This window comes from Amblyomma americanum, chromosome 9 (genome assembly GCF_052857255.1).
Source record: "Amblyomma americanum isolate KBUSLIRL-KWMA chromosome 9, ASM5285725v1, whole genome shotgun sequence".
Taxonomy (NCBI): Eukaryota; Metazoa; Arthropoda; class Arachnida; order Ixodida; family Ixodidae; genus Amblyomma; species Amblyomma americanum.
The window spans coordinates 139,262,895-139,321,155 of NC_135505.1; the positions used below are offsets into that span (position 1 = coordinate 139,262,895).

General features: G+C 47.9%; 3 protein-coding genes across 3 annotated transcripts; 2 read left to right on the top strand and 1 right to left on the bottom strand.

Annotated features, from left to right (window-relative positions):
- Positions 1-24,828: 24,828 nt before the first annotated feature.
- LOC144105633 (uncharacterized) lies at positions 24,829-28,406 on the top strand. Its single transcript, XM_077638749.1, has 2 exons — positions 24,829-25,256; positions 27,959-28,406. Exons 1-2 carry the CDS (start codon positions 24,841-24,843, stop codon positions 28,284-28,286), a joined length of 744 nt encoding a protein of 247 aa, XP_077494875.1. The 5' UTR covers positions 24,829-24,840; the 3' UTR covers positions 28,287-28,406.
- Positions 28,407-31,167: 2,761 nt separating this feature from the next.
- Positions 31,168-35,495, bottom strand: LOC144105634 (dnaJ protein homolog 1-like). Its single transcript, XM_077638750.1, has 2 exons — positions 35,275-35,495; positions 31,168-32,790 (listed from the first exon to the last, which is right to left on the bottom strand). The coding sequence occupies exon 2, from the start codon at positions 32,667-32,669 to the stop codon at positions 31,434-31,436; it is 1,236 nt and encodes a 411-aa protein (XP_077494876.1). The 5' UTR covers positions 32,670-32,790; positions 35,275-35,495; the 3' UTR covers positions 31,168-31,433.
- An 18,231-nt stretch (positions 35,496-53,726) lies between these two features.
- On the top strand, positions 53,727-55,219 carry LOC144103733 (uncharacterized). The gene is made up of 2 exons (XM_077636387.1): positions 53,727-54,616; positions 55,127-55,219. The coding sequence occupies exon 1, from the start codon at positions 53,727-53,729 to the stop codon at positions 54,612-54,614; it is 888 nt and encodes a 295-aa protein (XP_077492513.1). The 3' UTR covers positions 54,615-54,616; positions 55,127-55,219.
- Positions 55,220-58,261: the final 3,042 nt, after the last annotated feature.

Genomic DNA, 58,261 nt, shown 5'->3' on the forward strand with positions numbered 1-58,261 from the left:
TTGCGAGCACAGTTAAGCGTCCCACGTGCTCCGAGCCCTAACAGAGCATAATCCTAACAGCGCACGGTCCTGGGAAGTTTCCTACAACGTGCGCATGAACAAAGCGTATTCAGAAGGTTGATGTGCACGGCCACATAGCCCTTCTGAACTAATAAACATATTATTTGGCGCCTGAAGTGCCCACTGTGTACAACATTATGATTAGATACATGTTTGAACGGGCAGACAGCACAAGACGCCTACGAAAGTGTCGGGAAATTCAGAAGAGAATGGGTGTCATGCTTCCCTTGATAAGCACTACCGAGCAAAGTTTTGTTCTATGAAAGGCCAAGCACTCGAAAGAAAACAGCTTAGATTTTATTATGACTGGAGGGTAGTATCTAGCGTGTTTACGCCCCTCACCCCTGACGAAGCAGCCGAGCCGTCTTCGAAACGTTGGGTTTCAAATAAAGTTTTTGGTTGGAGATGTGCAGAGTTTATTATAAGGACAACATTGGGCAATGGCCCGAGCCACCGTCTGCCCGTACAAGACGTCATCTGCTAAAATCCAAGTCCGCACAGTGAGCTGAACTGACATTGCAAATACAGTTGGACGGAAAGAAAGAGTACCGGGACGAGTGGTTCTCAACAAGACTCATAAGCAGTGACAAAATGACACTTCGCTAACCCATGGATTCATATATACGACACAACAGGGTCTCAATATCGTGACTAACACAGACACAGGAAAGATTACCGGGGGCACTTGAACTTGTATGCGACTAACGCGAAAGCATTGCAATTTTATTGCAAATCCATTCTAATTCTACTCCACCTCTATTTCAAGTCTACTTCAGTTCTATTTTAATTCCATTCCGATATCATCCTAATTGCACTGTTTTTAGGTTTAAGTTTAGGTTTATGGGGGTTTAACGTCCCAAAGTGACTCAGGCTGTGAGGGACGCCTTAGTGAAGGGCTCCGGAAATTTCGACCACCTAGGATTATTTACCGTACACTGGCATCGCACAGTACACGGGCCTCTAGAATTTCGCCTCCATCGAAATTCAACCACCGCGGCCGGGATCGAAACCGTGTCTTTCGGGTCAGCAGCACAACGCCACACCGCGGCAGCTGTAATGTTTTTCCATTCCAGTTATGTTCTAATTCTATTCTGGTTCGGTCTGGTTTATGGGGGTTTTACGTCCCAAAGCCAGTCAGGCTATGAGGGGCGCCGCAGATAAGGGCTGCGGAAATTTCGACCCCCTGGGGTTCTTTAACGTGCACTGACGTCCCACAGTACACCAGAATTGCGCCTCCATCGAAATTCGACCACCGCGGAAGGGATCGAACTCGCGTCTTTTGGTCAGCAGCCGAGCGCCCATAACCAGTGAGCCACCGCAGCGGGAATTCTGCTCTATTCATTAGTTGTTGGTGCAATTGTAAATTCTAGCACTGGCTACACGTTAACAATTCGTATTTTCCCTCCTTTGTTGCCGTCAAACCATTTCTACCAATCGCGAGTTTTTAACGCCGCCACTTCTTGCGCTATGGGAACCTGCGCTGCAAAGGTGGCACTGCAATTGTTCCATTCGGTGACTCAAAACTGCTTTTGTCAGCCGCTTGGGCCGCTGCAAACGCGAGAACACATTCGGCGCGATTAGGTACCCGCGTTTGGATGACAGCATTCATTGCCTAGCTTCTCTCGGCGTAGCCCAGATAGCTGACGCACGGCACGTGCGCCTTCAACAGAGCGCGGAGGCTCACGCCATTAAGCGCATGAAGGTGGCGCGGAAAAGTACCAATAGTACTACCCAAAACTGCTTGCTCCTCTCGCTAGGCAGTGTGTTATGGCGCTGCAATCGCCACCGCCAATTTCGGCGCAAGATCCCTATAGCGTAACCCGGCGTATGCGCCGGGTTTCTTGTCTGCGGGCCATCTACTGCTTTCGCATTAACAAGTGTCACCAGTAGCACTACTAAACGAAGTAGTGGAAACGAAACAAGTTTTAGAGAAAAAGATTTCAGCTCTCGCTCAGCGGTATCAGGGGTGCGCTCAAACAATGCAAGTTTGATATGCCCGTCGATGACATTATTTGCTGCTGACTTGTACGATCGAAGACAGCCTGAATGACAAGGCGCTCAGCGTAGCACGGTTTCTTCGTTGAAGAAACCCGCTCTTTGTCCGCCTTATAAAACCCTGTTTTGCTGAAAAGTTCAGGGAACGAAGCTGTCTGACCGTGAGACACCGAATTTTCGCGCCTCCATGAAGTGTCAGCGATCTCGAAAGCATCGTGAGAAGCCGTGTACAAAATAGACTGCACAAACTGCGGCCAGATATCGCCTGTCCGATTTCAATTCAATTCCATTCAATTCTTTATTTTTCCTTCTGGAGAGGAGACAGGACTAAAAGCCGTGACAGCGGCTTGACTTGGGTCCTGCCAGCTTACAAATTGGCACACATACAGATAGGGCTCTTGTACAAGAGTATAACAGGTTAAAAAAAAACAAAGCACAAGTTTAACATGCTAAATTAGTCACTAAGCATATATCAAGAAATGAAACATAATAGATTTGAATACAGTTGTTAGCGAAAAGAACACTCTGACTAAAATGACTGAAGCAATAGGCATCTCACGTAAGTAAACTTGATAAAAATAATTAATCTCTGAATTAGAATTACAAAAAGGGTCAAATGACTCTTGCTCTAACCGATTTAACAATGACGAGAGGGTATATGATATTGATTCCTTGCAGTAGTTTGCGTGGGGCGTTGGCACATTCCCCGTTTCACCATGCCGGGTGAGACGACACGAATCCTTCTTTGCGCATCGATGCTGACGTCTTTAGTTGCCCGAGCAGTGCGCTCAGTTGTGCGCGGAAAATATTAGCTGCGAGCTCGTTATTGAAAGACCGAGGGCCTGCGGCAAGCATATCGCCCGCAATCTAACACTGGGCAGTGACGTAATGCGGTTGGAAAGCGTGAGCGTACGCTTTTAGTAATTTTGCCGCAGAAAACAAGCTCGAAAGTTGTTTCTCAAGACTGCCCCTCAGCAGGCGTACAAGACAAAGTTTGTACCATGGGAAACAGACAGCCGTTCATCTTCCGATATGTTCAGGCGGAAAGGCTTCAGCGACAACCTCCGAAGATGCGCGGCAGTCATCCAAGAAGCAGACTTCGAACAGCGCTTAGCAGCACAGTGCAGACAAGGAATGCCGCACCAAAATTCATCATCACAGCCGTCGTCTCAAAACCAGCATCTACAGCATCTAAGAAATGCAACAGCGTTCCACTCGTATTTTGGTCAAGTGCCGCAGTCTCTACAAGGAGGATGCCCACAGGCATCGGGCCCATTGTTTCACACCTCAAAGCACCGCTTTCCTCTCGTGACTGGGACTGCAGGAATAGGAAGGCAAATTCCGCCGTCAGTGCCAGATCCGGCCCCATGGTCGAGGCGACAATTCATTGTCGCTGGCGGCACGCAGCCAGGACCACAGGCAAATTCTGAACTTTCCAGTTTATCAAGCGCTCAAGATTACGAACAAAAGCGATCAGCTGAGCTCAATATGCCCGCGCATGAAACAAGAGAACTCTGTCAGAAGTGCGCCCTTCTCAGCGCAACAGAGCCCCTCATGTCAAAATACTAAGCCTACTCATTCAGCCAATAAGTTACTGCAATGTGCTTTGAAAATGATCCCGGTCCTTCCTGCGGCGATGGTTCAAGGATCCTCGCAAGCCGTCGAGAGCTGTGCGCATGACTACAAAAAGCAAGCACCTGCTTCGTTTCACGATTCATCGTGGAGACGTTATTCGTTCACTGAACACAGCTTCGCAGTGCACAACACCGTACCTACAACGTCAACGGCTTTCACCACGTCAGGACATGCTTCGGAGTCCCAAGTGGTTACCGTTGGCTTGAAGTACGAGCCGCCTCTGCAGGATGAACTGCTGTTCAACTTTCCTTCAAAACGAGACATTCACAGTTCACAGCACGCCGCGTGGGGGCAGTCTCAAAGCCATGTTGCACAGCCTACTGCAAACTAGAATTTAAGGCAAGCCCGATACTTTTCCCAGGAAACGAGAGGCCTTAAGCCTGAAGCGCAGAGCTTTCCACACCAACCGTCGGGCTTACCGCAGCAACAGCAGGGCTTTCTGAACCAACGGCAGGGCTCTCCGCTACAACCGCATGGCTCTCCGCACCGAGCGCTGGGATTTCCGCAACAGCGATTGCACGGCCTTCCACAACATCAATCGCAAGGCTTTCAACACCAACCGCATGGTGCACCGCCACGCCAACCGCAGGGTGCTCCTCCACGCCAACCGCAGGGCGCTCCACATCAACCGCAGGGTATTTTCAATCAACAGCAGGGCATTTTGAATCAACAGCAGAGGTTTATGTACCAAGCGCAACACTTTCTACAACAGCGATTGGAAGGCGCCTTCCACCGCAACAAACGCAACGCTTCCAACAAGAGCAAAGACCAGGGTTTCCTCAGCAACTCCAAGGCTTTGCACAGCAAGTACAAAAATATTCACAGCACGGGCGAGGCATTCAACAACATGCGATAACCTTTCAACGGCAGGCGCAAGAATGTCAACGACAGCAAGTCTACCAAGTTGAAAATGTGCAAATGCAGGGCGGTCAGCTGCAAGCCCAAGGGCTTCCGCAGCAAACCCATGTCTCAGAGACAACGCGACCCGTGAGGTGTGAATCACCCCTTTCAGCCATATTACTAAGACTATAGGAAAAATTGAGAGCACAGACGTATGACTACAACTAACAGATGAAGAATTGGAAGAACTGAAGTTTTTATTCACGCAGCAACTGTCTCTGACAGAGGAACCAGGATCGGCGCAAACGGCACTTATTTTTGTATCTGAAGTTATAGCTTGCCCTTCGCAACCGATGGAGAAAAGTGAAGGGTTATTTTTAAGAACCGAAGATTGTCTTCGTTTTGGGAAACGAATGCGTGATTCGACAGAAGAGCTTCATAAAGAGCAAAACGAGTTGGAAGACCAGTCTGAAGCAAGAAAAATGACAAGGACTTCATCGCCTGTACAGAAGAAATATTGTTCAGAAATCCTTTCAGGACCAAGTTTTGACGATTCGCCGATAATTCGGGCACTTCTTGATGCTGTCGTTCTTCCATTGACACAACCAGATAGGGCGCAAAGCTGTGCATCTGGAGGGCAGCACCCACGTGTCGGAATGTACCGCAATCATGGGCAACAAGCTGAGCAAAGGCTGGGCGTGCCTATAGCTTCACGGAATCACCTAATGAAACCACGTCCTATGCCAGCTCCGTAAGTTCAAGTCGTACTCTTTCACCGCAAGAACTAGTGCTGCCGGCCGTGTTTGTTCTAGCTAATGGAGTCTAATTCCGAGGGTTCTCAGGCACTACCTTTTCCTGGTAATAGAAAAAGAAAAGGAGTCATAGCCAGTACTTCCCATCCACTGACAAAAAGAGGTTTAGGCTGTTCAGGTCCCTGGTTCAAATCTGCACATCTCTTCGGAGCGTCTTGCAGACCTGTTGGAACTGCCACTTACGGGCAAGCAAGAAGAAAACCAAAGCGTCGAGTTGAACGAAGCAAGCCGTCATTTCCGCCTTGCAAATATTCCGAGCTTTGAAACGGGCTAAACAAAACCCAAAGCCATGAAAGTTCGCAACACGCAGGGCGGCATGCACTACGCCCAGAGTGGCTACTGCCAGGCAGGCCTGCCACGTCACAGCGTGGACAGGAACCAAATCAGATTCCGGGACTTACGCAGCTCATTGCAAGCCTGCCGTAAGGAATTGGTTGGTTTATGGGGGTTTAACGTCCCAAAGCGACTCAGGCTATGAGAGACGCCGTAGTGAAGGGCTCCGGGAATTTCGACCACCTGGGGTTCTTTAACGTGCACTGACATCGCACAGTACACGGGCCTCTAGAATTTCGCCTCCATCGAAATTCGACCGCCGCGGCCGGGATCGAACCCGCGTCTTTCGGGCCGGCAGCCGAGTGCCATAACCACTCAGCCACCGCGGCGGCTGCCGTAAGGAATTGATTCGGCGATGTCCCTGGGTGGCTTCATTGGCCGTCAGGAGCATTATTCACCGGAAAGGCTCTCATCTAGTAATACATTTTTTTCTTTATTTCAAGGTAGCCCTGTGTCCGATCAGTTTCCAGAGATTTAAATGTCGCCACCGGAAGCAGTGCCACGAAAAATGTATTCCCCAACATAGTAATACTCGGAGTCGGAGCTTGAAACATCAATTCTCGAATGAAATGAAACATCAATTCTGGACTACTCAGCACCAGACCTGGAGTGCGACCTCTGGGGAGTTGCCTGGATTCCAGTTTAAGGCTACAGCAGAATCTGAGCCATTGGAAGCAGAATTTCACAGCATCGCATGAATGGCTGTCAGCGCAGCCTCCAGCAAAGCCCCTAGCACAGTAAGTATCGGCAGCCATAGCAACATACCCGCTGAAGCAAGAATAATTTGTTCACCTTCAAGGGCAGAAAATGCTATCGCATAAGGAGCCTCTCGGTTTAACGCTGGAGTCGCTTAGTGGTTTCCACAACCTTCAACCAGCAAACGGTCAGTTATCAGTGCTGATGATACAGGACCTTCGGGAAGTGAGAAGTGCCGACAGCCCAGTGTCACCAGAACTTGCGGACTCGCCTCTGCTGAAAACTGCCTAAATTAGAATTAATTCAACAGCATCAGAAGCTCAGTCGACCCCAGTACATTCCGGACCGCTACCCACTACACTGATCGAAATTGCATCTTCATGCGAAAATATTTTTGATCTTTAAGAAATACGACGGTCACTGTCACAGTAGCTGTACTTCTTGTTTTCATAATTGAACTAATCATTGTGGCGTAAGAACATTGTTTCTTCGACCTGACATGTCATTTAGTAGGAAAAAAAACTGCCCTGAATTTGCAGTGAAGCTGTTGATTTTTCTCTATGGTTTTATTCCATTGGATCGCGCAGTCACTCCCCAGTAAGCATGTTTCAAAAAAAAAAAAAGCTGTCGTAGGTGACGAAGCAATACCTGTTCCGATGCATTTCTTTTTCACACCTGTCGCAGTTACATCGTCCCCGTGTGCTGGTTTCCTCGCATTTGTGTTTAGCTGCTTTGTCAATTGTCGCTAAAGGTTTCCGCGCTTTCCCTGACAAAGCGAAAATTTCATTGTGTAAGCCTGTTCTCTTGTTTTGTGACAAAACTCGGTCAAGAAAATAGTGGTGTCTGATTTGATGGCTCTGATAACCTCAAGAGACCACAAGACGAGTGGCTATATCATATACACTTTTAAAAGGCGTTTTAGATGTGACGATTGTGCATAGCCTTTATTCTTGTTCGTATTTTTTGCGCATGACCGATCAATGAAATAAAAATTGTTCAGTCTGACCTCTTATGAGCTTTTGAAAATGACCTGTCTCGTTTTTTCACAAGGACGACGCTGAGAACGGGGCGTGGTCGTTAAGATCCAAATCCTGTGCTCGCAAACTGAATACGCACTTCGCGGATGATTTTGCGTTGAATCCATCAGGAGGAGCAGAGATTGCATCGAAGATAATGGGTTAATGAATTTGTGCGCACTGAATGAATACTGTGTGCCACGAGTCGCACCGTGTAATTGTGGGTTCCAAAACATTTTGATCAACCGCGTTTTTCTTAAGCAAGCGGAAATCAGGCAATCAATGACACGATACAGTTGGAGCAAGTGTAAACAAAGTCTCTTTTGTTATATACTCCGTAGAGGTCAGCCATTGTCGGCCATCACTGCGTTACCTTCAGACGTATGGTGAACAGCTCCAGTTCACTCACTGGCCGTGAAAAGGCGAACGAACTTCGCAATAGAAATATTGTGCTTTAGGCGGCACTATCTTGCTTGTAAGCGAACGAGGACAAGCATGGCCTCAAGCCCATCACTCTGGACGTATGGCACTGAAACGCGTCGGCAAACTCCGCCATGATCAAGACTGGCAAGAAAGTAAGGTGTGGGTGCGGGCTTGTTGGTAATGCATTGTAAGACGAAAAGCGCGAAAAAAAAAACACACGGACGCAAAGAAAGACGAAGGACAAGCGCTAACTTCCAACTGACGTTTGTTAGAAACATCGAGAGATATATATGCACATGAAAGGGGGGAAGACAAAAACTAACAATGACAGCAGCATACAAAACGTCATGTCACTCGATACCCGCTCAGATACATCATCTCCTTTTTTGAAAGGCCGATTGATGACGTGCTTACGCCATCATCATAAATCATCATTTAGGCACCATTTGTAAGATACCACGGACATGCGGCCGTTTTTACGTCGGTCAGAGTGGACGATGCGTGAACGAGCGTTTCCGAGAACATGCCAACAATGTGAAACAAATGCGGGAAACTTTGGCAATTCACTGCCGTGACTGTGAATACGAAGGTGGCGGGCATTGTGCTCCGGACTTCCCATAATCTGTAATTATCGGCCGGCATCCTTCGTAAATCACAAGGAAGATATTGGAGGCGCTAGAGATTGATAAGACGGGCAGTGGTTGCGTAAGCACGCCATCAATCGGCCTTTCAAAAAAGATTATGTATCTCAGCGGGTATCGAGTGGCACGACTTCTTTGTATGCTGCTGCCATTGGTTGTTTTTGTCTTCCCCCTTACTTGCGCCTATATATCTTTCGATGTTTCTAACAAATGTCAGTTGGAATGAAGGAAGGAAGGCCTCAGACGTTGCTGGCACATACCCACTACGGGGCAGTGGCCAAGACACAGGCGGTTAATTGCTGGATACAGGAAAGTTTTTACGGGAAAAGGAGTGGTAATAGTATGTAGTCTGATAGATTGGAAGACGCAAGGACAGGGGTCCTGTTGTTGTTGTTGTTGTTAGCCTATCAAAAGCTGGCACATACCCACACTGGGGGATCGGCCAAGAATCGGGTGGCTATTCACCTGAACGCAGTTAACAAAAAGGAAAAGCACGTGGGAGCGCAACACCGGTGAATTTTTCGTCATGAACAGAAAAGGGATGAGTGTTTTGATTTTAAAATTTTAAGAATAGTAATAAAGAGAGTGATTAAATATTAATGATTTAGTCAAAATGTAATAATTGATAGAAAAGAAAAGGTTGGAACACTTAGCAAGGCAGTCGGTGAAATTCTGTCAGGAAATTTTGAACAGCGGTACAAACAGATCTGTGGCTGAACCCAAATGTGGTGGCGCCAAATGATAGCAAGAGCGGGCTGCTCAAACTAAGGCCAAGATGCTGCAAGGGCTCCTCCAGCAACCTTTTTCTCAGTGAGTTGAATCGGCGACAATACAGTCAAAAATGTTCAATAGATTCTGGCTCACGGCAAAATGCACAAAGGGGAGAGAGCGCCAAACCCGACTTGTGTAAATAGAAATTTAGAGGGGGGATGCGGCAGCGTAGCCTCGTCAGTGATACTTCAAGCTGCCGAGAGACAATGGCTTAATGTGCATAAAAGTATACAATGCCTGTAGTGTTTCAATGTCGTACTGACTGAGAGCGGGAAAAAGGAATTAGAATGGGAGTCGCTGCGTTTCTTGAAGAAAATTTTGCACAGCAGAGCGCACACTCCTGTCGCTTCGTCCAAGCAAAGAAGCGCCAATTGAAAGAACAACCGCGGAAGACACAGGCAAGCCCAGTTGAAGAAATGGAATTTGCAAAAGACGCTTCCTCAAATGAGAGAAGCGGTGGCAGAACAGCAGGAAGTGATCTATTGTCTCAGGTTCACTTCCTGCTGTTCTGCCACTTGTCCTTCGTCTTCCTTTGCTTCCGTGTGTTTTTTTCGCGATTTCCCTCTTACTGGCAAGAGACACCGAAGCCGGGACTCCAAGCCCACGTTCCCGACACTGCAGATCATGAGGCGGGACCTCCGGCAGAAGGTATGCTGCGCAGCGGTCCACATGTCGTGGTTCCCTTTACGGGCACTGGTCAAGAAAGTGAAAGTGTGAATTAAAAAAAAAGAAGCAACTGAACCGTCTCGAGCCATCGCGAGAGCAGAAGAAGAGGACCCGATTAGGAGATCGAACGTCTCACGCACTGCGGCGTCCATCCTACACGCTTCCGGTGAACTTCTACCGCATGCACGGACCGATCGCAGCCTTCTTTGTCCACGGGCATGCAGTCCAACACTCCACCGATGACAGCGCAGCAAGATCATGGCGGCGAGGACAACAAAGGCGCCGACGAGAACCTGGATGCCACAACCGCACCTGCTGGGTCCGGCGTTGGTCATGGCGGATCGCCGTTGAGGGCATCCGCACAGGGCGTCGTCTCACCCGACCCGAAGACCCCTCCCAGCCAGCTCTCAAGACCTGGAAGGTGCGTGCGGGAAGCCTGCCATTTAAAGGGTGCTTCAAGCGAACAGGGCCTCGTTCAAAGCTCGGGGCGCATTCGAAAATTTTCCCGCGGCCACAGTAGTGGAGGTCAGAGTCGTGGAAGAAAAGCTCTTCTGATGCACTGCCGGAGTTTCGGCTTTTGTAGGAATAAGTCTCTGACATTTTCTGTGCGGCACGTGTCGTCACCACCATATCTTAGCTGAAAAATGTCCAGTTCATACGTTTGCACTTAAATTTACCAGCGCGGCCGGGGATATATAGGGTTAGTTGGTTTATGGGGCTTAACCTCCCAAAGCGACGCAGGCTGCGAGGAACGCCGCTGTGGAGGGCTCCGGAAATTTCGCCCACCTAAGGCTTTTCTAACGTGCACTGACATCCCACGGTACACGGGCCAGTAGCATTTCGCCTCCATCGAAATGCGACCGCAGCGGCCGTTATCGAACCTGCGTCTATAAGGGCCATGTAGGCAGATGTGTACTCACCCTCTAGATATGGCGACCACGATCAGGAGTTTTCTGTAAGTAGGGTCGGCGTCAAAGTGCGAGCTGGCAAAGTATTCAAGGGGGCGAACCCACCCATAGGCTGGAATTCGCTCATAAAGAACCATGCACTCGCCGTTGGCAGCCAAACGCGAGTTGTATGTGAGCGTGATGATCACTTAACACTCCCCCTCATGCACCCTCACTCGCTTCCACTTACACAGAAATCTATCTTCCTTATTTCGCGCCTTCAGCCTTGGTACTGGAAGCATGGTGATTTGCGCCATTAATTACGGCTTATACTTACACAGGGTACAGCGTAAGGATATAGCTATTCCTTCTATGAGGCGTCTTCGCCGTTTTCTTGTATTGTGCTAATGCTAACTCACTGTCTTCATAAGGGCCGTGCGTCACTTCAACCAATCAATCAATCAATCAATCAATCATGTTTATTTAACATCATGACGATGTTGGGTGCGCCGACAAAAAGCCATTGGGAAGGCTCGACAAGGCCGACGCACCCCATGCGAGAGCCCCTTTGCCGACGCATATTTATTGAAAGGAAATTTCATAGAGCAAAAACGGCTCGGCCTGAGAGAGACATCCTAAATGAACATGTCATAGATGCGGAATATTTTACACGTTTAATGCCTCCCATCGTGACGTCAAGCAAGCGTTCATCTATGTACAGATCCAGTGATCATGCAGTCACCGAGGATAGCCGTAGGTCATGCTTCGTGATGACACAAAGAACCACCGAAATCAGCCGTTAAATGGCAATTAACATTTTTCTTGCGCGCGACTCGTGCGATTTAGCGGCAGCCTTCATCGCATTGTTGATTCTCCTCGCGTGAACAGCCTGTGGTCTTGACAAAAGCGAGTCAGCAACGGAGGACATTTTTTTTCACGTTTCTTTGTCAGCAAGCGAAGGGCTTCTGCCAAGTCGCCTCGAAGAGTAGTATCCCCCGCGACCTTGACAAGTACTCCGTCAGCGGACAGGGACGACACAAAAGAACTGCACAGTAAGGAGATGTCCCGGTCCAGATCAAGGCACAAGAGAGCCGCCGCCAGGCAACGGCACGAAGGCTCCGTTAAGCAGCAACAAACAAACGTCAGCTCTACTCCACCGGCAGATGACGCTCGTAGTCCCAGGTAAGTATTCTACAAGATTAACAGCTATAGACATACGTTCACATCAATGTTATGTCAAAATTTTATAAAAACTGTTTAAACATAGTGCGGGGAACGTCACCTAAAGCGACGTTCCTGTTTTGGCGATGTTTACAGACAACGCATCCCCTTTCATACCTCTATATTAATCAACAATTCGCTACTGATCCTTCAGAAGTAAACTTTTAAGCTCATTCAAATCGTTGCCGTTCGTAAAACACTTTACTTTTATTTCGGGTAATTTTGGATCGGCACTTCACCTTATTAAGTCTTTTGTACTAAAAGTAAATCTCGCAAAGGTTGGTTTAGTTCACGGGGGTTTAACGTCCCAAAGCGACTCAGGCTATGAGGGAGGTCGTAGTGAAGGGCTCCGGAAATTTCGACCACCTGGGATTCTTTAACGTGCACCGAAATAGCACAGTACACGGGCCTCTAGAATATCGCCTCCATCGAAATTCGACCACCGCGGCCGGGATCGAACCCGCGTCCTTCGGGTCAGTTGCCGAGCGGCATAACTAGTGAGGCGCTTTTCGTTAAGTACAGTTAACTTAGAAAATTAACGTGTGACGGCTGACACTGTAGATTCTATGGTATATTGCGGGGCTAAATGACTAATATGACCAATATATTTCATTCTGAAAGGCAGGGTAGGACGATAAAGATAAGTTTATCGTTCTAGTTAGTCTTCAGCGGACTCGTCGGTAATTGCACTGCACTAGGTGAGTAATATCGCTCTCATAGAGCAACGGCAATAAATTTTCCCTACTACAATTGGCCAGTTTCTCGGAAGCCTATTTTGTACATGCCCTGTTGGAAGTATGGCAAGGAAGAACCAGGCCCGAGAGTGTTAGGCATTGAAGTAATCTTTTATTTGGCTGCGCGATCTGGGATACGTGGTGCCAATATCACTGACAAGGACTGCACACGGAGCGAATAATGACATGCGGTCTGAGCACGACTCGAGGGGCGCAGCATCCATCTATATAGTATACTCGTACTAGTTTTCAGCCTTTCCGGCTTACGATTATACGTTATAGGTCGACATTGATAGTGCGAAAGGCGAATTAGGGCATATATAAACCGGGTATGCAGGCAAGTTCCTAATAATGTCTTGCAAAGGCAAAGTAGCTCAAAATTACATTAAGAACCTTTCTTGTGTCTTTTCCGTGCCTTGTGTGCTTACTCTTCATTGATTCTGCGCTGTAATAAGTTACAGGTTTGGAAAGCAGAAAACAGTTTCACGGTCGGTACATGAACTCGTTGCAGGTCACCGCAATCGCAGCCTGTTTCCTCGCCTGAGAGCAAAAGCGCCATGAGTCCTGCTTTCATGAGCGATGTCGTGTTCTCAACGCCGCCAACCACAGACGCTTCTAAGGGCGCTCTGTCTTCGCCACACCGCGATACCAGCAGTCTTCTATCCCCAGCTATAGCTGCCGCATCTCCAACGCAAAGAGATGCATCAACTGTGGACGCAACCATCAGCAAGTCACCCGAGGTTGAAGACAATACCGCTACAAAATCCCGAGCCAGCCAGAAAAGAAGCACTGTCAAGACCCACAAGATGGATGAGAGCCGAACAACAAGCCCTCGAAGGACCAGTCCGATCCAGATCAGTAAGGCAGACACAGTTCCCAAGAAAGACGGTGGAGCCGTGAAACCCACCTCTCCGGGGAGTCCTGGGGAGGCGAACTTCTTCTCAACCGTCACGACACCGGAAGCCCAAGGACAGGCTACAACGCTCTCCTCTTCAGAGTACCATAGCCCAGTTCCACGAGCGCAAAGCCCGAGTGACGCCGCGGAGGCGACAACCATTACCGCGCAGCGCGATGTAGGGGGCGCAGCAAGCCAAGCGGCGCCTAAGTCCGCGCTTCGAGGATTGGTAAAGCGCAAGGCCTCCAGGGTGTCCATTCGGCCGTCCGATGGGAAACACGACAAAGATGAGGCTAGCCCTGCGGACGGGACAGCGGTCAAGGCAGGAAAGCGGCCGAGTAGAGCTTCTTTTAAAGGCGAGCCTGAGAGAGAAGACAGCTATGCGACGGCCAACACTCAAAGTTCTTTGAAGTCAGCCGCCTCCAAGAAGGCTCGCAGGATGTCCGTACGATGTGAGTGAGATGTCTTGCGGACGTTTGCGATGGATTAGGCAGTCGTAGTTGGTCATCGTCATACCGGGCGCCTGGGCAATTATTTGTATAAGTGTTATATCGACAAACGTTGACACGTGTTAATGACGTCTGATGATTTTTCCCGTTGCAGCAAACGAAATTTCACTGATAAAATTATGTAGTTTTTGGAATGGGTCTTAATTTTGTGACGTCCGAATCTGATGGAAGTAAATGCCAGTCAGTTGCCCAATAAACAAGGCTCTTTCAATGTTACGCTGACAGTGTTTACACAATTCAACGCTAATTGTGGAAGGGTTAATTCTGCTATCAAGGATATACCATGAAACTTACTAATGCGCATATTACATATTATCATACATATGAGTATGTTATTTGCATTTTTTTGCATAGTCGAACACTCCCTAATAATTTGTGGCAATAAAAGAGCACTGGTTTACTTCCGTGTCCAGGGTGATGGAGTATCTGCGCATGCAGTTTGGTCTTGAAAAACTAAGAGCAATTCTCTTTCAAACTTCTGTCATCAAATTTTATATGCAGAATTAGAACTCAGACACAATTAGCGTAATGCGAGCGAACGATTCACAAAGCTTTCCCTGCATTCACACAGTGACGTCTCCAAAGCGTGCGTTGTTCATAATTCTATGCTAGAGGTCATTTTTATCCTGGTGGGGTGTAAATTCATCTAGCAACCTGTAAGTGCATATGCCAAACAGCCCATGCACCTGCTTCATTGGAGCTTCAGCGGTTCTTCGTTATGACTGACCCGCAACACTGGTGGCATGCGACTATGACGAAGGTGTTGATCGCGGCGTACTAATAAACATACAAAATTTGAACTGCATCCAGATCCCACAAAAAAGAAATGCCAGTAGATTTTGGTTGTTGGTGGAGGCTGGATAGATAAACGGCAATCTGAGTGCTAGGCGATATTCAAGGATTCAAATCTACACAGCCTGTAGGTGAAATATGCAAAGTTTATTTTTTTGAGCTAGCTTTAATATAGTGATGTAAACGCTGATTACTGTTCATGCTTCTCCTCCTAGCATAAAAAATGGGGAAAAGATCAGTGTTGTCGCCATGGGTGGGCATATTTTAAATTTCTTGCGCCTTCGCGCAAATCCCACCGCGCTTCATCAGATGCCGCCAAATAACCTTTACAAAAATGGTCTACAGACAGTCTATAAACTGACAGATTGTATTGCCTTCCTATCGATATTTCTTTTGCCTATTCATAGTCTATAGACGGTCTATAGCCAAAAGTCTACTAAACGTGTGCGGCCATAAATCCATAGATTGTCTATAGACTGTCCTCTAGGGTTTGTCTATAGAGTCTATAGGCTTTATAGACAGAAATGCATGGACAGGCTATAGACTACCTAAAGAATGTCCTGTAAGGGAATGCTCCGCGGGCTTTGCCTTCGATGGCATCACCTTCAAAGCAAGCGCGTTTACAGTGAACATGTAGTCACCTTAGACGACGTTATCTTTCGCTACATCCCCCCCATCCCCAAGACTTAGGGTGTGCCCTGCGGAGAAGCCTAAAACCCATAACGCTTTCAATCTGCGATTGCTCAGCCATTTCAAATGCTACCCGAAATATCTTCGCATGTTTCACCTCCACGTTCGACGCATTCAACTCCTTTAGGATCGTCGAATTCCACGAGTTCTGCAGCTGCTCCTTATCTCGCAACTCACAGATGTGTAGGCGTGGCCTCCTCAAAAGGGCGGGTCTCTTGAGCGCTCTTTCTTGTCTGTGTCCTGATTTGCGCAGCCGTTCATTTCATGTCACGCTCACTTTGCAGCCGTTGTCCTGGAAAGCAGCATGCGGTCGATGGTGTCCCAGGAGACGAGTAGGCTGTTCATATTCGTGGTGGTGTTCGGGGCGGTCCTTATCTCTGTGCTGGCCTCCATCATCCTGCTTGTCATCACTCGCAGTGACCCAGCCGCACTGGTTGCATGCAGGTGAATATACTCTTTCGGTCGTAATACAGTCCGTAAAGCATTTTCGCAGTTAAGGAATGCCAGGGGGGGACGCGGCTTTGAAATTTCAAAAAATGGAAAAAAGATTTTTTCTTTACGTGTTGTATCCGCTTATATGCCTCTTTTTTAGGCTGTCCCGAGGTTTCATAGCTAAAATCGACCGAGAAATACTCTACAAAGAAATTGTTTCGTGAGGCGCGGCGGCGCTGTATTGCACGCGGGGAAACACTAGAAAAATATAATTAAAATTGGTTTTTGGGGAAAGGAAATGGTGCAGTATATGTCTCACATCTCGGCGGACACATGAACCGCGCCGTAAGGGAAGGGATAAAGGAGGGAGTGAAAGAAGGAACGAAGGAAGAGGTGCCCTACCGGAGGAAGAAAATTAAAATTGGTTTTAGGGAAAGGAAATGGTGCAGGATCTGTCTCATATATCGGAGGAACACCTGAACCGTGCCGTAAGGGAAGGAATAAAGGAGGGAGTGAAATAAGAAAGAGGTGAAATGAACGGCTGCGCAAATCAGGACACGGCCAAGAAAGCGACACCACATGCGCACAACCAACTGGTTATCCTAAGGAAAAGTGGCATATTTAAACAGTTCCGCTCAATCATGATACTCATCCCATTATCACTTCGAACCCAGCACGTGGTATGAAAGCCGCTACATCATGTTAACAGACTATATAATGCAGATTAGACTAACAGACCAAAGGAATTAAAAACAAAAAAAGGGCCATCTCTTAGCAAAAACAGTGTCAAACAATCGTAGCAACAGCAGAGTCAAACATATGAAGCAAAAGCAGCCAGAAAAAGAAAGATAAAACCAATAAAAAAATTTAACAACCCATCTAAACAAACAGCAGACGGCACTAGAAATGCTAGGCTGAAAAGTAGCACAGAACATGACGTCACAAAAAACTGTCTAGGAAGGAAACTTCATTTCTAAGGAGGAATACCGAGGCGTCGCTGACACATGTGCTTCCTTTCTTTTCTTATCATAAGGCCTCAAGTATTTCACGCGCCACCTGATCGCGACTCCTGCCCAGAATCCTTATTCCGTTAAGCACCGGCTCACACTTGCAGTCTCTACAATGGGGAGGCAAATTTGACCCGCCTCCGCTTTCTAACGTTTTCTCATGCTCTCTTTCTTGTCTGTGTCCTGATTTGCGCAGCCGTTCATTTCATCATGCACCAACTCGCCCCTCAGGCCGTTATTCTGAGGAAAGAGGTGCCGTAGTGGAGGGCTCCGGAATGATTTCGACCACCAGGGGATCTTTAACGTGCACTGACATCGCACAACACACACATTTATTTGGCGAAAAGACCTAGTTCACTTTGAATGCATGGTTGCCCCGCCGCGGTGGCTCAGTGGTTAGGGCACTCGGCTACTGATTCGGAGTTCCCGGATTCGAACCCGACCGCGGTGGCTGCGTTTTTATAGAGGCAAAACGCTAAAGCGCCCGGGTGCTGTGCGATGTCAGTGCACGTTAAAGATTCCCAGGTGGTCGAAATTATTCCGGAGCCCTCCACTACGGCACCTCCTTCTTCCTTTCTTCTCTCAGTCCCTCCTTTATCCCTTCCCTTAGGGCGCGGTTCAGGTGTCCAAAGATATATGAGACAGATACTGCGCCATTTCCTTTCCCCAAAAACCAATTTAAAAAATCTTTAACGTGCACTGACATCGCACAGCACACACAATTATTTGGCGAAAAATCTAGTTTACCCTGAATGCACGTGGTCCCGCAGGTCTGCCAGGTGCACGGAGGTGATGGCCGGGCTGCGTGCTATCGTCGATCCCCACGCGGACCCGTGCCGAGACTTCTACGCCTACGTCTGCAACTCGTGGTTATTGGAAGGCGGCAGCTTCTTCGCCGACAACGTGCACCGCTCCCTGTCGGCGCTGGCCAGCGCCTTGGGCGCGGCGACGCGCGGCACCGTGGATGACAGACAGGGCATGGGCGTGCTCCTACACGTGCACGCCTCCTGCGAACAGTACGTGGCCGGAGGAGGTTGGAGCCTGGAGGCTGTCCTCGCCGAAGCCGACGACCAACTCTTCCTCTCGTCCATGGTCAGGGCGCCCTCGTTTGGCGAGATGGCCCGCTTACTCATCAAGTAAGTCCACTGGCGTGCCTATACGGTGGATGCACGGTGGAAACACTAAATAATAATAATTGGTTTTTGGGGAAAGGAAATGGCGCAGTATCTGTCTCATATATCGTTGGACACCTGAACCGCGCCATAAGGGAAGGGTAAAGGAGGGAGTGAAAGAAGAAAGGAAGAGAGAGGTGCCGTAGTGGAGGGCTCCGGAATAATTTCGACCACCTGGGGATCTTTAACGTGCACTGACATCGCACAGCACACGGGCGCCTTAGCGTTTTTACTCCATAAAAACGCAGCCGCCGCGGTCGGGTTCGAACCCGGGAACTCCGGATCAGTAGTCGGGCGCCCTAACCACTCAGCCACCGCGGCGGGTGGAAACACTGAAGGGAAGATGGAGAACCAACTTAAAGAAAGGACAGAGGGGGAGCATGGGCTCTGTAACCAACGTTTTGTACACACGGCTTATCTTGTGGGTCTCTCGTCAGAATGTTGCCCACACGATAGCAAGACCTCTTGCAGAAACATCGGCCAAGGGATTGAGGCCTTCATCCCGCATTTTTTTCAAGTTTGCGCCGTCAAAAGATTGGAAGACGCTTAAGCTTCGCCTTTAACAATGGAAAGCGACAGCGTGTTGCAGCACTGCCAGGGAGTCCACGGAACGCCATCGCCCGTTCGGCCCGATGCCTTGCCCTTTAGACAAATCGCTCTGCTGCGTATGGTGAAACAGACGCGCGGAGCGGCAAACTCAAGTTGCAGTCATAGTTCGTCAGCACATCGTTCTCGACAATGCCGATGCCACGAACGCCAGCATAGCTTCCGCGCAGAACGAACGGGCAGCAAGCCGCAAGCTTCGTGGTAAACGCGCTTTGGATGTGCGCTGCGTTGTTCGCCGCTCACCGCGTGATTCCTGTGTGCCCGCACGGCCCCACTGCGCCCGAACGAGGCGAGCGGGAGGCGCTGCCGTCGCGCGCTATCTGTTGGGGCAGTGGCGCACATTGCGAGGAAGGGAGGAGGGGGCGGAGAGATTTTTCGCTCACGGCCAACGCCACCGACGACACCGGCTTTTCTGCGACATGGGGCCCTTAACGCTGCCGCGTTAAAAATTCCTTTATGCGTGCTCCGGGTCTACGAAGTGATTTTGAATTGAGACTTTTAGCCGCCCCAACACTGAAAAGCGCGCAGTAAAGCGGCTCTCGCCGCATATACTCGTCTGCACCGACTTCCCGCGTGCTCGCTTCCGATCACACCACCAAAACGCCAGGCTCAGTTCCTTGTGTAATCGCCAATCGCGAGGAGCATTGTGTCGGCGTCCGTTAATTTTTGGAGCGAAGAGCCGCGGAATACGCAGAACGCTCGCGATTCGCGGTTGCGGTCGTCGATTCCAGTGGCGAAACGCGCATAACGGCAAGTGTAGCGTGCGAGCGCGCAGAAGAAGCGGAGGAAGCGGCGGTGGCCCTCGCCCTCACGGATCCGACGTGCACCACAGTTCTATGCGACTCGCGACAAACGGTCAAAAACTTCGCCAAAGGATGGATCTCACAGACAGCGGCCCGAATCCTGAGCAATCGAGAAGTCCAGTGGGAGGAAGCTTTTCAAACCAGAATCCAGTGGTTCCCGGCGCGCATGGGAGAAGTATCGAACAGATATCTCAACCGAAACGAGACGGCACACGCCAAGGCGCGCGAGCTCGCGAACCGCTCCGGCGACCGTCGTCCATGGGACAGCACCAAAGACTGTTTGACCACATACAACGAAATTACCAAGGCCTTCTGGCTGGCCCGGCGAAACTCCCTCCGCCCAACGACAAGCTGGACAGGGCGCACGCGGTGGCCCTCAGACAACTGCAGACGCTCACGTAGCCCAACCCGGCGCAATACCACAGACTCTACCCCGGAACGTACCCGACGAATATATGCAAGGTCTGCCACACTGCTATAGCAACTTTACCCCACATGCTCTGGGACTGTAGCAAAAACCCTGACGGTGCTAACTCCGGAACCCTCCCGCCGCGGTGGGCCGCTGCCTTGCACAGCCCCAGCCTCGGTGACCAACTCTGGGCCGTCCAGCAGGCCCGCGAGGCGACGGCGAGGCAACACCTCGACGTCCCCACGTGGGAGACCTAAGGTCCCGTCGGCGAAAGCTCTGCAGGACTTTTAAATAAAGTTGTTACCAACCAACCAAAGCTCCACTTCTCGCATGTACAGTTGAACGTCAAACTGTTCCTGAAATGACCTGGAACGGGAGGCGCGCCGCCGCCACAGCTATGCACTTCGCAGTCACGTCCGCCGCTGCGCCAACCATCGCTCCAACCGTTCTCTCCTGCCAGTTGTGTCTCATGGTTCACCCAGTGACTCGCTCTTGATAAAAAGGCATCACTCGCCACCTAGATGGCGCGAGATGGACAGCGGGGGAAGGCTGCTGCTCCTGGCCCTACGAGGCTGGGAACTCAAAGGGCCCACGCCGCGTGCAGCAGGGACCTCTTGCAACCGGGCGATCTATTGTGCATGCCGTCGTCGCCCTTGGCTGTTCCGAGGCGCGTCTCCTTTCTCTTTCCGTCTATCTCCTAGGTCCCCCCTCCTCTGACTTCTCTATCCACAAGAGGCAGCGGAGGTGCCTGAACATAGAGGCAGTTGGCAGGCCCGTGTAACAACAGCCGCCTAGACAACGCACAGATATGGTGCCAGAACCGGTCGCCGGGAGGAGTTCTTCGACAAAGCATTGGAAACGCCGGGCTGCTTCTAGTGATCCCTATGTCAGAGAGCGGCACGAAGGCGCAGTGGCTAGCTTCCGCTCCGTATAACCTGGCTCAGCTGAGTTGAGCCACAGCATTTTTTATTTCCTTGCAGTCGTGCCCTTTCGGTTGTTACAAAGCTGCCACAATCGTTCGTTCCGGCTTAAAACAATGGTTCTCGGCAAAGTTGCATCAACTATATTTTGCAATTTTTCTAATATCTCCTCGTAATAAAAAGAGTGTCTTTGTTATCCGTTGCTAAGACGGTTGCCTACAAGCGTTACAAAACTCACATTTGAAGCCCTGAGAATCTTATAAACAGATAAAGAATGCCCAGCTTTGTGTATGATGCATGATTGCTTAGTTATGTCAACTTAGTAAAGTTAAAGAACATAAAAATCCCGCAGAGCTAACAATTTCTGGGCGTCAACCTCTGGTGTTTTCCAGGGCCTCCATGAAGATAGGCTTGGCTACCGTCATTCAAACGGAGATGATCCGCCACCAGAAGGACGCGCTGCTCTATCTGTCCACGGGCAAGTCCTTGATGAAGAGGTTCACCACCTTGCGCAGAAAGAGGGAAATGGCTACCACACTGATGCACGTGTTGAGTTTCTTCGGGCACGGAGATGCTGCCCCAGCAGAAGTGGTCGATATAGTCCAGATGGACTATGCCGTCTCCAAGATCGTGGACGTTGCCCGGGAGCCTCCGCAATCCAAAGTCTCGTTTCCAGACGTGCTGGGTGGCACCTTGGAAGGAGTGAGCGTCCAGGAATGGGTGGACTACTTGAACGAGCACCTGCCGCCATCCAGGCAGCTCAACGGGTCCGAACCTGTGATGACGTCAGGGCTAACTGAGGTAATTAAGTCGGCAGCTTTATAAACGAACGAAAGTTGACACTAGTAATGGCATGTCACATATTCGGACTCATAATTTGATCACAACAGTGTGGAATCAGACAGCACAAGCCACATCCATCTTAAGGTGCAGGTCTTATATATGTAAATAATACTTTATCCCAGCAGGCACACTGTCGCAATAAAAAAAGTCTGGAAACTCTTGTCTCGAGCTTGTTGCATCCATTCCACTTTCTAGCACTCAGACGCAGGACAGAATACCTGTAAGTACCTGCGTCGCGGTCGGAAGGTGGTAGCGAAGGCGTAAACAAATAAACAAATAAAAAAAAAACAGTGCGAGACGCTCAGTGAAGCTAACGATTTCTTTAGATGATTTGAGAAATTGGCTTGGACAGGGCATGTAACGCGAAGGAAAGATAACAGATGGTCCTTAAGGGTAACGGAGTGGATTCCAAGAGAAGGCAATCGTAGCAGGGAGCGGGATAAAGTTAGGTGGGCGGATAAGATTAAGAAGTTAGCGTCGATAAGGTGGCCGCAGCTGGTACAGGGCAGGGTTAACGAGAAATCTGCCATTCAGGCCACCTTGGACGAATAGGAAGGTCGAGACAGACAAGTAGTAGCCGATACGGTAGACCCGTGGCAGTGTATATCAGCAGCAGATGCGCTCTGTAATAAGGGAGCAAATTACTCATTAAATGCATTACTCATTAAATGCATCCACCGAGGCGCAGCCATACAGCTACAAAGAGAAGCTATACAGCTTCCACCGAAACGTTTTCCTTTGTAGCCGTAAGGCTGCGCTTGGGTGGATGTCAATGAGTATTCTGAATCTGCTTTATTTAAGGCGCCTGTGCGCTGTGCGATGTCAGTGCACGTTAAAGATCCCCAGGTGGTCGAAATTATTCCGGAGCCCTCCACTACGGGCACCTCTTTCTTCCTTTGTTCTTTCACTCCCTCCTTTATCCCTTCCCTTACTACGCGGTTCAGGTGTCCGCCGATATATGAGACAGATACTGCGCCATTTTCTTTCCCCAAAAACCAATTATTATTATTATTATTATTATTATTATTATTATTATTATTATTATTATTATTAGTTATTTATATGTCTGTTGCCTGTTCTAGCTGTTTTCATTTACCGCTGCTCTCGCTGTTTTCTTGTTTTCGCTTTTTTGCTTGATGCTTGCTGTCACGCCTAGTTTGTTTTTTCTGTCGCCTTGACTGCTCCATTACCTCCCCTGAGTGTCTTCCTTTGTGCTGAAATAAATTTACATTTTGTACGTGTGAATGGTGTACCAGCACCAAGACCTTTGGGTCGTTCCTGGGCACCGAAAAATAAAGACTGATTGATTGATTGATTGATCGATTATTACAAATTTACTCCACCTTGATGAGGGATTCCCCTGAACATTCGACCAAAGCTGCGCTCGGTGTTCTGCACCTGAAACTGCAAAATTATTGCGAAATATAAAACCATTTAACCCGAAAGCCGTCCCGCATCGTGTCAGATTCGCAGCGTCCTCCGCGTGATCTCCGACCGGGGAGTACGCATGGCGTCGTTATATTTGGCCAGCTATCTGGCCGTGCACGTCGCCTGGATGGAGATCTTCCGGGCGCGCGTCAAGGCGGAGCGCCTACCGACGTCTTTCTTCTGCCTGAACCTGACGTCGCGCGTGCTGACCCAGATCTGGCCGCAGCTAGTCTCCAGGCTCATTCCTGTACCGCTGGACACTGCCGCGGTCGTGGCGACGGTCTTCGACTACGTGCGCAAGGCGTCGACAGGGCTGGGCGTCCTCTCCTGGCTCAACGAGGAGGAGCGCCTGGAGGTCGCTCAGACGGTCGTCAAGACGTCGCTGGTGGCACGACTTCCGGTGGAAGAAGGCGTCGACTACAGTGGTTTTGCTTACGTCGACGTCAACGTGTCCACAGCAGGTAAGTGCGATAGCTTAGCGAGGAGCTAAGCTTGTGTCTTATTTACTGCTATGGCATTGTGGGGCCGCGGTCGCGATCAACGAGTCCCTGTAGCCGAGCAATACCGGCCAGTATAATACGCAGCAGGTACCTCGTGGTCGGAACTTCTTCCACGAAGGTGGCATGAGTATGGCCACCATGTCCAACATACTTGCACAAAATTGTGAATATTTGAAAGTTGTAAGTTGCATTTATGGAACTACTGAAGGCAATGGTCCATTCTTCCGATGTGTAGCGAAATCTTTCTTTTAAGGAGTTTTCATCACTCGCATCGAGTAGCCAAGGCTGCCTTAGAGAATCAATGGGGAAGGGTTTTTGACGATAGCAAAAATGGTAATAGCAAAAAAATGGAAGCCTGCCCACGGGAGAACTGCGGATATATTGATTCTTACAGTAAACTTTATAAAATATGCAAAAAATTCGCGTTCATTGCGTTCAGTACTGCAGCAGCCATGGGTACCCCCAACCTTCAAAGGCTCCCTGGTGAAGACACGGGAGGCATATTGAGTTTGGATCTGAAGTCTTGTTCGGGCAAGGTTGGCAACGTTCATATTGAATGCGCGCACTGTCAACGTGTTTTGTTTTGAAGCGAAAGCTTCAATACGCTAGGTAAAGCCGTTTCGCCGTGCGTTGTCGGTTGACCTTCAAGTGAGTCAGAAGTCGAGTGTGGCTACAGGCCATACCATATGTGGTCCACAATGGTGTCGCACGACTTGACCTTTGATCTTTGACCTTTCGATTCGCCGGTAGAGTGCGGTAGAATAGGCCGCAGCGTTCGTTAGGTGACTAGCCTGTCACGACCGACAATTAATTTAACTGCCACCTGCCAGGATGGGCGCGCTGACTATTCAGTGTGCGCAACGCACTCAACGTCACAGATGCCAAGCCGCGTCCACTTGCCCAATGCACCACAGCTTTCGTTCTCTAACCAGGTTCAGCAGTAGTTAATCCGCAGCTAATTTTTTATTGCTTAACATAACCGCATGTCTGGCGCGCCCATGATGTCCTTCCTTGTTCTCCCTTTTTAAGCGCGTTTAAAAAACGGCGAATAAACTCTGCTGGTTACGTACGTTCGCAGCTGCCACGAACGATACGACGTCGCCGATGAAGCGTTTCGTGGCGACCTACCTCCGGGCGATGGCGTACGACCGAGGCGTGCTGTTCGAACACCCGCCGTCCCAGGCGCAGACCATGATGGTGCGAGAGGGCCACACGGGCTCGGTGCGCTACGTGGCCGACATTGGCACCTTGCTCGTGCCAGGTCTGTACCAGATGGAGCCGTACGCGTACTCCTCGGCCAAAGGGTACATGCCGGAGTATTTCAACCACGGCACCCTGGGCGTCCTGCTGTCCGGCGAAGTGGCCAAGATAACGGCGGCCTACGGTCGCGGCACGGCCCGGGTCGGTCCTCCGCTGGCGGAAAGGACATTGGTCCGTAGAGGGCGCTTCGCAGAACGCGGCGCTGGCAGGCACTACATGGACATGCTCTACTGCCTGCTCGACCTCCACGCCGGCCTTGGGTTTGTCTGGCTGAATTCCTTATCGTCTAGACTCGTGAGTTGGTGTCATCTCAAAAGACAGAAACACAAGAGCGCAAGAAGAGAGAACCCGCCGTGGTGGATCAGTGGGGAGGGCGTTCGGCTACTGCTCCCGAGTACCCGGGCTCGAACCCGACCACGGCGGGTGCGTTTCGATAGAGGCGAAACGCAAGACTCCCACGTGCTGTGCGATGTTAGTGCACGTTAAAGATCCCCATGTGGTCGAAATTATTCCGGAGCCCTCCACTGCGGCACCTCTTTATTCCTTTCTTCTTTCACTCCCTCCTTTATCCCTTCCCTTACGGTGCGGTTCAGGTGTCCGCCGAGATGTGAGACAAATACTGCGCCATTTCTTTCCCCCAACAACCAATTTTCAAGAAAGGGGCCTCGCACAAGCGAAACGCGCGCTAGTATTGTAAGATGAACCCTAATCAAATCGGCCAGCCCTCCATCCACAGACGGCATATCTCTTTCTAACGCCTCCCCTGTTTCGATGACAAATACACCGCTCGCTTCGCAGTGGAACTCACTTGGAATATTTAGTTGTTTTACTCGCCGCGATGCGGCGCCACTTGTGTGGACAGGTGTCTCGCGTCACAGCGCGAGCTGATGGCCTGACTGCTGAATGGCCCTCTATGAAGCACAGCGTCGCGGTGCAATAAGGAGACAGCATTTGTTCGCGGTTGCTCTCAGAATTATCGGCATTGAGCACGCTAGGAATTAATGGCTAGGTGATACTTGCCATCATCCCGATACAAGGGGGAGGCTAATAATTATCTCTCTATTCGTCTCAGAGTAGCCCTTCCCCACTGCGCGTGTGGAGCAGGCATGAAGGCTTAGCGAATGGGGCAATAGAAGAAATGGTAGTAGTGGAGATGATTTAGTGACACCGGATTATCCGGTTGGAACTGAAATAAAGGATCCGTTATCCTTGCCAACAATGGCAAACATTACGTGAACAATTGATTTATGATAGATTTGGAATGGTGCCAAGGTCGGGGTGGGTCGGGTTGTTCCGTTCATTGCGCTCTTCCAAAACATTTGTGGACCTCTGCTTTTTCCTAAATTAGAAAGTATTTCTGAGTGTGCCGCTACTAGAAAAAAAAGTTTACGCGACACATAGCACAAGTAGATTCAAAATTTTTTGGTGTAAGCAGTGCCCTCAGGCAGCGCAGCAAATTGAACGACAGCTATCGTAAAGAAATGTTTAAACCCGTGCTATTTGTGATTTCCCACAAGGACTAACCTCTTATCTATTCTTTCTATTGGAGACTGCAAGGCGCCTTGCGAAAGATCTCGCCCTGAGAGAATATTTCGCACATGGGTGTAAGAAGAAGGGAAAATTTTATTCTACGATATTTAGCTTTTCCCATTGCTCTCTGCTCTGGATCTCCTCGGCTTCCTTACTCGAAACATTGCCCCCCCCCCTTTTTTTTCAAAACCCCGGCCGGCTCAAAGTCTCACACGGTAGTACAGCGCCTGAACAAAGGCGCATGTTGCAACGGCTTTATTAAAACATCATGAACAACTACAGAAGCCGTAAGAAAGGACGAAAGCCTTGCTTCTTTCCCCTTGCAACAGCAACTAAAATAGGTTATCAGATATGTTCGCGGCTGACCAGTCCACACTTGAAACCAAAATGGGACAACCTGCGCCATCTATTCCTCGTGGCACTCGTATAGTCGGTGAGGAGGCAAACCATGGCTAACGCCTCCTCAAAGATAATTTTAGGGGAGTAATGGTTGCTCTTTCAGGGACCAATGGTTGCGCAAATGCGCTTAGTCCCAAAGGGACTTGTCTGTGTATCGCTTTCAATCCTTTCTTGCTTGCCCACTAATCCGAAAAATCGTTAAAATGGGAATACCTGCACCACGTATCCCACGCGACAAACAGTTCGTCTGGTAAGTGAACAAAACTGCACCTGACGCCTCTTTTCAGGTCCAGCGTTTGGAGGAGTAACCGTTGCTCTGCGGGCGATTGATGGGTGCGGCAACGTACTTTCCACCCCCAAAGGGCTAACGCTGTAAAACTTTACTATGACCACAGTTACATGTCCGACCTTCCTTCTATGAACTTTCTTCGTTTCTTTATTTCGCTGTTTTCAAATTCGACCACGTCCGCTCTCGTCCGGACCTCTACTCTTCAACCTCGTAGCATTTTCAGTCCTTTCTGGCTCACAGAGGACAGATGTTAAATGTCAAATCCTCTGTCATATAATGTCTTTCTAATTAGTCTTGTCTTGTGTTGATTTTCGAGAGCGCTGTATACTACGTTTCATACATTACGTGAAGCGCTGTCAAAGCTACCGCTCTTGTTTGTGCCGCCTGCATCCGCGACCAAAGAGTGGTGCCTTTCTTGTGGTGAGCGAAACGTAGTAGATGTTTTGCCAGCAGGCTTACTACATGGCACATTTGCCATCAGCTTGATTAAATGCACCCTTATGGCTGACGACACGCTGTCTCTTTCTCGTGCCTGACATCACTCGGCCACAAAACCAGCGCGGAGTAACACGCCTCCATTTATTTTCCCGCATGGACTACTTCCATACCTGTCACGGTGTTGCACGTGATGTATGAAAGGGAGTATAACTAGCGTCAACTCACGAATATCAAAAGGCGGCAGGAGGAGAGGGGGAGGAGGTGGTCGCAGCACGTCATCTTCATTCAATTTCCCTCTTCTTCCAGTTTCAAGCACAATGCATCCGGCACTACCCAGGAGCGACACGCCGAGCTGTTCCGACGAGCCCAGGGCATGCGGCTGGCGTACAACGCGCTGCTCGAAAGCTTCCGGGCAGCCTCGCCCGATTACGACGTGTTCAGCACGTACTGGCCACAGGCCCAGTGGGCCTTCTTTGTGCGAGCCTGCCTCATGCTGTGCACCAAGGACCAGACGCCCAACCCGCTGACGCCCCGCGAAAACTGCCTCCTGCCTCTGCACAACATGGACGAGTTCGCCGGCGCCTTCAACTGTCGCACGAAGCCCGGCTTCGTCAAGGGACGCTGCCATATGTAGCACCCCCCCCCCCTTCCCCGCGGGCTTATTTTCGAAATTTGTCCTTTCCCGTTTATCTTACCGTTATCATATTCCGGCGTGCATTCACTGGACGTTTGGTACCTCATTACTCAATCGATTTTTTTTTCCTGTTCTTTCTAAGCCAACGCTCCAAGGGATGTGGATAAATCTGATTCACTCTGTTCCACCAGTACGACCTTCACAAGATTGCAGCCACCCGCTTGCCCATGATATCATTGGGATTTTTTTTGCCACATGTGCTCATTAATAAATGTGGCATAACGAGCGGCAAAGGGCTGATTCTGCCCCAGTTTATTGAAAGTTATGTATTCGGCTGAAGAAGCTGGACATTCAGCTGGGGGGATTTTCTTCGCCTATACGGAGAGCATGATGCGCGTTTGTCTCTGGTGGATGGAGGAACGGCGGACACTTGGCTAAGAAAGCGCGGGAAATGAAATTTGCTCTCATAGAGTCCTCACGGCGTGCAAGCCGCCTTTTCTGATGGAATGACCACACATGACTCAATCTGGCATGTGAGAAGAACTTGGTCACTTTTGAATTCGTGTATTACAGCCGTGACTGCACTGACGCACTTAGCAGTGCTTTTATATTTTGTGAGCACCCGGCTGACTGTATCTGCGTTCATATAGAAACCATCGCACTTTCTGACGACGCCGAGACGAACCTGGGACAGTCTTGCCCCATCGTTGATGCACCTCTGAAAATCCCAAGGAAACCAAGGTTTTTGATTGACGGAAACAAGGCAGCATCAACCACGGAGGCTACGAAAGTTTCTTCGAGATACTCGGAACAAGTGCGTTTCTGATAGCGGGCTCTGCAGCGATGTTGGGACTACTCCGAAGGAAAAAAAAAGGCCTTCAATTTGAGCACAGATCCAAGCAGCCTCGTAGTTCAGAAATGAGCTGATACCCCTTCGAGGCTTCTGTGTGCTATGAACTTTGTCTAATACTCACCAGGGAAGAAAATTGTGTGCTTGTCTACGCCGCAAAGAACTGTAGCCTCGCCATGCATCATTGTTATCGCTTGAAGTTCATGGATCTTTGTTTATTCAGACATTGCGCTACACCTTACGGTACCTTTTTGCAACTGCAACATTGATCTATCTCGTCAGCTTTTTGTATTTCTTGTGTTTCTTTTTTGTGCGGTTCTTGTACAATTGTCAATTTAGTAGCAAATGTACTGCGGCCGGTGCCTGTAGGTCGCCGTGTTTATGTGTTGAACATTATAAAAGAGATGAGTAATATGCCTAATTAAACATCCCAGTGACTCTTAATGTGTCGTGTGTTGTTCAGTAGCCGTTTTAATTACCTCAACTTCTTTGCGTCAGTGCTTTAGTACATCCCCCTACTCAGCCACATGGGCTGAAACTCTGCGCAGCTCAATAGCCCCAGTACAATCACGGTTGATTACATCGACTGCAAGAGGAAAAGACCTACTCTCACATTCATCTCAAACCCATCGTGTCCTGTGCCAGCTGTGGGTGCGCCCCATAGCCGTATTTTTCTTAATTGTATTTTCCTTACCTGATTTTTGAGACAGCGCTTTCTGCGCACCTACACAAGCACGGACACAAGAAGTAGCGCCAGCCTTGCTGTGGTTTTTCGTCAAGTACAGTGAAGGAACATTTTTCTGTTTAGATTTGTCGTCATGAGCTCTTCAGACAGCAGTATTCAGTTAAGCCACTATGTCCGCTAGGTTATCCTAAAAAGCTGGTGGTAGTATCTTCTTACCATGAAATGCCAGTTTTCCTACCCTCCGGAACTTAGTTGTCGCCTAATCCACCAGCGTGGATTTGAGGCAGCACAGAAACAAAAAGAAGTGCCAGCCTTCCTGTAGCTCTCCCCAAGCATGTGGTGATGGAACCTGACGTTTATTTTGGGTTTGTAGTCATGAGCTCTTCAGATAGCAGTATTCACTTCAGCCACTGAGTATGCCACAATAATGCAACTGTTTTAAGCTTATTTCTGAAGTGGATGAATTGCTCATGTTAAAAGCAATCTGCAGTGACGCTTCGGTTCGGTTTTTCAGCGAAGTGGTGCTTCATAAGCCCCAAGCGGACAACACTGCCTAAGCCCCGATGCATGGTCTATCAGGTCAGGCTTGAGCATACCAAGCTCAAGCCTTGTACACTAGTCTAGGCCATTCGAGCTGCACGCCGACCACAAGTGCAACAGCAGAAACACACACTTGTCCAGGATACGCCCACGCGGTTTTGTCAAACGCATAGGACCGGAATATCGGACTCCTTGTTTGACAAAAGCAGCCGGCACAACTGGCTCGCCTCGCACCTTGCTACAGAGGATGTAGGCTGAATCCCCTCATGATCTGATCTAAGAGTATAACGCGTCCAAGGAAGGTCTTCCTTGTATGCTGTAATCTTTAGCGTTAAAGGGTCAAAATAGCAGCAGTATTATGGTGCTGTTTTAATTGGCGGCTGTCACGTACAAAGCGCGGTGTTTCACCTAATCTTCTGACATTATCGTGATAAGATATCCTACTGTGCGTGCATATAACATCGTTAGTCGCAAAACCTATCTCTGTATTACTTTCTTGTTTTCTCGACCTGTTCTCCGCGACCTTTTCTTGTTGAAGTTCTTTGTTATCTTTATCACAAAGCTAATCGTGTACCTCGAACAGCCTGCGGTCGCGGCATTTCACTCTGCCTAATACCCCTGCTTCCTTGACAGCGTTGGCTTAGTGCGAAACATTCCTGTGATTTCTGATTTTTCCACGTTTTTCTTGCATTTGCAGGAAAAAGAAATACAGATTCGCATATTTTTTTGTGCCACAGAAATAGGGCATTGGTTACATGCAAGCGAAGGCAATAGGCGCGAAAAAACGGAAGCCACTCACAACTCAGTGACGAGGTGCGGAAGTCAACTTTATTCAAAAGCGGCAGGCAAGGGACCGGTCGGTTTTTTTCCTAAAAAAAAAAAGTCAGTACGTATGTTGCCCTTTCTATCCAAGCCTTCCGGCTATGGAGACAAGCAGCATCTTTGTTCTCTTGAGCATCACAAAAAAAAATGCTCATGTTTTCAATGTACTCTCCTCGTGTCATGGCAGTCTATACTTAAGGTTCCAGCAACTTCTGCAGCAACTCTTGTTCGGGATTAGTTAGAAGGCCGTTTAGTGCACGTGGAATATGACGACCAGGTCGCCACGCTTCTTGGAGTGTCCATGGTAAGGCAAGCCCTGACCCTCGATGCGTTTCACGGTGCCAGACTTCACAGGTTCTGACAAGGGTAGTGAAATCTTACCCATTGTCAGGGTAGGTACATCAATCCGCGTGCACCACCGAGCCTGCCAGGACGTGAGCTTCGCGATGTACTTGATGTCTGCTCCGTCCCTCTTGAACAGTGGGTGCTCCTTGTCGCTAATCACGAAGGCGATGGCGGGAGGCGAGCATGATGACCTCCGTTCTCCGGGGCACTGGAAGACCAGCCTGGTCCCCGACGGCACTCCAGGCTTCACGTTGATCTTGATGATCTTCTCATCGCGCCTTACGCTGTGACCTTCTGGTGCTGCGATGTTCCAAGCGATCTTTACCTTCCTTGAACAGCCGCTGAAGACCTCTTCCAGAGAGAGGAAAATTTTCCGCTCGACCGCAGAATCCTGCTGTCCGTGCTGGCTGGAATTCTCGGCGGCAGAGGCCTTTGTGGACTGGCGAGAGTTGTCACTTTCCGATGAGCCACTTGCACCGTGGCCGGCCGAAGGCGCCGTTGGACGCGACTGGGAACCGGTGGATGTGCCGCCGGATGAGGAGCTGCCGGATGGGTAGAAATTCGCGGACCCACAGCCAAAACGAAAGGTCGCCTGAAAATTTCCACCGTTGAAGGCAAAGGTATGTTGAAAGCTCTCGCCGGCCCGGAACGTCTGCTGAAAGGTACCTCCAGAACTGAATGTCTGCTCGAAGGTTCCTCCAGGACCGAACGTTTGCTGGAACTTGCTGCCTGGCCCAAAAGCCTGTTGAAAAACGCCTCCAGGACCGAAGCTGTAATGAAACGCGCTGGCAGGATCCCTACGTCGGCGCAAGTTGCCGAAGTAGTCATCAAAACTCCTCTGGTGGCCACCGTTGAACTGGTGACTGAATGAGAATGTCTCTGGTCTGAAGTGACTGCTGCTGCTGCTGGAAGAGAATCCGCTCCGGTAACCCTCGCCGCCTGAGCTGTAGTAGGCCTCACGCTTTTTCCGATCCGTCAGGGCGCCATAGGCCTCGTTGATTTCCTTGAATTTCTCCTCCGCGTCGGGAGCCTTGTTTTTGTCGGGATGGTATCTGAGCGCCAGCTTCCGGTAAGCCCTCCTGATGTCCTCGTCCCCCGCGCTCCTGTCTATTCCGAGCACTTTGTAGTAGTCCTTGGCCATGTTCCGCCTTCGTGCACCGGGCTCGGAGGGACCAGAAGTTGGCGCGCAGCGTGAAGAAGCGACACCTTTCCACTTCTTCGTCGCACGCGGGTCTAACCGCGCGGAGCAGGCTTCCTCTTCTCTGCCATGAAATGAAATTTGTAATATATAAGAATTATTTGGAACATTCATTCAAGAACACATGCCCCTGCTCATATTAATAATAATTGGTTTTTGGAGAAAGGAAATGGCGCAGTATCTGTCTCATATATTGTTGGACACCTGAACCGCGCCGTAAGGGAAGGGATAAGGGAGGGAGTGAAAGAAGAAAGGAAGAAGGAGGTGCCGTAGTGGAGGGCTCCGGAATAAGTTCGAACCCGACCGCGGGGGCTGCGTTTCGAAGGAGGCGAAACGCTAAGCCGCCCGTGTGCTGTGCGATGTCAGTGCACGTTAAAGATCCCCAGGTGGTCGAAATTATACCGGGGCCCTCCACTACGGCACCTTTCTTCTTTCACTCCCTCCTTTATCCGTTCCCTTACGGCGCGGTTCAGGTGTCAAACGATATACGAGACAGATACTGCGCTATTTCCTTTCCCCCAAAACCAATTATTATTATTATTATTATTATTATTATTATTATTATTATTATTATTATTATTATTATTATTATTATTATTATTATTATTATGCTAGCGTCGGCAGCTCACGAAAAGGCGTGAAACTATTTCCTTTTCTCCCAAAGCTGCGCCGCCTGCATCGCGTGCGTGCACCTCCTCCGACAGAAATGAACGCTTCCATCGAGGAGATGCGCAGGGAGGAAGAGTTCATTTGGGACCATCGCAAGCTCTCACAACGTTTTCCGCCGCCTTGTTGGGGCTGTCCATTCGGAAACACAGGAGGCCGCTGGCCGTCGAACAGCGCACGTGCATGCGAACCAGAGGAAGCGCGCGCTCTGCCGCGTCCGGAAGCGCAGTCGACGAAGTACGCTTCGAAATTGGAAGCGCTGCCGGCGCCGCAAAGCTTTTTGCCACCTTCTTGGGATGCTCCACCTGACAGCACAACGTTGGAGGCCAGCGGTCGCTGAGGTGAGGACGCGTAACGGTGCACTGGACAATCCGTGCAATGCCAGTCCGCATTGTTTACACGAGGCGGCATTATCGCGACCTTAGTTCATTTGATGTACAACTGCTGCTAATTTTCCCTGATATCAGCACATATCTTCTGAGTTTTTCCAGATTATCCAAATTCCCTGAGAATTCCCGGTTTTCACGGTTTTCGCGGTAGGTAGACACCCTGGAAATTCTCACGGCGCTCGCCTCTCATTGTCTGTGCTAAAGCTATAAATAAAAAAAGCTATAAATAAATAATAACAATGCTAATAACAAATAATGATAAAAATAATATAAAAAAAGCTATTGTAAGACTGGCCTTCGGCTTTGGAATCTTCAGAGGCTGGCGCTTAACGAAGAAGACGACGAGAAGCGCCGAACGCTCCGAAGCTTGAGCGCCGACGCTCGGTCCATCGTGCGTGCCCCTTTCCTTCCCTCTTCCAATCTATCAGACTACATACTATTGCCACTCCTTTTCCCGTCAAAACTTTCCTGTATCCAGTAATTAACCGCCTGTGTCTTGGCCACTCCCCCGTAGTGGGTATGTGCCAGCAACGTCTGAGGCCTTCCTTCCTTCCTTCCTTCCATCGTGCGTGCTCTGGACTGAACGCTGCTTCTGGTCTGTGCCTGGACTGTGCCGCCGGTTGCTGTGCTTTGCAAGACGTTCCTTATTACAAGTGGTGGAGGTGCCAACGATCCCTCGCCCTGGAGCTTCGCACCCGCGCATTGCCTACCGCCTCTGCAATGGCTAAGACCGTCACCCAAACCGCTTCACCGCTTGCGTCGGCTGTCTTCTGTTCCGGCGCCGCGCGCCAGACCCGACCATCTTCAGCGGCACAGATGACACGGATGTGGAGGATTGGTTGGCCTCCTATGAACGCGTAAGCGCATACAACGTTATCTTTTATTTGAGCGACGTAGCCAATCTCTGGTTTCGAAACCACGAGGTTGACATCTCAAGCTTGGCAGCTCTTAAGACCAGCCTGACAGAAGTCTTTGCCCCGTCCCGCAGTGCGTAAGCTTCGCGCCGAGCAAAGCTTGCAAAGTCGGGCCCAGCAAACCGATGAAAACTTCACTTATTACACTATAAATAGTAAACAGCAAGCACTAGCCGCGTGTGACTATAATTCGCCGTGCATGTGATCGTGCTAAGGGTAGACAGCTGGGCTAGTTGGTTGTTTGCATTATTATGGAACGTGGTACCAGTACAGTACCAGTACATGGTACCGGCGTTCGTGTCTTCTCCCTTCGTCCTTGTCTCTTGCGCTGGTACCATGTTCCATAATAATGTGAACGTGTACAGCCAATGAATGAGAGGCGAGTGCCGTGAGAATTGAGAGAGCGCAATTCTCACGGCTGCCGGGAGAATAGCCATGCCCTTTTCTTTCTCATCCATACACAAGGATGGTTATCACTCTAGTAACTTTTATGCACTGTTTTCGTTACGTCACTTGCAAGCATTCATGTGGCAGCAGCGATCACAAATCATGTGCGGCATGTCTAGTAAAAATCCTCACCTGTCCTCGGCGTCCCGGTGCAAGCAAGCGTCTCCTTCTTACATTCCAAAGATGCCGTGCGTTGAAGGCAGGGTCGGTTACGCGGAGGCAGGGAACGAGGAGCACTCTATAGCGTTGGCGCTACTAGTGTATCAATAGGCATACTTCCTGCACGCAATTAACGAGCCAACCGCACTCAAAAGCTCTGAAACGTTGTGAAGGCGGCCAGAGTTGCGGGCAACGTTACTAGACTATGAACCTAGTCTAGTAACGTTGGTTGCGGGGACAGCGAAAACGTGAAATGGGAAAAGACGACAAACGCAAAATACGAAATCACAGATCTCGATCGAGTCGCCCGCAATAAGAGCGTTTTTTGTCACGCTGATGACAAATGTATTATCCACGAAGCCTGGTGGCAAAGCATTTGTTACTTTTCGCTCACCACAAGCAACGCGCACTATTTTGTGTCGCGGATACAGCTTACGCAAAAAAAAAAAAAGAGCGCTAGCTTTGGCAGCGTTGCAGTTGATGTATGAAACCTTCGGCTCAGCTGCAGACGACGGCGCGGGCAGCGTGGGCGAAAGTAGGAGAAACGAAACTTTAGCCTGTGCGACGCAGATTGGTGGAGCACATCCGACAAGAGTGAACAACGCTTCTTCAGTGTTCCTGCCCACCTCCGGTATTTATGAATTCGCTGCACAATTATATCCCTCTTGGCGCAACAAGTTCACAAAACCGTTGCGTCCTTCGTGCATTTGTTTTGGTAGCCGTTGACCGTTGCGATTTGAAATCACCGATGGAATACAACGAATTTCGCCTGGTGCCGTTTACTGCAGCGGCTTTGCTTTTGCGAGATGCGTTTAAAAAGTACGTTTAGACTCATTAAAGCGAAAATAAGGGGCCGTGCTGCAGTTCTGGATGGCCCGACGCGGCATTGACTCTCTTAATGCGTGCACGGGACCGTTCGCTACTTTGTTATGCTTGCTTACATTTTTGTGTGTGTGTGCCACACTGTATGGCTCAATCTTAAGTGTCCCGCTGTTTCAGTTTGGATTAGGTTTTATGGAATTTAGCGCTTGCACATATATTACGTGCGTGTTGTTCGTGCGTGTTTTCTGCAGCTGCGGTGTGAGCGTCGCATTCAGAATTATCGCGCAGGCCTCACTAACACCGGTTGGGGCAACGCGCTGTAAGTCAAAAGCTCGCCGTGAGCTGCGTACAGAAAGGCCGTCGGAGTTTTTTTTTTTTTTTAGATGCACAGGCAGCTTTGATTGGCGATATTCGATCGTGCTGAACTCCCCAGTGTGCCTCGTGGAAGCGTTGCTCGAAACTATTGTGCACCGTAGTGCTGCCGCTCCAGACGCCGCTTTTACATGGTACAATCTGCTGCCGGCTCTAAGCATTGTAAATTTCCCTCAGCCCTCCACCCCGGCTGTCACTGACGTTTCTCGCTCTAAACGCGCACGATCGACCATATACCAGGGGGCACCGAACTCCTATCTCGTGACGTATCTCTTATCTCGTCCCTTTCTGTCGCGTCTGCTTTCGTGAAGCTCCCAGAAACAGAAACAGTTTCGCCTAGTTCGTTATATGGCTTTTTCGCGGTTTCGCGGCGCTTCCGCCGGTTGGGGGAATGGGAGGCCGAGGGCGTTTTAGGGTCTTCATAAGCGAAGCAGCGCGTTTTATACCTGATACCTGATTTAATATCTGCAGCGGGTCCTTGGACCTAAGATATTAAACTTATTCTTGGAATATGGCGGAGTGCTTGAAGCACTCTGGCACGGGTCGGCCCGGTATTGCACTGCCTCCGGGATCGGCCCGGGGCATACTAGCACGCGCCTTATCTTTCCATCTTTGCTCTCCTATCTTTTAACTCTCTACTTCCAGCACGCGGCTGCGAGCGTGGCTCGGCTTGAGCCAGTAGGCAGGCCTGTGCTCTTTCCTTTTCCTTCTTACTATCAGCAGCAGCAGCAGCAGCAGCAGTGCGTTTTGCGTGGGCCGCTTTCTTTTTACTTTTTCTTTACCCATCTTCGTTTTCTCCTCCTTTTTTTTTTCACATACACAGTGCAAAGCTAGTTTAAGAAAAATTACACCTGAGCATTAAAACACCTGGTTTCGAGCCTCCTACAGTGTATTTGTTCTTTTTCAACAGGTACGTGCTAGCCCATGGACACCCATCAGAGTGCCCACAACAGCACCACGGAACTTACCCTATGATGGTAAGTGCACAAAGAAAATATGAGAGTTTTTTGCAAAATGCTGACTTTTTCATTTGCATAAAAAACTATGGACTATAGTAGCCTTGACATTTTTGTGATAGATATCGAGAGGTCTGTAATAATGCATCAGCTTTACTTTAATGCAAAAAATTATTTCTTGATCCTCCTACTTGCATAACTCGTACGTGTCATGAAAAAGTACACATTGTTCAGACACAGCTGTGTAAATACTTAAGCTGTTTATTGTTTTCAGAACAAAACATATAGTTATAGGCATACCTTCAGTCACTTTGTCACAAGGTTAAATTTTAAATTGCTGATAATGCAACGTATATAGAGCAGTTGAGATACCAGTTGTCTCGCAGCCACGTTTACATGAATGTGACCAGTCTCGACTTTCTAGCATATCAGATGTGGGAAATGCACACCCATCCCCTGCCACCTGCACTTGATACCAGCTGCAGCTAACAAAAGCATCCTAAGCTGAAAGTGGGTGCAGCTTGCCGTTCCACAGCCTGCACTGGGCATGGCACCACCAAGCTTGATGTGGTGCATGTAAATGATGACACAGCAGCTGAACGAGATACATGAAGAAATACAATATATGCCGCAGTCGCATTTTTGTAAACTTCGCTTATGTAGCCGAGTATGAACTAATACAAAAACCATTACTTTGCAAGGGATGTTGCTTTCTGTCAATGTTCCATAAAATTTTGCAAGTTCTTTAATGAACTGCTTTCTTGCCACATTTAATCTCTGTGGTTGTGAATTTGTGCTCCTTAGATGGGAAAATCTTCCGACCACTACATGATAAACTTCATACCTATGAATGGTCATTTCTGCCTGAGTGTATTCATGACTTCACACAAAACATGACATAGCATTGCACGGTGGGCAATTACTTGATTTGTTATTGCACCTTAACAGTAATTTGTATGGGGTCTAGGGTGATCTGTGAGGTTTACAAAAAGGCGTCTTTGTTTTCTTTCATATTTTTTCTTTGCAGGTGAAGCTGGCCCAGTGGCCTCAGTGGCGCCAGACAGGCCAGCGTTGGACAGGCAACGGTGACATCTGCACTGGAAGCACCAAAAAGAAGACAAAGGAGACGCACATCTGCGTACGCCGCTCAAATCCTCAAGCGGATTGAGAAACTGCATTCTCAAAGAGACAGATACAGGAAAGTACTGGGCCGGATTAGGAAAAGGCATGAGAGAAGGTGAGTAACACATCAGAAGGCTCTAGGAAAGCATGAGCTGTATTTGCTACAATACCTTTTTTTCAGATCAGGCTCTGCTCTTTTCCATGATCCAAAAAGCACTGGTAGAAACAAAGAATTCGCTCTCAATTTGTTCTTTCAATCACAAAAATCTTATTGCTTCTTTAGAGAAATGCTTCCTTTGCCGCATGTGAGGATGCTGAGGTGCTGGCTGGCAGACATCCCAATGACACTTGGTATCATTCCAGGTGCCATGAATGCAATGGTAACAAAAGATTGGCCACTTCAAGACAAAGCATGTCTTTTATTCAATGAAATGAATTTTGATATATGATCACTCGCAAGATATTGTTTATGGTCTATGGGGGTTTAATGTCCCGAAGCGACTCAGGCTATGAGGGATGCCGTAATTAGCTTTGTAGATGATGGGAATACAAGGACTTCTCATATGGCAAACAAAGCTCTTGTTATGGCAGTGTCTGGCATATCAAGAACTTGGATTCAGCCAGTAGCCTTTGCGGCGGTCCACAAAGCATCATCAGCTCTTGCAATATACAAGCTGCTATTAGATTTAATTCAGTGGCTTGAAACAAAAGGTCACTTGGTGACAACAGTCATCTGTGCTCAATAGTCGGAACAATGTCAGCCTGTCAATAATGCTCATTCATCCCATCCATAAGCCATATTTGAACACACCAACTGAACATGTCAAAAGCAGATTAGTAAAGAAACTAAAGGACAACACATTTGTAGGATGCCCCTCGCTGACATGAGAGTTCAGTATGCCACATAAATGTTCAGCAAATCTGCGTCTGTGGCACTTCTCACTCTCATCACCATTTAGGGGCTTCCTGTTGACGCCAAATTTACAGCAGAGTTCACGGAAAAGGCAGATCAGCTTTTTGACAGCCTGAACAATTCAACCCCGAAAAAGCAGGATGACGAGTTGTGAAACGCATGTGTGAGGGTTCGGAACACCATATCTTACTTGATTCACCCATAAATAGGATTGCACAATGGCATTTTGGTTGCCCTCGGGACAAGCAACTGCGCTACATCAAAGGTTGGCAGATTACAATCGAAGCCTTGCTCCTGCTCTGGACTATATATATCTAAAAGAAGATTTTCAATTTACTCATCTTTTCACTCACTGATTTCTGCCAGACGCTTTGCAAACCTTTTTTGAATTATTCATAAAAAAAAGGTTTTACTGAGACACATAATCTGCACCAATTTGTTGCCACTCTGAAACACATCTGGATTCGCAAAGTTTTAACGCTTTCTCAAGGAGACTGTGAAGTGACAACAAATACGTTCCTCATCATCTTGGAGGGCGTTTCCGTACTGTTGTCATGAAGCAGCATATAATAACCACAAGCCACAGCAGGCTGCAAGGCCCCAATTCATCTGACGTGCAAGGGTCTTCACAACATGCCCCTCGCATAGTATATGCAAATGTGTACCTTATCGCTGTCACTCTTGTGAAGAGCTTTTTTGATCTGAGAACTACTGAGTGTACATGTGAGAGAACACTGCTTGCAGGAGACAGTGGCTCTGTCCATGAGCGACACCAACTTTTCATACCACTCAAGGAGAATGGTGATCCTGAGTGCATTTTCATATTTGCTGCCGCAACCTCTGAAGTGTGTCTATATTATTAAAGGAATTAAATTCTCCCTTTGCACAAGAAATCACGTAGTGTGCCTAGTGCCCACATATTGAATGTGTGTAAGAATCTGGTTGAAAGGATGCCAAACCAACAAGGTATGTTCTGTTCAATAGTCTGAAGTCTGAAGTTTCTTAAATTAATATGCCACACAAGGCTACATGGGTACACCTCATTTGTCAACAGAAGCCCAGATACAAAGTCGAAGCAGATGGTCCCACCAGAAAAGCGTAAATATGCTGTTTATATTCATGCACATCGTGTTACTAGATGATTAAAATATTTAGTTCTTTATTGCTGCCTACTGCTTATGTGCTTTCTCTTTGTTGAACTATTTATTTGTCGTGTTCATAAGTGTTTTGTAATTGTTATGTAAGGGGGATTGTGGCTCTTCTGCTGAGCCACAACACCCTTCTGCTAAGCGTCTTTCAAACACACAGTTCACCACAGTGAGTGATGTGGCTGCTATGCTAGTTTATAATTCTGCTCTGGTTGCGCATATACTGTCCTTGCTTTTCCTCTTGCTGTGTTACTTCTTTTATGAAATGCAAGGTTGCTTTCTGGAAATGTTGTGTGCCATGTTAGTCTGAGGATTGTTTTGACCTGGGGTTTTGAATTTGCTTATTACTGACAAATACTAACAGCTTACAAAAAGTAGCAGGTAACCTCATGTCATTTGGCTTCTTTCTCCTCCTGTTCAACAAGCACATAGCCGTACAGCCACTCAAGAAATGCCAGAATTCAATTAATAATGATTAGCTGTATGCTGAAATCAGTCTCTATAAGCAGTTGTAGCGTGATTAGTGAATAAATAAAGTAGTGAAACATAATGTTGTGACATGCATGGCTTCAGCAACTCAGAAAATCCAAAAATACTCTGCAGAACCCAAGGGTTTTGTGGTATATAATTTGCCATCCCCTGGTCATGACTGCTGTACTCTATTTTGCTGTTGTGGAAATTAGTAGTACCTGGGGCCGTATTTTGTACCGCTCTCAATCATAAAACCCTACTAAAATGCTCACAATGCTGCCATATTGCCCGCTCCTATTGGTCAGCCTTGGCGGACGATTTTTGCGTCACCGGCGGCTGCTATTTACGTAGTCAACACGGCTGAAGTGATGACATTGCGCACCTAATTATGTGGACTTAAAATTGAGAGCCAAAAAAGGTGGCTTTTAAAACACTCACAATCTTCGTGAGTGAATATGGTGGCTGTTTACAGCATCTAATACGCGGGTGGCCCCACGAGCAATGGTGTAGGGAGGTGCATGAAGACGATCTTGATGCACGGGACGAGTTGTTTCGACTTAGGAAGGAGACTGCAGAATGGCTGTGCGACGAACTCGCTGTTGAACTGGGAGGTGTGTGGATGAGTGCACTGTCAGTGGAGCGGCAGGTGCTGTGCGCGCTGTGTTTCTTCGCCACCAGTGTGTTAAGGCACCCTAGGAAATGAAGCAAACGTCGGCGTAGCCCAACCGACTATGAGCAAGTGTTTGTGGTGCGTGGCGGGGACCATTGTCAACGTTGGGTCACCGAAGGGCTGTGTTCGCTTTCTGGGGAGACCCGAAGAGAAGGCGGCGCCGAAGGAGGGCTTCCTTCACTTAGATTTCACCTCGGCAACATCCCCGGCATCGTCGGGTGTGTCGACTGCGCACTCATCGCCATGAGGGAGCCGTGAAGCAGTGCTACGAACAAGCCGCAAGGGGTTCTTCGCTGCGAACATGATAGCGAGTAGACCTCGGCCACTGTTTTTGATCGCATGAGTTCAGCTACAAGTGCGGGCCTTGCCAACGGGAGTAAGTTCGTGCTGTGCGTGTTTTTTCTCAGATCTGTGGCGTAAACATATGCATTCTGGCCGTGGACATGCGCTGACCCGGATCCTTCCATGACGCGTTCGTCTGAGTGCACTCCAAGGCGGAGGAAGGCCTGCTGGACGACAGTGATTTTTTGCTGGGTAAGCAGTAAAAAAGCAGTGTCAACCATCGGGCGAACTCTGTCACATATGAATTGAGCTCCAGCACTATGCATTTCCCCGAATCTGCTGAAGCTACAAGGATGAGTCTGGCTAGTTACACGAATGCAGACATGTTACAGTATGATACAGTGTATTTACACCCTTTTAATTGTTAATTATAACTGCAGCAGAAACACAGGACACATATTACATTGTTGAAATACATAGCATTTCGTGTCGAAGAAACCAAGGCAAAGTGCACCTGATAGCGCTTGTGTTGTGTAGGCAGTTATATATATAGCACATCATTTATATCAATATAGTGGTAAAAGAATGACCTTACAGCAGTGCTCACTTATACATCTCAATCCTGCGTGTCTGTATGCTCTTGAATGTCATATTCAGCAAAGCCTGGATGTGGGCTGCTTGGCATGAGTCTTCTACTGTATAGCAGAGCGTCCTGTAAGGCTGCTGAGATCGCTGAGAAAGGACATGCTTAACTGCGCCATTTTTTGTTATGCAGGAGACTATGTCTACCCACTGGAGCCATGGCTGCTTGCACCAATTTTGAGAAATTGAGTTCAAAGAGCCTGTTTTCTTTCATACATGCCTGTACAATAAATACTGCATGGTACAGGCTACACAATGCATTTTCAGGACTAGAAAACATTTTGGCACATATAAGATGTGTAAATACCAAAGCTAAGCTTTCAGCTTGATTGTATGTGACTAGGGGTTTCACTCTGTGCTAAAAGCTGTACCTACTATAAGGAGACTGCTGTACAACAATGCATAATAAATATTGTAAGGTGCAGTGGCTACAATGACTGCTGAATGACTAGAACATCCTCACTAATAGACAAAGATGTGTAAACATCACAGACACATCATCGAGGAGATGGTGTGTGAGTAGAGGTTATTTTACAATAACAAACATGCAACACCGTTACTGGAAATGCTCTACAGCTCTAAGAATATACCGGCAGCTCCATTATGGGAAATTTTCAGCACTCTGTTATTGCCCCATGACTGACACCTAGCTTGGTATGCGATAACACAAGGCTATGAATTCTTGTCCCTGATGACACGAGACGAGACGGTGACAATGCCAAATGGTCCAACAAGCTCCTTATGCTATCACGTAATATGTGTGACAAGTGTAACTGTTTTCAAGCTACTTTTCCTCTAAGTAATTAATATCCTAGTCATTTTCAACTGGTTGCTCCCTTTCCTACTGGAGTGGCCTGTGTACAGGGTGCCTCGATAAGATGGACCATAATTAAAGAAAAAAACCTAACTGTTCTTCCGAGCTGAAAGGAAGTGCATGTTGTTAGAAGCAATGTAAAAGTATTTAAAGCCCTTCAAACACTGCCCTCACCAAACCCAGCAATACCAACATCACTCCGCCTGCTGTTCAAAATACAATAACATATTACACGTCACTGCCCTGTCATACCTACCTCACTGCCCTGGATCATACGCAAACTTGTACATTGCCTCTACACATTCATTGTGGAGGATTCAAGCGCTATGCACCAGCGAACGTGAACAAACTTGCTCAACTTCCTGCCCTGTTGCAATTAGCCTTACGCAATTAAGCCATACAAGCAGCTTCTTGCCTGGCTGACCCCGGATCTGTTAGAAGATCAGCAAATGACGTTAATGGAAAAAGCTTGTTTTCTCCTCGGTGACAATAGCAAAGTTATCAAATCAAGTACTTCCTTTCTCTCTAAACAAACTAAGTGGAGCATCAACATCGCAATTTCTGCATCTTGCACAGGCAAAAAAAAAAAGATACAGCAGCTGAACATCAACCGAACGGAGCAAACAAAAGCACCAATGGAACATCAAGTACTTAGCCCAATGTGGGCGGCATCACTTGGTTACGAGGCCGAAGAGTGATTGTTGGCACAGAGGCAGGCTGTGTCGGCTCATTTCCCGCACCGAGATTGCTAGCTATCAGCAGCTTCACCTGTTTGTCAGCAGTTGCTTCTGTGTGATGCTTCACGGTTGTCTGGTATTTTCTGAAGAGAAATAAACACGAGTCGTCACTCGGTCATCCACAGTAGGCGCCGACCGAGAACACTGTTGGCTTCGTCGATTTTCGAGCCGACCGCTCCTTCTAAGTTTATCTCGGCAGGTCCGCAGCATTCACTGCCTTCAAACAAATTTTTCTGCGCACTTAAGACATCTGCAAAGTACCTTAATATTAGACGACACGCAAAAAAACGAACTAGCCATAAATCAGCTGTTTTCTTTCGGGCTGCCATGTTCACGCGAAATCACTGCCAATGCATCCTCATGGTAACAAAAGGTTGTGCTAAAGCAAATTTACTTGCAAAGCTGAGAACACTTCTTGTTTTGCTTGGTGTTGTTGAGTTTCAAATAAAGTTTCTTAGCAAAATAAAACAATGCTTATTTTATTCACTGAATTTTTACAGGAAATTGTTAGCCTACAATCCCTTGTCGTGCGAATAAACACTTCCGGGGCGGAGCCACCACAACCCTGCTGCTAATTGGTTGATCCCGCGGTCAGCGTCATGCAATGCCGTCATTTTGACGTTACGCTACTGCTGCGAACGTTGGCAATTTTTGTTCGCAGTCGCCGCAAGTGAAGAGATTTCAAATGTTGTCTGTACCCCATTCAAACATACAGTGAATAAAAACTGGCTACCAAATGCCGCCTGGGCGCGAAATATAAGCCCGAAGAAGGGAGCAATAAATCCGATATAATGCTTTTTCTTGATTGTCTTTGAGCGGCTGTTTGTGAGACAGTGGTCAGAAGTGTGTTTGTTTCATTGTGTTGCCTACTTACATGCTGCAGTGTGTTTGTTTATTTACAAGCACTAACTCGTGCACTCGGTTGTTTTGCATTTACAGGTGCATCATCTACCTGTAGATGAAACTTCGGTCAAGGCAGGGCACACAAAAGAATACGTCTGGCAGGACAAGACTGTGAAGTCATCTCGGGACGCCTTCCTGAAAGGTTTAACAACGGGATTGGCTGCACCTTCGGGCAAAGGGGCCCGTTTGATCTTTGTACATTCTGAGAGCTTTGCAACAGGATTCGTGCAAGACGCTGCTGACTTTTTCAGAGCAAAGAAGGGAGACCACGCTGACTACCACTCTGAGATGTATGGCAACTACTTTGAGAACTGGTTCACCGACTAGCTTTTGCCAAACATTCTGGCCAATAGCATTATTGTCATGGACAATGCTCCATATCATAGCGTGCCTCTTGAAAAAGCACCTACCAAGTCTATGCGCAAAGCTGATATTCTGCTTTGGCTCATAAACAAAGGTGTTCCGTGGTCACAGGACATGGTGAGGGCAGAAATGCTGGAGCTTTCTCAAAGATAAACACACCCAGCTTTGTATACACATCGGCAACCTGGCAGCTACCCATGGCTACGAAGTGCTTCGTTTACCATCGTACCACTGCGAGTTCAATACCATTGAACTTGTCTGGAGCCAGGTGAAGGGATACATCGCAACTCGCAACAAATGTTTCACTTTGGCTGAAGTGGAAAAGCTCCTGCTGGAAGCGCTGGCATCTGTAAGCCAGGTAAACTGGCAAAACTATTCTGTTCATGTGGAGCAAGTTGAGGCTGAAGCATGGCAGTGCGATATGATTGTTGACGCTGTAACTGAACCGGTTGTCTTCAGCATTTGTGACTCGTGCAACTCCTTTTCTGATGAGTCGAGCACTCATTTCAGTGATGAAGATTTAAGTGGCATCGAGGAACTTGTTTGACTTCGAATGGATGTGTAATACACATACTACTGAGAAGAGAGAGATGACTCATCGGCATGCTGTGATCACCTTTGTGCGTGTGTGGGTAGAAAGGTGAAAATATCTGTGCATGTGTGTGTGTTGATCAGTCTACCGAGGAAAGAGAGAGGACTCATCGGCATGCTGTGATCACTCTTGTGTGTGCTTGTGTGTAAAAGCACATGCTCATTAGCATCAAATTGTATGAGGCAGTCAATTGTAGTGAAGGTGTTGAGGTGGATGTGAAGGATATAGTGGTGATGGCGGAGGAGGAGGTGGCGATGGTGCGTGGCTGTGTTAATAGTGTCTGTATAGAAGTAGAATTTGTAAGGGGTGCAAATAGTACTTTTTCCAGTTAGAATATGAATAGTGTTGCACGCTGTCAATGTGTGCAGATTTTTGGAAGATTCATTGCAGAAAAATACAGTTGAGCTTAATCAAGCGTTGTGTCAGTTATTCGAAAAGTATCTGAAAATTTGAGAGCAAATTCGATTTGTTTAAAATAATTTTGAACATGTACTGTTTGGTTTGTTTTACTAATTGAACGAGAATTTATTTAATTTCCTGTCCAAAAATTTAGAACGATCACACACCCCTAAGAATGGGCCTCATTTTGTGTGCGAGGGTTGGGAACGGTATGTATGCGTGTCTGATCTTCATATCCTGAAAAGGGAGTCCTGGTTTGGTGTTGTCTTGCGTTGCTGTTAATCTCTGGTCGTTTTGACATGTTATGCAATGCTACAGTGCAAGTGTTGAGGTAAGCAGTACTGTATGTTTTGTCCTTAATTTTGGGGGGTGCGAATGATTTCAAGCTGGCTGTTGCTCAGTTCAGTGTGATTATGTTTGTTTCGAGTCATGTCTTTGTTAGTACATGTCCCAGGAATTTGATTTTGTTGACTGAAAATGCACTGCTTTTTGAACCCTGTCCAGACATTGGTCAGGTTTTCGTTGTATTAAATATTGTTGGTCGATGGCCTGCACATTTTTTTTCTCCAATTTTGGAGCACTTGACTGATTGCGTGTTGGTGTACCTCGGATCCACTGCATGTGTCCTTTAATTTGTATGCACTGTGATGCATGCCACTGGCTGTTTTCAGAATGAGCCATTTTTCACAAACACTGCAAAGTCAGCATTCTTCATTCTTTATTGTCCTGTCTCATTTATTGTTTGCTCTTTCGAAATATTTCTTCATAGCATTGTACAACTTTTCCTGCGTTCTTACTTGACGCTCCCACAGCTCGGAACTCTTTTTTCCCTGGCTGCATGAAAATTTTGCCTGAGCAGCTTCTGCTCTTCTAGGAGAGCAGGGAAATCGAGACAAGCTGACTTGACTCTGTATTGCCTTCATATACATTTGTGCACGACAACAAATCTGTAACTCTTGAGGCAGTACTATTTTCTGTCACTGTGTGAATCAAGAATATGTTCTAGATTTAACACTTAACATGGGAAAACAGGCCATATAGGGGTGGTTTGTGTAAAAATAATTTGACCCATCAGTTTATATATACTGCTCTTTTGCCCCATATCATAGCCCAGTTATAGAGCTCTCTTTTCAATGACAAAGGAAAATGCACTTTGCTTAAGAACGAAAAATATCATTACAAAAATAAAAGAATTGCAGCTATGCACAAGAATGTTACATATATGTAGCCAGAAAATAGGCGATTAAGAAGTCTAGAATATGTTTTCTGCGCTCATGTATGACAAACCAGCTTACTAAATTAACAGACGTCTTCCTTCTCAACTTTACGATCAGTAAAAAATACTTGCTCTCGCCAAGTCCTTTGGGCTACTCAACAGCACAGTGCCAAAGTCGGTCCCAGACACTTTTGGCGAAGACTGGATCCGCCGCTAACCGGTTGCACGGAACAATTCATAACATGCCAGGTACCTTAAGAGAGGCACACAAAGGAGTGGGTTCCTTGCAACGGCGAAATCGTAAGTTGCAGACGGCCACTGGTTAATCGGGCCACGGCGGAGCACTCACGTACCACTGTGCTAAATAATTAAACCCGAAGAATGAACGTCATCTTTTCACACAAATCTCCCGCTTGCATCTAAAAAGTATTGTCACAATGCTGCAGAATCGGGAAGAAAACCGCCAATGCTGACCAAAAGCCGATGCGAGCTCATTGAGAACGGATTTCGGACAGCTCACGTTATAACGCGGTATGCATCAAATGAACAGACTGTGCATGCATGCAGTTCATTTCAGACCGCGGCATAACATTCAAGCGAATCTGAACAAAACGAGATTTCTCATTCAAGTCACGCGAAATATGTAACTTGCGATGAAAAAAAAGTGCAAAAAAAAGTTTCACCATGCGGGATTTGAGTTTCAACGCACACCCCGTTGCCTGCCGACTCTCTGGAGCGACGCATTAGAGCCCACTGCCGCAGAAGAGAGCGCAGTGATACACCTTTCTTTATTTTTTTTCTGCGGATTGCTTCTGTAGCCTTCACAGCGTTGCATTTGATGTTTGAAACGGGGGGCAATCCCTCTCGGAGTCTTTCTGTTTGAGAATCGCTCCTTCGCCGCTCCTCTACATCCACAGCCACGTCATGCGCCCTGTCATGTGACCCGACGCTCAATTCACAGAGCAGTCGAACCTTTCCACATACTCCGACTCCAAACGCAGCCGCCGCGATCGGGTTCGAACCCGACCGCGGCGGCTGCGTTTCGATGGAATAATAATAATAATAATAATAATAATAATAATAATAATAATAATAATAATAATAATAATTGGTTTTTGGGGAAGGAAATGGCGCAGTATCTGTCTCATATATCGTTGGACACCCGAGCCGCGCCCTAAGGGAAGGGATAACGGAGGGAGTGAAAGAAACGAAAGAGATGCCGCAGTGAAGAGCTCCGGAATAATTTTGACTACCTGGGGATCTTTAACGTGCACTGACATCGCAGAGCACACAGGCGCCTTAGCGTTTTTCCTCCATAAAAGCGCAGCCGCCGCGGTGGGGTTCGAACCCGGGAACTCCGGATCAGTAGCCGAGCGCGCCCGTACCACTGAGCCACCGCGGCGGGTGGAGGCGAAACGCTCCCGTGTGCTCTGCATTGTCAGAGCACGCGAAAGATCTCCGGGTGGTCTGAATTATTCCGGAGCCTTCCACTGCGGCACCTCTTTCTTCCTTTCGTTCACTCCCTCCTTTATCCCTTCCCTTACGGCGCGGTTCAGGTGTCTGCCGATTTGTGAGACAGATAGTGAGCCATTTCCTTTCCCCAAGAACCAATTTTTTCTTCAAAGCCTTTTGAACATAAAAAAATAACCAGGGTTAAGGTTCGATCTGACTTCGATCTTTAGTTATTGGTTTCTGGATGGCAGTGCCCTCCACATGCAAGCTGGGCAGTTCTCCTTACAAACTGTTGATGTCATCGAATCCAGTATTCAGTGGAACAGAATGACTCCATGCGTGTACCGGTGAAGCTTGACGGCGGGCGTGGTTAGTGCTCCTCAGTGCTGAGTGGAGGAGGAGGAGGACAGACTTTAATGAAACAGGAGTGCTGTGCGGAGCGCCCGTGTACCGCGTAGCATTGCAGCTAAACCGGAATCTTTGCCGTGACCGCCAGGCCGCTTTGACATTGTTCGTAGTATTGTTTCATTTCGGTTCTTTTTTCTTCTTCAGACCACTGTGCGAGCTCGCATCATTGTCTCTAATGTTAGCACTGTACGTAAGCAAACGCAATAGTTTCGGCGTTATGCGGGCGGTTATTATATCCCGCAGAAAATTCCTCGCTTAATTATCTCCCCTAAAAGAACGACAGAACACATAATTCTTACGCTGCGGATAGGCAGTACGCCTACGGTGAACAGCACTAACCGAAGACAAATTGAGGAATCAGTTCACCGTACCCAGCACAGCACCGCGAGGAATGCAAATTAGGAAGAATTCCAGCGTGCATTTCCGACAGCGTTCCTTGCGAAGAGAAAAAAAAAGTTCTCAGGGCCCGCGCATTGTTCTTACTTCTCACACTCTGCACACGGACGGCATAGAGTTATCAAGAAAGACGCTCCATAGAAGTTGTCCCAAGCAGAACAAGGTCTCGCAGACAACGAGCAGAGCTGAGGAGAAAATAAAATAAGCGAAGAACAAGTGCTAGAAGGGGAAATCCTCGTTCTCACGGCAAATTCCAAAACTGCCCACGCAGTACGAGTTGCGTGTAAGAGTTGAGTGTGTACGTGAGCGCCGTCCTTGACTGATTAGAGGACGCCGGAGGTCGGTCGCGTCCGGACGCCAGAGCAGCGGATGGACGACGAGGTCTGCGCAATTTCCTGGCCAGCGGGGAAGAACCTGGTGCATCCAGTGCCGGAAGAAGAGGATGCCGCGGAGTTGTGTGCGCTGAGGGATTTACCGGGCAGGAGAGTTGAACTTTATAATTTGTATCGCTCTTTTTTTCCTGCTGCATCCGGAACAATGGAGACCTTCACATCGGTGTCTCTTTTTAGTGCGAAAGCTCTACTTCAGGACCAGAACTGCAAAAAGCCGGACGATCACTTAAGCCTTTACCTTGAACTTAAATAATAAATTAAATATTGCCAATGGAATTTGAACCTGCGGCTGCACGAACAGATCAGCTTCGCTGGCCACTGCTAGAGAGCTAACGACAGTGCAGAGATAATAGTTGATGAGATAATGAGAGCGGTGTTTGACTAGTTGCGCAAGGGCTGTGAACGCTCATGTTCGCCGCTAATTTTGCATGTGCGAATTAAGTTATTACAAATTCCTTTTGACAGTCAAAGCGTTGAACTTTATGTAGGTACCATAATACAACATACTTTGCTGGCATGTATCTTTTCTTTTCATTATCAGAGTTCTAAGTGAGAAAACTATGAAACTCGTGCTGGAAAATTGCGGACGGGATATTTTGAAGAGTAGCCCTTAAAAACCAGTGTTTCACCTAAGAGGTTGTGCAATTTTTAAAAATAGGCTTTTTGAGTTAGAAGAGCGCGCTTTCTTAGGCATAGCACTGACAGCGGTGTAGCGCAACAAAATACAGCTAAGACTCGCTATCTAGTAGGCTGGTTAACTAATGCTGAATGCTTAATCTTTTAATTATTACAATTAGTATATTTATAGAGTGGCGTGAAGCCAACCGTAAGTGATATTCATACGAGTTTTTTTTTAATTTCGAAAACACAGTTAACACCAGCGCTGTGGCCCAACAAATTTTGGCTACATCGCGCAGAAATAAATGCACTTTCGAAAAGCTTTCAGGCAGAGCTCTTCGCTGCACGTGCAGGTAACTCTTCGAAAGGGCCAAAATTCGTTCGGCCAGAGCGCAGAGGGCAACAGCTTTTTCGAAATTCTAAACACTGATATGAATATTACTTTCAGTGGGCCACACACCTCTCACTAAATAGACCAACGGTAATAGTTAAAACGATAATTATTAGGTATTAGTTAACCAGCCTACTACAGTATACAGCACGCCTTAGCTGTATACTGATGCGCTTCACCGCTGACAGTGCTATTCGAAAAAGCGCTCTTCTAAGCAAACAAGCCTATTTTTAAAAATTGCAGAACACGTCAGGCGAAACACCCGGTGCATTCTGCGTTCAAAAAGGTCGGTAAAACGGAGGTACATTATAATACAAGCTGGGTCTTCAGAAGTTACAGCGGCTTCCGCCGTTGAAGGGGAGAACCGCGCAGTTGCGTGACGCGGAAGTGACGCAATTTTCGGGGAACCCGTCGACACTGAAAGTCCCGGACTGAGGGATCAGTAGTTCCATTTCTCTTGTCTTGCTTCTCCCGGTGCATTCCGGAGAAAGGCAAACTATATACCGACGACAACCAGCTCGCCGAATGTCGTCGATGCGTCACTTCCTGCGTGCTCGCATTCTTTCGTTTCTCGCTAACGTCGCTATGACGCGCCCTTCAGGTCCTCTATAAGAAGCGAACTGCTGCTGGCATGGGAGTCAGTCCACTCCGAAGACCGCTGTGTCCAGCCAAGGAGCCGAGAGTCGGAGCTACAGGCAAGACGCACTTCGGGAGTCACGCACCAACTCGACGATGAAGGTGAGAGCACGCTTAACCAGGTGGAGGGCCTGGAACGCAAATGTTCAGTGGATTGCTATTCTAAACTACATTGGTCTTGACCTAGCCAAAAACTGACAGCAATCAGCTATGAGTTGTCGTTAACGTGAAAACAATGTGTTGTATTTTTAAAATAGGGGATAATACTACCGACTAAGCAAATAATTTTAATTTTCAATCTCCAATGAGAATCGCAGAAAACTATAGATTAGGCTCAGGCGGCACTGCATGGCGAAATATTAGCAATATCCATGTATCCCGCCACAAAGAGTTCATGCCTGTGTACAGAGCTTAGGATTTGCATCATGTACTTCAGTAGGATTCCTTTGAAAAGTCAGTGCAAAATTTCTTTCGACTATCGCTCCCTGATTACCGCACAAAAATTTTATACGAGTCGGAACCTTACTTTCACATCACACATCGAGGCAGTAACTACTTAATGGAGTTTAGAATGGACCAATCATCACGTTTTTAGCCTAGCGTGAGATTTGTCTTTCTCACGTTTAAGACATAAAATAACCTGGAGCTCGTTTTTTTTTGTTTAACACTTCAATGAGAACATAGTGGCAAAAGCGCAATTCTGCAACACAAATCTAGCAGAGAACCATATATTCGTCGCATCCATGGTTGAAATCAATGAAAGTTAACCAAATATCGGTACTGGTACTGTTCCATTCTAGATGAGTTTCATCACAGATTGCAATTGCTTTTGTGCAACAGAATATTAGGCATTTCTTCGCATGCGAAATCGATCAGTGTGTGGAACGTGCTATGTGACGAAGCCCGAATCCAAGCCCTTCTCGGAAATTTTATTCTAAAAAATATCTAGAGATTGAAGCATATGCATACAAATTTGGCACAAATAATTTTGTGGTGCAGCATGAAGCGCTCCTTATCGTCCGAGCAATCACTGCTGGCTCCGGTAAGAGGGGAGGTTTCATCGGTGAAATTTTATATTTCTCGTTATACAGGACACCTGGGCGGGACAGTTTGCATGCGCTCGTGAACTGCGAATATATTACCGTAAACTCTTTGATCTCAAAGCCTCTCTTCTCTGGCAGCGAGCTCATTTTTGAAACTACGCCACTTCACCTACAAGCCGGAATGTGCATTTCTCTCGCATACATTTGACAACAAAGAAACGTTGCTGTTCTCCTTGTCAGAAACCTGCATTTTTTATGCTTACGGACTAAAGGACACAGGCTCACAGGAAAATTAAACTACCACAAAACTGTTTATCGCTTCGAACTGCGAACACGAGCGAGTTTAAATTCCTCTTTCATAAATTCCATTCCGAAAACTCTAAATCACGTGCGCCTTATTCGAAAACACATTGCGCGCTCTGTCTTACTAGCGGGCTTGGTACAGCATCACTTTTTTTTTTTCTAAAGAGCCAACTGCCTTGCGCGAAAACTTTCCTATGCGTGAACAGTCACCACTCCCTGCTGCATTCAACATATCCAAGGTCCCTTTAGAAGCATCTAGTAAGCCGGATCAGCTCGCCTAGCGTGCGAGAGTTTTCTTTTTCCACCATTCCCGAAGGCAAACTTGTGGCAAAAGGTCAAGCGTTCCACAGCTGCAGTGCTCACCATGGCAACATCGAACATTCCATTCATCTCGTTTTCTTCGCAGTTCATCACAGCTGCTGCTGTCTGCGCCCTTGTGGCGTGCAGCGTCATCGCTGAAGAGGCTGCCAAGAAGGACAAGGACGTCGAAGGACGTGGAGGGATCCTCGGCGCTGGTCTCGGAGTCGGTGGCTACGGCGCCGGAGTAGGGCCCGGTCTTGTTGGCGCTGGTCTTGGAGGCGTTGGGCTAGGAGGCGCTGGTCTCGGAGCTGCTGGGCTTGGCGGAGGACTCGGAGTCGTTGGCGGTGCCGGTTACGGTGGAGCTGGTCTTGCCGGTCCTGGAGTCGTTGGCACTGGACTCGCTGGAGCAGGCGGTCTCGGATATGGTGGTCTCGGCAGCGGTGGCCTCGGATATGGTGGTCTTGGCAGCGGTGGTCTTGGATATGGTCGCCTGGGATACGGCGGTCTTGGATTTGGTGGTGCCGGATATGGTGGTCTCGGTTATGGTGGTCTGAGATACGGTCGTATCGGTTATGGGGGTCTCGGATACGGTGGGGGTCTCGGTTACGGTGGCGGCCTCGGAGGATACGGTGGCGGCTACCAGTCCGGCTATGGATCTTCGGCCGGTGGCCACCAGGGAGGGTACCAGGGCGGAGCTTCAGGGCTCAACCAGGGATCTGCAGGCTTCGCTGGTGGCGCCGCCGCCAAGAACGTGAACGCCTACAACAACAACCAGGGCTACAGCCACACCTCTGGTTTCTCTGCCAGCGACAGCAAGAGCTTCGGCTCTGGCCTCAAGCAGGGCTCGGCTGGCTTCGGAGGCGGTGCTGGCGGATACCAGGGTGGCTTCGGCAAGTCGTCTTTCGGAGGTGCTGGCGGAGCTGGCTACGGGGGAGTCGGTTACCTCGGCTAGAGGTAAGCGCAAATTGGTTTGGTTGGATGTTTAGAGACATTGTCATGTAATGGACATGCCGAAATGAAGTGGTAGCATGTACGGAAACGCTCACTTTATTGATATAGTGTCTTTGTAAGAGGATCTGTGAAAGTGCCTTAGTTTAGAGTGTTTTGGCTAAAAATACAGGGCATGACGCCATCGGGATTCACTTTATAGAGTTCAAAGCACATGAATCATATCAGGAACATTGGCCTCAGTGCAGACGGAGGAGTTGAATTGGCTGAGGACTGGCTGGTATTGAATTGAACATGTAGAATAGGCGAGCGTAAAATTTTTCAACTTTGGATACAAATTATTTTTCTTCTCGAATAAAATTTAGAATTGAGGATACGCGCGTGCGGCGCGCAGTTATTTACATGCGTTAAGTTTGCATTTAAACTTCAGAAACAATAATTTTTGAGACCACTTTGTACCTTTGACCCGCTCATCATAAAAAACCTCGTAAATTCCTTTTCTTTTTGTCTTTCCAGAGCCTTCACAGCTGTCCGTTGGGGTGCTCTTGTTTTCAGGCAGCTCCCAGAAGGCATCTAAGAGAACTGTTCAATAAAACGTGTTTTCCGAAATAATGGTTCTCAGTGTCCTGAAATGTCATCCACGGAGATTTTTTTCTTCGAACACGCAACAGCACCCCCCCCATTGGCTACTGCTCCGGAGTTCCCGGGTTCGAATCGACCGCGGTGGCTGCGTTTTTATGGAGGCAAAACGCTAAGGCGCCCGTGTGCTGTGCGATGTCAGCGCACGTTTAAGATCCCCAGGTGGTCGAAATTATTCCGGAGCCCTCCACTACGGCACCTCTTTCTTCCTTTCTTCTTTGACTCCCTCCTTTATCCCTTCCCTTACGGCGCGGTTCAGGTGTCTAACGATATATGAGACAGATAGTGCGCCATTTTCTTTCCCCCAAAACCAATTACTCTTACTATTAATTGTTTGGCGGTCTCCCCTAAATGTCTGTTGGCACTTCTTTCTTCCTTTCTTCTTTCACGCCCTCCTTTATCCCTATCCCTTATGGCGCGGTTCAGGGGTCCAACGATATATCAGACAGATACTGCGCCATTTTTTTTCCATAACCAATTATTACTATTATAAATGTTTGTCGATGTCAGTGCACTTAAAAGATCCCCGGGCGGTCGAAATTATTCATGAGTCTTCCAATACGGCACCTCTTTCTTCATTTCTTCTTTCACTCCCTCCTTTATCCCTTCCATTACGGCGCGATTCGGATGTCCATCGAGGTAAGTGAGACAGTTACTGCGTCACTTCCTTTCCTCAAAAACAAATTCAAAAACATTTTTTTAATTGTTTGAAGTACATGGCGGTGAGCCCTAGCCTCAGGAATGCGCCGCTAGAAAATTGTGTCTGTGTGTCTCAATTTACTTGCTAACTCGGCTGATGAAAGCGACACCTGTATTTGATTTCTAGCCTTTTGTATTGCAAGAGGCTTTGTTTTCAGTGAAAACAGCGTCTTTGTTGTTGAAATGCGCAAATGTGTCAATAAAGGCCAATTTAAATTGTCCTGAGTTCTATTTAACACTGTCCTTCCCTTTTATTTCCGGTTCCAAGACATTTCCCGCCTTTACGGTGTTCTTTCTTTGCTACCGTAATAAGGGCAGGCTCAGAGTTTCACACAACCTTTTGTTCTCAAAGCAGGGCACTGGTGACTCCTTAGGGAACACATGTTCGGCCCTCGATGAATTCTGAGTTGCTGCAGACCACACTCAGTTGGTCGTGATGACAGCTCTGTAAGTTGACTTTCTTGAATGTTCTTTTTGTCACGAAAAGCCAGTATTAAACTGTTAGACCCAGACTCCTCTCCAAAAGAAACTTGTAGCACCTGGATAAATGGCTTACTGCCGACAAAGCCCCAAAACTCACTGCCGCGGTTTTCGCGACTAAACAGTAGACATAATGCTAAATGGTGACATTTCCTTCGGACTTAAAAACTGCACATTATGCAATTCATAGCTTAGACATACTTGCTGGATGCTGTGAATATTTGCGCACAACATGGAAACTATCGCGCTAAATGGCTGCAGTAAAAAATTACGGAGGGCACTTAAGACTACTTACGTGCTGCAAATGCGAAAGCGTTTGTGTCATCGCGGGCTACTAGTTAACTACATTTGTTAACTAGTTAGTAATAGTTTGTAACAAAGTTATAATCTATCAAAGGCAATTAGAGAGAAGGCCATTAACTAAAGTCGTTCGCGGCAAAGACCTTTAGGTTTCAGCGCTTTAAGTCAAAGCCATTTAGGGTGAAGCCCTTTATCCCAAGCGCTTTTCCCCTAAAGGTCTGCGGATCAGAGGTCTTCGACCGAAAGGATATTGGGTGTTTATATTGGGACCTTTGTAAACTCAGATCGAAAACACTCAGATATGTCCGGTATGTCTGTGTCGGTTTTCGCATGATTTACTTTCATCGTGTCTTTGCCTTGTTTTGGAGAGTGTGTGTGGGGGGGTGGGGGGGGGGGTGGGGGGGGTAGGGACTACTTGAAATTTTTGGACCTATATCTCGGAATGAACCATGGTCCAAAAATACTTATTTTCAAGCAACTGTGATTTCAAACTACGCTAGTTCACCCGATCATTAAACCATTTGGTGAAGCGGGACTGTGTAAGCTGAAGGCAGTACTTTGAATACCGCAGCGTCCTTCAAGAAATGTGAGATTCCATGGGCGAGTATCGCGTTCGGTCGTGGCTTCAACATTCATGCGCACAGATTTCCATCCAAGCGCTGCTTAGCTACTGAAGTGTCGCAGGGATGAAAACCTGCCTATGAATAATCTTGTTGGCGTTCTTTGCTTTCCTTGACTCTTTCTTTTTCCTTCCTTTATTTTTCTCCTCAAGTGTATTGTAGCCAACCGGGCATTTCCGCCTGGCCTTCATGTCTCACCCTTACTTCGCCTCCTCTCTCTTTCTCTCTCATACACTCATTACCTGACTCACAAGGCGCAGCACAATCTCAAAGTTTCTATTTCTAAACACAATAATAATAATAATTGGTTTTTTTGGGGAAAGGAAATGGCGCAGTATCTGCCTCATATATCGTTGGACAGCTGAACCACGCCGTAAGGGAAGGGATAAGAGAGGGAGTGAAAGAAGAAAGGAAGAATTAGGTACCGTAGTGGAGGGCTCCTGAATAATTTCGACCACCTGGGGATCTTTAACGTGCACTGACATCGCACAGCACACGGGCGCCTTAGCGTTTTTCCTCCATAAAAACGCAGCCGCCGCGGTCGGGTTCGAACCCGGGAACTCCGGATCAGTAGTCGAGCGCCCTAACCACTGAGCCACCGCGGCGGGTTTCTAAACACAAGAAAGTCGCATCGGTGACACAACACTTGAAAACAGCTTCTATAAGTCATCTCAAATTTTTTTTATTTCTAAACACAAGAAGGTCGTATCAGTGACACATTACGTGCAAAAACCGCTTTTATAAGTCTACGCATTTTTCATACTATAAGATAGTAATACTCTAAATATCTATTTTAGAGTATTGCGTCACCACTAGTCGAGTACGCGGCGAGAAATTTCGCTGATGACTGTGAAAAAGAGGTATTACGAAAGACCTCTCGGTGTACCCATTTTAGGCGCAGTTCTCGTAAATT

Coding starts and splice junctions, on each gene's coding strand:
- LOC144105633 (XM_077638749.1), top strand. CDS start 24,841: ATGAAGCGTTTCGTGGCGACCTACCTCCGGGCGATGGCGTACGACCGA. Junction 25,257..27,958: donor GACCTCCACGCCGGCCTTGG/GTTTGTCTGGCT, acceptor CTCTTCTTCCAG/TTTCAAGCACAATGCATCCG.
- LOC144105634 (XM_077638750.1), bottom strand. CDS start 32,669: ATGGCCAAGGACTACTACAAAGTGCTCGGAATAGACAGGAGCGCGGGG.
- LOC144103733 (XM_077636387.1), top strand. CDS start 53,727: ATGGCAACATCGAACATTCCATTCATCTCGTTTTCTTCGCAGTTCATC.